Source organism: Macrotis lagotis, chromosome 1 (genome assembly GCF_037893015.1).
Source record: "Macrotis lagotis isolate mMagLag1 chromosome 1, bilby.v1.9.chrom.fasta, whole genome shotgun sequence".
Taxonomy (NCBI): domain Eukaryota; kingdom Metazoa; phylum Chordata; class Mammalia; order Peramelemorphia; family Peramelidae; genus Macrotis; species Macrotis lagotis.
Genome location: NC_133658.1, coordinates 903,673,067 through 903,745,155, shown reverse-complemented (window position 1 = coordinate 903,745,155; position 72,089 = coordinate 903,673,067). Strand labels below are relative to the sequence as shown.

General features: G+C 36.6%; 1 protein-coding gene and 1 pseudogene across 1 annotated transcript; one reads left to right on the top strand and one right to left on the bottom strand.

Annotated features, from left to right (window-relative positions):
• Positions 1-31,452: 31,452 nt before the first annotated feature.
• LOC141509543 (NTPase KAP family P-loop domain-containing protein 1-like) lies at positions 31,453-59,683 on the bottom strand. The gene is made up of 6 exons (XM_074219163.1): positions 59,526-59,683; positions 58,735-58,805; positions 57,253-57,315; positions 52,089-52,217; positions 45,281-47,060; positions 31,453-44,830 (listed from the first exon to the last, which is right to left on the bottom strand). The coding sequence occupies exons 2-5, from the start codon at positions 58,784-58,786 to the stop codon at positions 45,310-45,312; spliced, it is 1,995 nt and encodes a 664-aa protein (XP_074075264.1). The 5' UTR covers positions 58,787-58,805; positions 59,526-59,683; the 3' UTR covers positions 31,453-44,830; positions 45,281-45,309.
• LOC141508587 (tetratricopeptide repeat protein 13-like) lies at positions 33,818-35,996 on the top strand (annotated as a pseudogene).
• Positions 59,684-72,089: the final 12,406 nt, after the last annotated feature.

The window sequence follows — 72,089 nt, the reverse complement described above, 5'->3', positions numbered from 1 at the left end:
CCCTGGGGATTGAGCTCCTCTGAACCAAAGAAGGGTCACAGACAAGAGTTCCAAGACAGAAGAAGCAGTTATCTGTCCTCTTTGGGTTGAGTCCAGTTGACTCTGAGATATCCCACTTTTTAATTAAATTATGAAACTAGAGATAATGATATACACAAAAGAGCCAACCTGAGCCTGTGAGAATAGCTAACCGTTTTTATTCATGATGTTGAAGCTGGTTTCTGAAATGGGGAGTGTTGGCTCCAACCCTGAGCCTATGAAAGAAATAATCTCTATCAGGTTAGATTCATTTATAGACTCACAGAATCTCAGGGCTGGAAATTGCTTATAGGGCAGCTACTCTAGATGTTACTGGTGCAGAAAACCTTACAGAAGGGACTCATCATCATTTTTGTACCTTGGGCTCCTTGTGTCTAGTGACTTTCTCAGAATAATATCTTTAAATGTATAAAATAAAACACATTGGATTACAAAGGAAATCCATTATATTGAGTTACAGCTAATGAAATAATTTAAAAGCCAAAACCATAGATGTCCATTTGAAAGGCCCTTCTTTACAGTGAGCCTAACAACCTTCACTTGAATATTTTCCAAGAAGGTAAAGTTTAGTACCTCCTGAGGAGGTAATTATGTTAAATTACAGACCAGCCCTCACTGTTAAGAAATCTTTCCTCTGGTGCAGCTAAGTGGCACAGTGGATAGAGCACCAGCTCTGGAGTCAGGAGGATCTGAGTTCAAATTTGGCCTCACAGTCACTTTGACCCCATTGCCTTGGAAAAAAACAAAAACAAACAAAAAAGAGTGAGAGGCAGAATTCTGCTCCTTCTGAAATGGTCACAGTACTTAGACACAACCCCTTGTTTGGGCTTCAAAGGAAGTTTAAAACATTCTGGGACTAAAATCAGCCATCACCAAACTCAGTGGTAATCATTGGTTCTGATTCCATCCCAAATGGATATGGCACCTGAAGGGAAAGTCACCATTATCAGATATATAACATTTTAAGATTTGTATTATGGTAAATACTAGTTCATTCTGATCCCCATTTTATAGATGGAGAAACATTCTCATGATCATCATTTGCTCTTGACACCTCTTCCCTTAGATCTCTAGCTCTTGACTGGCCAGGCAGTGGGAGAGGCTGGGCTAGCTCCTTGACTAGAGATGGTGAGATAAGTTTCCTATTAAGGAGCTCTGGTATGGGGTTTGCTTTAAAATTTTGGAGGAGCTCACAGAAGGGAGAGATTCCAAGGGATCTGGACTGTCCATGAAGCCTTTCTGAACTGAGAGATTGGCCAGTCTCAACTGGAACTTTAAGTATTAAAAGGCCTGGGGATACGGAAAAGAGGGAGGAAGGCCCTGAAAAGGGCAAAAATCATTTTCTAGCAAATGAGATCACTTTATCTTCATCTTGACTCATGACTCACCTTGTCTAGCCTCATTCATCACCAGACAACAAGAACTTCAGGTGCAGGGAAAACAGAGGAAGTACCATGTTCCGGAAGAGATACTAGCGTCCTGAGGTCCTTTTTGTCTCTGGATCAATAGGTTAAATATTTCAATACATTGCAATAAAAGAATAGGATCTGAACAAACATTATCAGTTAGAGACACATCAGAAATCAAAAGTATGGGAAGAACATCTATAGTAATTCAGGCATTGCGACAAGAGGATAGAGACTAAGGATTAAAGTAGTATTATTGAAACAAAAAGGCAGGGTGAGTTTCAGGGGTTGTCTAGCAGTGCACATAGGAGGTGATTATGGATTGAAAATAAATTAAATCCCTTTTCTCCTCCTCCTTTGTCTCCTCTTCTTCCATTTCCTCCAGCCCCGTCCTGTTCTTCTTTCCCTTTTTTTTGGGCATTGTGCTCTGACTCCTTGCTTGGAAATGACATGGTAAATCTTTTTTTCCTCCAAATACATGTAAAAATAATTTTCAATATTATTTGTAAAATTTTAAATTCCACATTTTCTCCCTCCTTCCCTTCTTTCCTCCACCCCAAGACAGCAATTAATTTGGTATAGGTTAAACATGTACAATTATTTTAGATATAATTTCATATAAAGTGATGTTATAAAAGAAGAATCAAAGCAAAAAAATCAGAAAACATCATGAGAAAGAATAAACAAATAAATAAGAAAGTGAAAATATTATGCTTCCATCTGTATTCATACTCCATAGTTCTTTCTCTAGATTTGTTTAGTACTTTCCATCACAAATCTTTTAGAATTGTTTTTGATCATTGTCGTATTAGCCAATCTGATAAGTTTGAGGTGAGATCGCAGAGTTGTTTTAATTAGTATTTCTTTAATCAATAGGGATTTTTTTTAGTTTATTTTTTGCAAGGCAAATGGGGTTAAGTGGCTTGCCCAAGGCCACACAGCTAGGTAATTATTAAGTGTCTGAGGCCGGATTTGAACTCAGGTCCTCCTGACTCCAGGGCCGGTGCTCCAGCCACTGCTCATCTAGCTGCCCCAATCAATAGGGATTTAATAGCATATTTTTATGTGACTATGGATAATTTTAATTTCTTCATCTGAAAACTGTTCATATCCTTTGACCATTAATAGTTTTGATAATGACTTGTATTGTTATAAATTTGAGACAGTTCTCAATATATTTTGGAAATAATGCCTTTATCAGAAACGTTGTCTATAAAAATTGTGTCTCAGATTTCTATTTTCCTTCCAGTCTTAGTTGTATTGGTTTTGTTTATGCAGAACTTTTTTTAATTTAATGTAATCAAAATTATTCATTTTGGATTTTATAAAGTCTTATATCCCTTGTTTGATCATAAATTCTTTTCCTCTCCATAGATCTGACAGATAAACTATTCCTTGCTTTCCTAATTGGCTTATGGTGCCACTCTTTTTGTCTGAATCCTGTACTCATTTCAATCTTATCTTGGTACAGGGTGTGAGGTGTTGTTCTTTTATCATATAAAGAGTTCTTATCCCAGAAGCTGGCACCCACTGTTATCAAATAGAAGATAACTATAGTCATTTACTACTGTGTCTTTTGTACTTAATCTTAATTGATCCATCATTCTTTTTCTTAGCCGGTACCAAACAGCTATGATATCTGCCACTTATATATAGTTTTAGATATGGTAGAAGTAGACATCTTACTTTCCAATAATTCTCTTGGAATTTTTGATTTTTTTCTTCCTCCAGATGAATTTTCTTGCTGTTTTTCTAGCTCTTAAACATTTTTGGTAATTTGATTGGTATGGCACTGAATAAATAGAGTAAATTAGGTAAAATTGTCAATTTTCTTTTATTAACTCAGCCTACCCATGAACAATGGATATTTTATCAGTTATTTAGAACTAACTTTATTTGAGTGAAAAATGTTTTGTAACTGTGTTCATGTACTTTCTGGGTTTATTTTGGCAGATAGAGATTGTACTCTAGGAAGTTTACTAACCCTTATGAATGGCAAGCTGACATTGTCCTAATGTTAAAGCTATTACTAATTCCATAATACTGATGAGTACCTCACAAATTCAAAGATGGAAGGTTTGAGAGAAAAGATCATGTTGAGAGATAGGTAAGGATGTACCTGGTAGTCATTTTCTGTCACCAAATTATACAAATTAGTGCTTCTCTGGTGTTGATGATGCTGTGGTGCCTTGCTGATAAGAGAGGAATCAAAATCCATTTAAGGCCAAGACTCCTGCAGTACCCAGAATAACTCCAATAGTTTCATTTCCTTTAAGTCAGATGGACCAATTCTGGTAAAGATAAGTTAGAAGGATATCTTGCATAGCGTACCCTTTACTATAATAAGCATAATTGGGCAACTCACCTCTCCCATCCCTTGGTTGGTTGGTGTGATCCTCTTTGACACTGAGTTATGATAAATTACTATAATCTCTTTGCTAATATTTTTATGTAAAATTTAAAAAATATTTTATGTAAAAATTTTCATCATTATTTATTAGGAAAATTGGTCGATAATATTCTCTGGTTTGGCTCTTCCTGATTTAGGTTTTAGCAGCATATTTGTGTCATAAAAGGAATTTGGCAAGACTCCACCTTTTTTCCCCCCCAAATCATTTATATAGAATTAGAATATATGTTCTTTAAATGCTTGGTAGAATTCACTTGTAAATTCATTTGACTCTGGAAATTTTTTTCTTAGGGAATTCATCAATAATATCTTCAGCTTTTTTTTTTCTAAAACGGGTTCTTCAAAAGAATTTTATTTCCTCTTCTATTAATTTGGACAATGAATATTTTTGCAATTATTCATTCATTTCTTCAAGATTGTCAGATTTATAGGTATACATTTGGGCAAAATATTTCCAGTTTACTACTTTAATTTCCTCTTCATTGATGGTGAATTTATCCTTTGATACTGATAAGTTGGTTTTCTTCTTTCTTTTTAATCGAATAACCAAGGTTTATCTTTTATATTGTTTTTTTTTAAAATAAAAATCAATATTTTTCTTTGTTTCACTTTTATTTATCTCTCCTGTGATTTTCAGCATTTCTAATTTGGTATTTAACTGGGAATTTTTAATTCGTTCTTTTTCTAGCAAATCTTAATGAATAGTTCTTTGTGATTGGTGGGGAGGAAGATGTATGTGTTTTTGTAAAATGATTGCTGTCTGAGTCAAGAATTCACTAATGTGTTCATTAACAACAAGGAATCCATATATTCTCCTTGAGTCTAAGGTTTGAGGATTCTACCAGCTCTCATTGGAACTCCCAGTAAGGCAGGGAGGGACTTTTTCTTCCCATCACTACCTACTCTCAGAAACAATAGTTTCTTGCAACTAAAAGCATATTGCAATAAAAACATGTACTTGTCAATTGAACCCACAATTGAGTCTCACATCTCTAACTGCTTCTTTTGTTTGTTATTTCTTTCCTCTGGTCATCTGTTTTTTTTTTTAAATCTCTTTGATATACAGACTTAGTTGTAGTAGTATTGCTGTATCAAAGGGTAGGGGGAGAGTTTTTTGATGTTGTTTAAAGAATTTGTATTTTATTTTGTAGAGTGGAAATGAGATTCATTGGTTTTTTTGTTTTGTTTTGTTTTGTTTTAGATTTTTCAAAGCAATGGGGTTAAGTGGCTTGCCCAAGGCCACACAGCTAGGTCATTATTAAGTGTCTGAGGCTGTATTTGAACTCAGGCGCTCCTGATTCCAAGGCCAGTGCTCTATCCACTGCGCCACCTAGCTGCCCCTGATTCATTGTTTTTCAAGCTACTTACAGCTTAAATTTTCCTATACACTCTGCATTCCATTGACACTGACCTATCTTATATTTCTTGTTTTAATTTAAATTGTATTTATTTCCCAGTGACTTTTGAAGATAATTTTTAACATTAATTTATTGTAAGGAGTTGAGTTCCACATTTTTCTACCTCCTTTCTTTCCCTTCCCTTTCCCCATGAGGGCAAGCAATCTGACAGTTACTCTAGTCACTGAACAATGATCCTGGAAGGACAAACATTTCTATCTTTGTCAACTCCCTCATGAGTCTGAGAGTCCTGGGTTCCTGAATCAGTGTTGGCTGCCCAGCCTCAAATCCCTAGGAGAGAGAAGACTCCCATGGTTACTAATGATAGGAAGGGTAGTGATAAGATGAGTGATAAAATGGCAATCTTCCCCAGTTGATGACTGGTGAAAGAATGTGAACAGGCCATTTTCAGAATAAGAACATGCTACTTTAATAGCAACATTAAAATTTTCTCTAAACTTCTACTGATTAGAAAAATGCAAATTAAAAATCACTCTGAGGTTCCATCTCATTCTTATCAGGTTGACTAACAACAGAAAAGGAACATGACAAATACTGGAGGGGAAATGGAAAAATTGGTACACCAATGAGTTGTTGGTGGAGTTATGAATGCCATTTTAGAGAACAATCTGGACTTGTGCTCAAAGAGCTATAAAGCCATGCCATAGAATATCATCCTTCTCTCAGAAATCATGCATGGTAACACTTCAGAAAATTCTGGGAAAACTTGCATGAATTGATGTGAAGTGAGCAGAACCCAGAGAAAACACTTTTTTTTAAAGCTTAATTTATGTTTTTTTTTCTTTCTCATGGTTTTCCCCCCTCTTTAGTTCTGATTTTCTTTCCCAACATTGACTAATATGGAAATATGTTAAACATGATTCTACATGTATAATCTATATCAGATCACTCATTGCCATAGGAAATGGGGAGGAAGGTAGGGAGTTAGAAAAATGTGGAACTCAAAAACTTACAAATAGATGAGTGATGAAAACTATCTTTGCATTTAATTGAAAAAATTGAAATAAAATAGCATTCAAGGAGAAAAAATAAAAAAAGAAATAATGAGCAGGTAGATTTTAGAAAAACTTGGAAAGATTTACATGACACTGATGTTGAATGAAATGGGCAGAATCAGGAGAAAACTACACACATTAACAGCAATACTGAGTGATGATCAACTCTGATGGACTTAGCTACTCTGAGCAATTCAAAGATCAAACATAATGCTAAAAAAGTTGTGATGGAAAATGCCATCAAAATCAAAAGAATGAGCCATGGACTCTGAATAAAGACCCAAGCATAGTATATTCCCTTTTAAAAATTTGTTTTATGGTTCTTCTGCTTTCTCATGGTTTTTTTCCCCTTTTGCTCTGTTTTTTCTTTCATTGTGTGACTAAAATGGAAATATGTTAAGCATATATAACATATCAAATTGCTTGCTCTTTTGGGGAAGGGTGAGGGAAAGAAAGGAAGTAGAAAAATGTGGAACTCAAAATCTTACAAAAATGAATGTTAAAAGTTATCTTCAGGGGTGGCTAGGTGGCGCAGTAGATAGAGCACCAGCCCTGGAGTCAGGAGTACCTGAGTTCAAATCCGACCTCAGACACTTAATAATTACCTAGCTGTGTGGCCTTGGGCAAACCACTTAACCTCACTGCCTTGCAAAAAAAAAAACCCTAAAAAAAGGTTATCTTCAAAAGTCATTGGGAAATAAATAAAATTTAAATAAAAAAAGAAATATAAGGTAGGTCAGAGTCAATGGACTATAGAGTATATAGAGAAATAAAAACTGTAAGTAGATTGAAAAACAATGATTCTTCTTTCCACTCCACAAAATAAAAATAAAACACAAATTCTTTGAACAACAACAAAAAATCGCCATACCCTTTGATACAGCAATACCACTACTAAGTCTGTATTCCAAAGAGATCAAAGAAAAACATGTGCGATCCCACTCTCCCTGGAGATCGAGGCGGCATAAAAGAGAATGGCTACCAAGTTGTTGAGGGCAAAAGTCTGTATTTTCGCTTTGTTATACCTTTGAAGTAAATATTCCTCTATAAAAGAAATATTAAATATAACTGGGGTTATATTTAACTGGGGTTTTAGTTAAATATAAATACAAATATAATTGGAGTATTAGTCATTGGTGGCCAAGAGTGTAGGGACCACACCCAGAATGGGCTTATATTAATGGCATTAAAGACGAGATAACCCATCCCTCAAGGGTGCTCCTAGAGCCCTGGAGGTGTGATGTGGATTGCCTTACTCTGAAAGAATATGAGTAGTAAAAGTACTTGATAAAACTTCAAATATCCCAACTTGTTTGAACATTTCCAGTTGTCAAAAAGGCAGTTTAAATAGATTCCTTTTTTTTAAGTTTTTGCAAGCAATGGGGTTAAATGGCTTGTCCAAGGCCACACAGCTAGGTAATTATTAAGTGTCTGAGGCCAGATTTGAACTCCTGACTCCAGGGCTGGCACTCTATCCACTGAGCCACCTACCTGCCTTCTCTTTTTCTTTTAATATCTTTTCTTTTATAGGTAAAACAACAGATAAGTTTGAAGGTAAGCCTAATTTTTAAGTCTGTATATCTAGGGGAAAATAATGCATGTAGACAATTAAATTGGTTTAGAGTTAAAAAAGGGGCTGGGGGAAGAAGGGACTCAGTTGTTTACTGAAAATCACAAATGACCCCAAGGGTTACTCCAAAGCTAAAGCCTTTTTTTTTCTTTTATTTTAGGTTTTTGTTGCAAGGCAATGGGATTAAGTGACTTGCCCAAGGCCACATAGCTAGATAATTATTAAGTGTCTGAGGCCGGATTTGAACTCAGGTATTCCTGACTCCAAGGCCAGTGCTCCGTCCACTGTGCCACCTAGCCGCCCTAAAGCCTTTTTTAAAAAACATAATAACATTCTACTGATGTTGCTGGTTGACTATAAGAAAAGGAATAACTTTGTAGTGCTGCTGAAATTCCCCTTTATTTCCCTTTTTCTTTGGAAAGTGATAGCTGCCACATCCTGATGGTGACTGACTATTCTAGCTAGTTTGTCTAGGCACATCCAAAAAGACCTCTTAGTTTGCTAAAATACTATTGGATAAGTATTTCCCTGAATATGGATTCCTCTCCAGGGTGAACTCTGTTCAAAGTAGAGACTTTGATTGTCAACTAACCTGGAAAATGTTAGCTTTGGTAGAAATCAAGAAGTCTAGAATGACTTATTTTATCATCTTTGCAAAGAATCTTCCTGACTATTTTAATTTTCCATTAAGAGAAGCCACGATATTGGAGTAGGGACCCATGTCTAACATTTCTTTCAAAAATAACCTTTACAATAATGCCTCAAATAAAATTTTGGAGCTACAGAAACAATAAAAGTTCAGAGAAAGACTGCTGTCCAGCCAAAGAGGACTAGAAGACTAAAGTAAGTGCAGAGAGTGACAAAAGTACCAACAGTAGACATTGAAAGTGATTGAAATAGTAACAGCAACACAGCTTTGGGAATTCTCTGTCCAGAGACAAATAACTGGTTTGAAAGAGATTACAGGGGATGATTTGCTGGCACTGAGTGTAGCAGAGATCCTGGTTACCATTCCATGGTTAAGTGAAGTACTAATACTCGTGACTACAGGAGACTAAGGTTCTTTCGGCAAAAAGACAAGAGGGCAGACCAGGAGAGCACCTCTCCCAAGATAACACCTGAAAGCTCAAAAAACTTGCAGACCTCTATAATGAGCTCTGAAAAATGCAGCATACACACACACACACACACACACACACAAACCTGAAGCTTGGCACAGTGCTTCCCCTCCCTGAACTTTAACATAAACTTAAAAAATGAAGGTATTAACTGGGAAAATGAGAAAACAATAATAGTGGCAAAAAAGAACAACCATTAAAAGCTACTATGGGGTCAGGGAAGACCAAAACATAAACTTAAAAGATAGAAACTTAGAAGTAGAAACAGCTAAAAGGAAAGGCTAAAAGAAAAAATACTAACTAGACCCATGGCCAACAAGAATTCCTATATGAGTTCAAAGGAGAGAGGGAAAAATTGGGAAAAGAAATGAAAGTGTTGGGGCAGCTACGTGGCATAGTGGATAAAGCACCGGCCTTGGAGTCAGGAGGACCTGGGTTCAAATCCGGTCTCAGACACTTAATCATTACCTAGCTGTGTGGCCTTGGGCAAGCCACTTAACCCCATTTGCCTTGCAAAAAAAAAAAAACACCTAAAAAAAAAAGAAAGTGTTGCAAGAAAATTATGAAGTGAAAATTAATAGCTTGATAAAACTGGCACAAAAAATACCAAAGAAAATAACACTTTAAGGGACAGCTAGGTGATGTAGTGGATAAAGCACCAGCCTTGGAGTCAGGAGTACCTGGGTTCAAATCCGGTCTCAGACGCTTAATAGTTATCTAGCTGTGTGGCCTTGGGCAAGCCACTTAACCCCATTTGCCTTGCAAAAACCTAAAAAAAAAAAAAAAAAAAAAAGAAAAAGAAAGAAAATAACACTTTAAAGTGAGCAGAACCAGGAGAGCATTGAACACAGTTACAGAAATATTGTGTAATAATCACTTATGATAGATGTAGTTCTACAGTGATCAAAGACAATTGTAAAGGGCTTGTGATGGAAAATGCCATTCACATTCAGAGAAAGAACTATAGAGTCTGAATGAATCTCAAAACATATTTACACTATTTTGTTTTTGTTTTTTCTTTCTTTTGATTTTTTCCTTTTTCTCCAATTCTTTTACAGAAATTTTTAAAAATTAATTTTTTATAATTAATTATATAAAAATTCTATAAAATGAATTTTTATGGAAATTTAAAAAAATTAAAATAACACCTTAAAAAACAGAATTGGATTAATGATAAAAGAGACACAAAAACTAATTGAAGAGATTAATTCCTTTGAAAACAAAATAGGTCAAATGGTAAAGGAGGTATAAAAATTCACTAAAGAAAAGAATGTTTTAAAAAGCAGAATTGATCAAATAGGAAAAAAAGTACAAAAGCTCACTGGAGAAAATAATTCCTTAAAAATGAGAATTAGGCAAATAGAAGTTAAGAACTTCAGGAGACATCAAAAAAAAACTCAATAAAATAAAATGAATGAAAAAATAGAAGAAAATGTAAAATATCTAATTGGGAAAAACAAATGGACTGGAAAAGAGATCAAGGCGAGTATAAGTATTATTGGACAAACAGAAAGTCAAGATCAAAGAAAGAGCCTAGACATCCTACTTTAAGAAATTAAAATGTTCAATTGCACCAACATCTTAGTTTCAGGTGGGTAAAATAGAAGCTGAAAGAATCCACCAAACACTACCTAAAAGAGTTCCTAATATGACAATTCCCAGGTATATTATTATTATTATTACTTTTTTAGGTTTTTGCAAGGCAAATGGGGTTAAGTGGCTTGCCCAAGGCCACACAACTAGGTAACCCTAACCCTAATTATTAAGTGTCTGAGACCGGATTTGAACCCAGGTACTCCTGACTCCAGGGCCAGTGCTTTATCCACTACATCGCCTAGCTGCCCCTTTCCCAGGTATATTTTAACCAAATTGGAGAGCTCCCAGGTCAAGGGGAACATGTTGCAAGTAGTCAGAAAAGAGTAAAAATTAGGATCACACAAGATTTAACAGCTTCCATATTAAAGGAGCTTGGAGGGTGAAGAAGTTAGGATTACAACTGAAAATAAAAGAAACTGGAAAGCTAAGCATCAGAAATCGGGGTGTGGGGGGGAATGGATATTTGAAGACACGGAGGATTTGCAAGTCTTCCTGATGAAAAGATGGGAACTGAATAGAAAAATCTGATATTCAAACAAAGGACTCAAGAGAAGTACAAAAAGGTAAACATGAAAGTTAATCAGAAGGGATTCAATGGAATTAAACTGTTTTATTCCTATATGAGAAGACATATTTTACTCCTAAGATCTTTATGATTATGGTTATAATTTATTATTATTATAAAAATGTGCTTACATAAAGAGGGTTTAGGTATAAGTCAATTTCTAATAAAAAGTCAATCTCTAATAAGAATGTAGGGCTGAAAGAGGGGTACACTGGAAAAAAGGGAAGAGAGGTAGAGTGGGGCAAATTTTCTCACGTAAAGGTCATGGACAAAGGGTGGCAAAGTGGATAGAGCACCAGCCCTGATGTCAGGAGGACCTGAGTTCAAATTTGACCTCAGACACTTAATAATTACTTAGCTGTGAGACCTTGGGCAAGTCACTTAACTCCATTGACTTCAAAAAACAAATCAAAAACAAAAAAGACATGGACAAGCAAACTTTTACAGTGAAGGGAAAAATGAGGAAGTGAAAGAAGGCAATACTTGAATTTCACTTTCATTGAAATTGGTTCAAAGAGGGAAGAATATATGTGCGTGTTTATACATGTATATTCAGTAGGTTTTAGAAATCTATTTTACTCCGTAGGGAGATAGGAGATAAAAGGACTAAGAGATATTGGCAGGGTAAAAAGGGGAAGGAGACTTTTGGGAGGCAGTGGTCAAAAGCAAAACAGACTTTTGAGGAGGGAGAGGATTAAAAGAGAAAAGGATAAAGAGGAAAAGGGGATAGAGCAAATGGGCACTTAGTGATCATAGCTGTGAATGGGGATAGGATGAGTTAATCTGTAGGACAGAAGTGCTTAACAGAACAGATTGGAAACCACAATCCAACAATATGTTATGCACAAGAGACACATTCAGGACAGAAAGCCACATGCAGAATTGAAATGAAGGACTAGGACAGAATCTATTATGCTTTAGTTGAAATGAAGAGGGCAGGGGTGGCAATCATTCAATAAAACAAAGCAAAAGTAAAATTAGACCTAATTGAAAAAAATAGAAAATCAGGGGAACTGCATTTTGCTAAAAGGTATCATGGACAATGAAGTAAGATTCAAAAAAGAAATTAGAGCAAATGTCCCTGATAAAGGCCATTTTTCCTCAAATATGTAGGGAAATAAGTCAAATTTATAAAAATAAGAGCCATCCCTCAATGAGAATAATCTGGAACCCTGCAGAAAGGGCTATAAAACGTTGACCCAGCAATACCTTTGGTTCTGTATTGTAAAGAAATCAAAAAGTAAAAGGATCTATATGTACAAAAATATTTATGGATCTTTTTGGGAACAGAATTGGAAATTGAGGGAATATCCATAAAATGGGAATGACTGAACAAGTTGTGGCATATGAATGTAATGGAATATTATTGTTCTCTAAGGAATGATGAACAGGCAAAAACTTGGAAATACTTAACATGAATTTATGCTGAGTGAAGTGTGTAGAACCAGAAAAATGTTGTACACATTAACAGCAACATTGTGTGATGATCAACTATGATAGTCTTAAGTTTTCTCAACAATATAATGACCAAAGACAATTCCAAAAGTCTTGAGATGGAAAATGTCACCCACATCCAGAGAAAGATCTATGGAGTCTGAATACAGATCAAACTATTCTATTTTCACTTTTTAAAAATCTGTTTTTTGCTTTTTCTTTCTCATGCTTTTTTTTCTCTTTTGTTCTGATTCTTCTTTCACAATATGACTAATATGGAAATATGTTTAACATGATTGTGCATGTATAATCAATATCAGAGTATAGTTTACCATCATGGAGAGGGGGGAATGGAAGAGAAGAGGGTAGGAATTTTTTTTTTAATTTATTTTTTATTCTCATTTTGTACAAATGTTTTTCTTTACATTAATAAAATATACTTGTTTACAAGTAAACAAAATACCCCTCCCCCATGAATATAGATAGACTTGCTTGGGCAAAAAAGTAAAGGGGAGAGAAAAAAATTAAAATTAAAAATAATAATAGTAATAATTGTAGGTATGGCCAGGTGGCGCAATGAACGAAGTACCAGCCCTGGAGCCACAAGCACCCGAGTCCATATCCAGCCTCGTAAACCCAATAATCACCCAGCCATGTGACATGCAAGCTCCCCGATCCCCACTGCCCTGCAAAAACCAAAAAGAAGAAAAAAAAGGACACAAAATAAAATAAAATAGTAATAATAGTAGGGGTGGCTGGGTGGCAGACAGAGCATTGGCCCTTGAGCCAGGAGCACCTGGGTCCGAACAAAAAATGTGTTTCAGTCTTTGTTCCAACACCATCAACTCTGTCGTGTGTGGATCACATTCCTTATGATAAGTCCATCACAAAAGTTACTTCCATATTTTTCCAACGTTGCCATTGCTGATCGCAACTCCCTCCTTTCTTATTTCTCCACTACCATGTACTATATTTTCTCTCTCCTTTAACTCTGACTCTGCTGTAGGGTCACTGAGTGGCACAGCAGACAGATCCCTGGTCCTGGGGCCAAGAAGCCCTGAGCCCCCATACCACCCCTGAGGCCCAGCATCCACCTGGCCCTATGGTCCTGGGCAGGCCATCCAATCCCAGCCCCTTGCAAGAAGTAAAAAAGAAAATGTGTTATATCTGACCACTCTCCCCCCATGGTCCATCTTCTCCTCCTTTATTCACATTCCCACCCCTTCCCCCTGCTCCCCCCTCCTTCTTACTCCAGTTGTCTATACCCCATTGAGTATATTTGCTGTTTCCTCTCCTAGCCACCTCTGATGAGAGCAAAGGTTCCCTCATTGCCCCTTGCCTGCCCCCTTCCATATCATTGCAATAGTTCATTGTAATAAAAAAAAATCTTATTATGTGAAATAGCTTGGACTATTCCCCCTCTCCTTTTTTCTTTCTCCCATTCCATTTCCCTTTTTTTCTTATTGACTCCATTTTTACACCATATTTTATCTTCAAATTCAGCTTTCTCCTGTGCTTCAACTATAAAAGCTCCCTCTACTTGCTTTATTAACTGAGATGGTTCATATGAATATTATCAGTATCATTTTTCTATACATGCAGTTCATCCTCATAAAGTCCCTCATATTTCCCCCCTCTCCTCCAATCTCCGTGCTTCACCTGAGTCCTGCATCTGAAGATCAAACCTTCTGTTCAGCTCTGGCCATTCCAAAAGGAACCTTTGAAATTCCCCTGGTTCATTGAAAGTCCATCTTTTTCCCTGGAAGAGGACATTCAGCCTTGCTGGGTAGTTCATTCTTGGCTGCATTCTAAGCTCTTTTGCCTTCTGGTATATTGTATTCCAAGCCCTACAGCTTCCAATGTAGTTGTTGCTAAGTCCTGTGTGATCCTGACTGCAGCTCCACGATATTTGAACTGTGTCCTTCTGGCTGCTTGTAATATTTTCTCTTTGACTTGGGAGTTCTGGAACTTGGCTATAATATTCCTGGGGGTTGTTTTTTTGGGATCTCTTTCTCGGGGGGATCTGTGGATTCTCTCCATTTCTATTTTGCCCTCTGCTTCTAGAATATCAGGGCAATTTTCCTGTAGTAATTCTTTGAAAATGATGTCAAGGCTCTTTTCCTGATCATGACTTTCAGGTATTCTAATAATTTTCAAATTATCTTTCCTAAGTCTGTTTTCCATATCAGTTGTTTTTTCAATGAGATATTTCACATTTTCTTCTAATTTTTCATTTTTTTGGTTTTGAAGTATTGATTCCTGATTTCTGGTAAATTCACCAATCTCCCTGAATTCTATTCTTTGTCTGAAGGATTTATTCTCCTCAGAGAGTTTTCTTATCTCTTTTTCCATCTGGCCAATTTTGCTTTTTAAAGCATTCTTCTCCTCAATAACTTTTTGAACTGTTTTATCCATTTGACCTAAGCTGTTTTTTAGCATGCTATTTTCTTCAGCATTTTTTTGGATTTCCTTGACTAAGCTGCTGACTTCATTTTCATGTTTTTCCTGCATCTCTCTCCTTTCTTTTCCCAGTTTTTCTTCCAACTCCCTCATTTGATTTTCAAAGTCTTTTTTGAGCTCTATCATAGCCTGAGCCCAATTTCTGTTTTTCTTGGAGTCTTTAGATGCAGGAGCTTGTGCTTCCTCATCTTCAGACTGAGTATTTTGATCCTTCTTGGGCTCATTTGCAAAATATTTCTCAATGGTCTTCCTCTTGTTTCTTTGTTTGTTCATTTTCCCAGCCTAAGCCTGTTTTGGGGGGTGCTTCCTGAGCTTTTGGGAGACTCCCACAGGGGTCTCAGTGTGTGAGGTTCTGTCCTCCCTCCTGGTCTGTGAATGACCATAAGCACCCCCCTCTGCCACAGGGCTGAGGTGGGGGGGCCCTGCTGTTCTATGGGGGGGCCTAGACTGCGATCAGGATCTGAATGTGGTCAGAGCCCCAGAGTCCTGTTCCAGAGGCAGAGGACAGAGCTCTGCAGTCTCTCTCTCTCTTCACTCTCCTCCCTCAGCTCAATGGGCTCATGCCCTGGGGGCTCCTGCTTACTGGCTCCACCTGCTTCTGTTTCCCGGTCTAGGCTGCCAAAAGATCAAGCTGCTCCCTGTGTGCCCTGAGGGCTGGGCTCCATGTGCTTCCTCTGGCAGAGGTCCCCTGCTGTTCCCCCACTTTGTGCCAGTGCTCCTTGGGGTGCAGCTCAGGTGACTCCCCAGCTGCTGTGAGCCGAGGCTCCCAGTGCCCTGGGACTGTCTCCAGGGGGCTGAAGTTCTTTGGCTCTGGCGGGCCGCCCCTCTGGCCCTGGGAAGCAGAGCCTTTCTGCTCTTTTCCAGGTTACCTTGAGTAGGAGAACTGCCTCACTGGGTCCCTTTGTGGGTTCTGTCTCTCGAAAGTTTAGTTAGAGTCCTTAGTTTATGAGTTTTTATCAGAGAGCTCCTAGGACTTGATCCCTTCATGTCGCCATCTTGGCTCCCGGAAAATTTTACAAAAATCAAAGTTGAAAACAATTTTTTACATGTAATTGGAAGAATATAAAATGCTATTAAAATTTAAAAAAAAAATATATATATAAAACTGAAAAATGAAAGAATGAAGAAAATGAATCTCAACATATATAAAGTATAATTTTTTTTTAACAAAAAAGTTGAGCTAGGCCCAGAGTTTAGGTAACAGTTAACATATTGTTTCATCAATCAGAATGATAGCCTTTAAAATGTTGGCATATCTTTTTTTTTAAGATTTTTATTTGAGTTTTACAATTTTTCTCCCAATCTTACCTCCCCCCTCCCCACGAAAAGCAATCTGTCAGTCTTTATTTTGTTTCCATGTTGTGCATTGATCCAAATTGAGTGTGTTGAGAGAGAAATCATATTGTAGGGTTGTGGTTTTTAATCCACTCTGCTATTCACTTACATTCTAAGGGAGAGTTCATCCCATTCACATTCAAAGCTATGATAACTTATTCTTTATTGCCCTCCATTCTATCTTCCCTCTGTTTGTATTCCCCCCCCCTTTCCCCTCCCTTTACCCGTATTCCCCAGTATTTTGTTTCTGAGTAAATGTTGTCATATCTTTTTTTTTTTTTAGGTTTTTTTGTAAGGCAAACGGGATTAAGTGGCTTGCCCAAGGCCACACAGCTAGGTCATTATTAAGTGTCTGAGGCTGGATTTGAACTCAGGTACTCCTGACTCCAGGGCCGGTGCTTTATCCACTATGCCACCTAGCCACCCCACTGAATAAATGTTGTCATATCTTAAAGAATCATTTCCTAAACTATTCTATGTGGTCAAGAGTAGAGGAGGGCAATAAGTTTAACCAGTTTAAGGTATTTTCTATTCTAACAGTTTACCACCCTTATTCCATTTTCCAGAACACTCAAGAATTCATTTGTACCTTCTGCACAATTTCCTAGGATAAAGTGATTAGACTTAGGAGAAAGGAAAGAAAGCATTTAATAATGGGTGTTTTTTTCTAAAGATTCTCTATATTAGAGAAAATTAAATTAATATGTTAAGAATATATGATTAAAACCTTAATTTGCTTGCATATTAAGAATTTTGTCAAGGTTGATAGAGTCTTGCTCAGAGACCTTGATGGTTTTGATGAAGAAGTGCTCTAAACTAAGAAGAAATTTTGATTCCCTAGAAGGCATGCAATTGTTAAGAACACAGCAGAAGGTGGAACAGTAGAAAGGCTTCTGCATCAGAGCCATCAAGAGAGAAGACGGGATGAAAAGTCACCCCATACCAATTAGAGAGAGCATGCAACTCGACTGTTTACAAAATAGACTATTGTCTTGTCTCTATAGAGGAGTTAGTCATCCTATTGAGTATGAAGAAAACAGTGAATCTCTCCATTTAAGTAGTCTTTAAAGTGATAGTTTAAGGGGCAGCTAGGTGGCGTAGTGGATAGAGCACCGGCCCTGGATTCAGGAGTACCTGGGTTCATATCCGATCTCAGACACTTAATAATGACCTAGCTGTGTGGCCTTGGGCAAGCCACTTAACCCAGTTTGCCTTGCAAAAAAAACCTAAAAAAAAATAAAGTGATGGCATATATCTTGCTAAGTTTATTATCTCAAATACTATCTAATGGAATACTATATAAATAATACTGTAAAATAACTGCTTTGCTATTAGGTCTTGTGAACATTTGCAATGGATTCTCTGAATCTATATCTAAGTATTCTGAACTATTCTGAACTATTACATGAAGGCATGCCTCATGGTCTAATGGTATTTAAAATTTCTTTTTCAATTGGAACTTCAGTTGCAGTGATTGATTTCAACCTGAGGTAATGGTGGACAGCTTCAACATAATAGACTGTTGAAAACACTATGAAAGTTTTTAGCCTATCTCTCTAGGATTATCTTACTGTCATTGATCAATGTGGTTCCGTCAGCACTAAGTAATTGAGATACATCATAGGTCTTTGGTCCATAATTAGCCTTCAAGGTACGATAAAAGGGCTTTGTATTATTTTTATCAGCAAAAAAAAGTGAATTTCATCTGTCTTCTTAGTGAACCAGGAATCCTGTATCTTTCCAAGCTTCACTTGTACTTTACTTCTTCTTTTTTTTTTTTTAGTTTTTTTTGCAAGGCAGTTGGGGTTAAGTGGCTTGCCCAAGGCCACACAGCTAGGTCATTATTAAGTGTCTGAGATGGGATTTGAACTCCTGAATCCAGGGCCAGTGCTCTATCCACTGCGCCACCTAGCCGTCCCTGCACTTTACTTCTGATGGAATGAAATATTTCCTTCTTAGAGATGAATGAACTAGTCTGCTGATAAACTCAGTGGAGTTCTCCTTTTTGTCATATCACAGCTTCTGAATTCTGCCATCATTTTTTACCAACCCAGTCTTGATGTTTGCAAGTGTTCTGAGCCAGAGGAACAAATACAGTGATGCACACCAAATCTCTCTATTGTTTTTTGTTTTCTGCTCCACTGTGGTCAACAGTGCATTGGTTCAACTTTTTTCAAATTTAGCAACAAAGTCAAATCTCTTGACTTTAATCCTTCTGGTACTCATTTTGTCTTGGGGCTGCCACTTTTGTTTACTGGGATTATTGAGTTCAGAGAGGATAAGAGAATATATTTGTGGTAACCTTGGAGGAAAGACTCTAGAATTGAGGGATCCTAGGAAAGACTGCCAAGTTTAGGGAGCAACCTATATAAAGAATTCCATGAAGTGAGCATCTGGAATGTCTTGGCTGAGGAATAGGTTTGGGTAGGACCTTTGAGTGTGTGAAGGGTATCAATCCATAAATAAATAAGCCTTAAAGTACTTTTTATGTCCCAGACATAAAGATATTTTTTTCAAAACTAAGGCAAAGAGGGCAGCTAAGTGGCACAGTGGATAGAGCACCTGCCCTGGAGTCAGGAGGACTGGAGTTCAAATCTAGCCTCAGACACTTAATTGCCTAGTTTTTTGATTTTTGGGCAAGTCACTTAACCCCATTGCCTTAAATAAATAAAAAAAAAAGTAAAAACAAAGGCAAAGAACCTAGTTCAAGGCACCTAAAATACCTATAAAACTAATCATATTCCTTAAATTTATATTCATAAAATCATATAAGGTCTTGAACCCAGAAGGCTCCCTTGATACATTTCTGCACCTCTGGTTCATGAAAACTATCCACATGTGTTGTTCAATCATTGTAGTCCCTAGTGGTTGTTGTTATTGCTATAAAGTCATTTTTTTAGTTGTGTCCAACTCTTCATGATCCAAGGATTTTCTTGGCAAAGATACTGAAGTGGTTTACTATTTTCTTCTCCATCTCCATTCCATTTAGAAGAAACTGAAGCCAACAGGGTTAAGTGACTTGCCCAGGATGACATAGCAGCTAGATATTTGAGACCAGATTTGAAGGTATTTAAATATTTGTTTATTTATAGATTGTTGTAACTACCCATCACACACTCAAAGGTCCCACCAAACCAGCCCACTTTCTATTTCCCAGTCAAGACATTTCAGATCCTGACTCCAAGGCATTCTTTATACAAGCTGTTCCCTAAACTTGACTGACTCCTGACTCCAGGGCTAGTGCGCTATGCTCTGTGCCACCCACCTGCCCTTCTACTTGGTATAAATGCAACAAACTTCTATTTTATCTCTCTTCCCTCTCTGAGCTATACCCCACACAGCTGCTAAAGTGATATTCCCAAGATACACATTGGAACATGTCACCATTCTGCCCAAGAATCTCCAGGGGTTTGTTTCTAGGATCAAATAAACTCCTCTATTGTGTTATTGAAAGCAATCTGGTTCCAGTCTATCTTTCCAGGCTGATCTCATATCACTCCCACCTAGTCATCCTAGTCATCTCCAAAGGCTTACCTGTACCCTGTATACTACATTCCAAATCTCGCTCGGTTCTCTTGTGTTGGGTGTCCCCTGATAACCGGAATGCTCTCAACTCATCTACATCTCTCAGAATTCCTAGTTCCCTTCTAGTCTGAAGTGCAACATCATATGTTAAATCTTCCTTGGTTCTCCCACCAATTCTCTCATTAATTGCTTTGTACATAATTATGATATTATTTTTATATGTTGCATCCCTCTAAACTCTGTTCACCCCCCCCACATCTAGCTCACAGACAATTCACACTACGGGTTACTTTCCCCACAGGTCAAGCATTCTATAATTACTCTGTAAAACTGTATCTCATGAGCCCCCACTGATGTGTTTATCTTTTAAATGTCCATTACAACTGTTTTTTTCATGTTAAAATTAACAACAAAAACACTAGGGAGCAGAAGAATAACTGGATCTTTCCATAATATAACAGGTAGCATTTATCTAAAACAAAATGCCAGCAATATAGATGATGATGATAAATCAGTAATTATCCAATAAGAGAAGGGGTAAAATCACTGCTATTAGGACAAGACAAAGAAATGAAGGAAATAAGCACAGGCAAAGTAGAAACAAAATTATTCCTTTTTTTGCAGATTATATGATAGTTTAATTAGAAGACCCTTGAGAAGCAACTAAAAATTAATTGCAACAGTTAATATCTTTGCAACATTGCAGGAAGTTGAATAAATTCATAGAAGTCTTCAGCATTTCTCTCTATATATATACATATGTGTAATATATATACATATATATTACACATATATTACCATTAAAGCCCAGCAGGAAGAGATAGAAGGAGAAATTCCATTTAAAACTACCTCAGAATGCATAAAACACATTTCAGTTTATATGCTAACATAAGCATAGGAATTATATGATTATTAATACAAAACAATCTTTAAAACAAATAAAGACATCTCCATAATTGATAATTTGACAATGAATAAGTAAAATCATTTAGGTAATATTACCATTTTTATTATAATGACATCAACCATGAACAATTAGTATTTCTCCAAAGAATTACTATATAGAGCTGGAAAAAAAAATAACAATTTATCTGGAGGCACAAAGTTTTAGATGTTAAAGGGGAAAAATTGGGAAAGAAGAAGGCCAATCAGTGCCAGATCTCAAAGTGGCTTGCCCAAGGCCACACAGCTACGTAATTATTAAGTGTCTGAGTATGCATTTGAACTCAGGACCTCCTGACTCCAGGCCCGGTGCTCTATCCATTGCGCCAACTAGCCACCCCAGAAGGGGATAGCGCAGTGAATAGAGTACTGACCCTAGTAAGGAGGAAATGAGTTGGAATTCAACTTCAGATACAACACTGTCTTAGCTGCATGACCTTGGGCAAGTCATTTAACCCCATTGCCTTGCAAAATGGAAATAAAAATTAGAAGGGAAGTGGTTAAACCATTTCCAAGAGATCTAGGTCAAATTTATAGTCTAGAACAATTCTATAATAGATAAATGTTCAAAATATATCAATGGGCAGTTTTCAAGGAAGGAAATGAAGCTATTAATAATCGTAGCGAGGCAGCTAGGTGGTGCAATGGCTAGAGCACCAGCCCTGGAGTCAGGAGGACCTGAGTTCAAATCCAGACTCAGACACTTAATAATTACCTAGCTGTGTGACCTTGGACAAGTCACTTCACCCCATTGCTTTGCAAAAAGAAACAAAAAGAAATCATAGAGAAAAGGCTCCAAAGCATTAATAATGATAAAAATATAAAAAATTAGGAAAATTAAGTTTGAGGTTGTACTCCACATCCATCAGACTGGCAAATAATACAAAAAGGGAAATGAAAAATGTTGAAGGAGCTGTAGGCAACCAGGTGTTAAATGCTAATGCATTGTTGGTGAAACTATGAATTAGTCCAGCTATTCTGGAAAATAATTAGGATCCATGGTCCCAAAGCAATTAACTGTGCATATGTCTTTGACTCAGTGATATCACTACTATATCTATACTACAAAAAAAAGAAAGAGGAAAAAGACCCATAGCTACAAAATTATTTCTAGCAGCACCTCTATTTGCAATGTCAAAGATGTAGAAACTGAGAATTAAGGGTGTCCATTAATTGAGGAATGGCTGAACAAGTTATGGTATATGATATTTCTGTTAGAAATGATGAAGGGGCGGCTAGGTGGCACACTGGATAAAGCACCAGCCCTGGAGTCAGGAGTACCTGGGTTCAAATCTGGTCTCAGACACTTAATAATTACCCAGCTGTGTGGCCTTGGACAAGCCACTTAACTCCATTTGCCTTGCAAAAAACCTAAAAAAAAAAAAAGGATGGCATGCAAATTTGTGAAGTGTTCAAAGAAACCTGGGAGACATTGTAGGAATTGATACCAAACAAAGTGAACAGAACCAGAGGACCAATTTATACAATAAAATAATGTTGTAATAACAAAAATCTTTAACAAACTGAACAATGCAATGATGTACCAAGATTCCACAGGAGCCATGATGAAGGTGCTAGCCATCCTGGAAAGAGAGGTAATAAAATTCGGAGACAGAGAACTTTTTTTTTTTAGGTTTTTGAAAGGCAAATGAGGTTAAGTGGCTTGGCCAAGGCCACACAGCTAGGTAATTATTAAGCGTCTGAGGCCAGACTTGTCAGTGCTCTATCCACTGTACCACTTAACTGCCCGATCCTAATCTATTTTTTGTTTTGTTTTGTTTTGTTTTGTTTTTTTTGCAAGGCAAATGGGGTTAAGTGGCTTGCCCAAGGACACACAGCTAGGTAATTATTAAGTGTCTGAGGTCGGAATGAGAATTTTTTTTTTTTAATATATGGTCAATGAGGGAATTTGTTTTGTTTGACTATACCCATATAGTATAAAGATTTTGATCATCTTTCTTTTTCACAAGGGGAGTCAGGAGAAAGAGAAAGTAGATTTTCACTAAAAAAAATATTTTGTAAAAATTACAGTTCATGCACCAACATTAGTTTCTGGTGGTAAAGTGATAGAGATAGTCTATAAGACCATTGAAAAAACTTTCTATAAACACAATGTTGACTCTGATAGTGACTTCATCACAGTGATAGAGAATGCAGAGAATAGGAGCCAATATATAGGAAAGGATGGTTTGGAAAAAACACTGGAGAACACAAGTTGTAGATTATATAAAAGCTTCATGCCTCTGCATCATCAACCCTTTTATACAAAAACAAAAACAAAAAACCAATTGGTTGGTGCTAGACCTGGATAATCCCCCCCCCCCTCCAAAAATGAGAACATCTATCACTAAACACTTTATACTTAACCTCCTATTTCTATAATATCTTTAAGGGTCTTCTATACAGGAATGGAGAACATCTTTGAAGTGGGCATTATTTGTAGGGAACAAGCAGGTTTTCCATAAGTGATATTCATCAGTTGATCACATCTTTACAAGGACTTAGCATAATGTATGGTAAATAGGTTGATGTTTAATGTATGCTAGTTAGCTGACAAACTGACTTCTCACAATTTATTGAAAGATATAGAGAATAAAAGATTCCAATTTACATATGAACAATTGCCATCTGCCTCCCATCCATATATCAAGACTTCTTGGAAGATGTGATTAGAGAAATAATGCTATTCAATGACCCTCTTGTAATAAATGTCAAGTAAATAAATAGTAAGATTGTACAAAAACATTCACTAATCTCATAAAAGAGATCCAGATTAGAGTTCATGTGCTAGAGAGATGCCCTGGGAATGGTGAAGTCTGCTATAAAACTCCTATTTGTGGCTGACCTTGTGTCAGATGATCAGGCCCCAAGACATGGAGGACTCTCCAGGAAGATACTTTTAATCATTCTTGGGTTTTTTTTTGGGGGGGGGGGGCAAGGCAATGGGGTTAAGTGGCTTGCCCAAGGCCACGCAGCTAGGTAATTATTAAGTGTCTGAGGTCAGATTTGAACTCAGGTACTCCTGACTCCAGGGCCAGTGCACCACTTAGGTGCCCTACCTATAATCATTCAAAGGCATTTGGTCTGTTCATTTATACAGGGAAGAGCAAATGGATGAAGAATGCTTATTGTCCAAATTTCAAAATGCATGTGGAAAGACAAGCTCTGTTCAGTATCAAAACAAGCAATGGACAGGACCCAGAAAAGAAGGCAAAGTTCTTTTGCTGATCTTAGCGATGAAGGAAAAATCTTATGTTAACAAAAAGTTAAACTGATGAATTTAAGAATCTTTGTTCATGTCCTATTTCCCAATTAAGGCACTTGGTCATAATGACCTAGGTTCTGCCCTTTCTAAGTCATCTCCCTTTTGCTCCAGAGGGGATATCACCATTAAGGAATTTGGTTCATTCCTTTTAAGGAAAGAAATGTCCCTTATTTTTCCCTAGGATCATTATTTCTTGACTTCATTTTTCTCAATGTCATCATTTTTGGTGCATTGGTCAGGAAGGAGCATCATTTCTGACTCCAGAAGGCCTGAATTTGTGGTAAGACTGTGTTGTATATGGGTCAACCTACCTCGAAACCTAGGATAAGCTCAGGGGCATTTGGGACTAATTCCCTTCAGTTAGCTCTCTGGAACCTACTGCTCCCACTTCCCCAGGAATGGCCATTCCTTACTGGAAAGTTTCAGTTTCTTGGGAAATCCTCCCCTTTATCCACCTCTTCCTATTGGCTTCCTGGACCTGCACAAGTAATATGTGAGTTTTGTTCCATAGTCTCCCAGTTACTCCTGTCTCTTAGCCCTTCTTGGACAAGGAGTAGGAACCTTTTTTCTTCTTTCCATTCAATCTTCTGAAAGCTCACATTCCACAACCCCTGTAAAGATTTGTCCCCTACCAGAGGTGCTGGATCCCCAAGCAGGAACAACTAAGGTCCATGTTCCTACTGACCTTTTACAGATCAAAAAAAAAAAAAATTTGGCTGTTACTCTGAAGATCCTACTAAAGTTATTAACAGATTTAAGCAGATAGCCCTGAAATGTGATCTCTTTTTTGGTAACCATTCTAATTGATGCTTACAGCACAGATGAAAAGAAATTGAGAATTTGGAATCTAGCCCAAAGGTTTGAGGATAGTTTGGGGATAGCTTGGCTAAGTCAGGGACAAGATACCCCACCCCCTGGGGAAGTAGCTATCCCAATATCTGATTCCTGATGGGACTATCAGGATGATAGTGATAGGGGGTGAAAGGATCATAAGGTAACCTGTCTGATAGAAAATATGAGGAAAATGAGGAGAATGAAGTGAGAGGTAAGAGCAAAGACAGAGAACAAAGAGTGAAAGTGATAGAGAATTCCTTCTAATTTGGTATTGATTGGATGATGGGACTGACCAGTCACTGTTTATTTAGCCAGATCAATATTCTGCAATCATTTATTCTAACATCTGTTGTTTAGCCATTGGCTTTCACATCCACTAGATGGGGCTATAGCTTTGATTAGAGCTTTTGTATATATTTGACTAGACACCAAGTAAATAGACACTGGAGTGTTCCCATGGAATAATATGACATTTCCAACAATTTGCACAAGGTATTGTAAGCATCATTAAGTCATCTTGCTCATGTGGAAAACCATAGGACCTAGATTTGTTACTTCCCTCTAATAATGATCATTTTCCTTTTTTATCATATTGGACAATCTGATATGTGCAGAAATGATACCTCAGAGTTGTTTTCATTTGTGTTTTGCTAACCAATAATGATTTAGAGCACTTTTTAATTGGACTATAGATAGCATTATTTCCTCTGTTTGAAAACTGCCTGTTCATATTCTTTGACTATTTATCAATTGGGGAATGAGTCCTTTATCAGAAATACTAGCTGCGAAAATTGTTTCTCAACTTACTGAATTCCTTTTAATCTTTTTCTTTGGTTTTATTTTTGCAAAACCTTTTTGACTGAATAATCATCATTTTTATAATGTTCTCTGTCTCTGGTTTGATCATTAACTCCTTTCCGTCCACAGATCTGAGTAAACTATTTCCTGTTCTCTTTACTAGCTTATAGTATAACTCTTTATGTCTAAATCTTGTACCCATTTCATCTTGGTATAGGGCATGAGATTTTGGCCTAGCCTAATTTCTACTATTTTCCAACTTTCCCAGCAATTTTTGTCAAATAGTGAGTTCTTATCTCAGAAGCTAAAATCTTTGGATTTATCAAATAGAAGGTTTTATAGTCATTTACTATAGTTTCTTTTGTACCTAATCTATTTCGCTGATCTACCACTACTCTGTTTTTCAGCCAGTATCAGTTTTGATGACTGCTACTTAATACTATAATTTTAACTGTAGTACAGCTAGGCTATCTTCCTTTGGATTTTTTTTTCTCATTAAATCCCATGATATTCTTGACCTTTTGCTCTTCCAGATGAATTTTGTTTCTATTTTTTAATAGAATATAAGTAAAAATAATTTTTTGGTAGTTTTATTGTTATGACACTGAATGAGCTATTTAATTTAGGTAAAATTGTCATATTTATTATATTAGCTTGACCTACCCAAAAGTGATTGACATTGCTTTATTATTTAGATCTGACTTTATTTGTGTGAAGAGTTGTTTTATAATTATGTTCATAGGGGTGGCTAGGTGGTGCAGTGGATAGAGCGCTGGCCCTGGAGTCAGGAGTACCTGGGTTCAAATTAGGCCTCAGACACTTAATCATTACCTAGCTGTGTGGCCTTGGACAAGCCACTTAACCCCATTTGCTTTGCAAAAATCTAAAAATAAATAATTATGTTTATATAGTTCCTGTTTTGTCTTTGCAGGTAGGCTCCCAATTATTTTATGTTGCTCACAATTACTTTAAATTGAATTTTTCTTTCCTTTGCCGCTGGGCTTTTTTGGTTAATATGTAGAATGCTAAGGTTTTATGTGTGTTTAATTTATATCCTGCAACTTTGCTAAAGTTACTAATTGTTTCAAGTAATTTTTAGGTTGATTTTTCTAGGATTCTCTAAGTATACCATCATTTTCATCAATGAAGAGTGGAATTTTTGTTTCCTTTATTGCCTATTTTAATTCCTTTAATTTATTTTTCTTCTTTTATTGCTAAAGCTAACATTTCCATTGCAATTCTGAATAATAGGGGTGATAAAGGACATCTAGGTTAAACCCCTTGATCTTATTGGGAATGCTTCCAGCTTTATCTCCATTGCATGTAATGCTTGCTGATGGTTTTAAATAGCTATTGCTTAACATTTTAGGAAAAACTCCATTTATTCCTCTGTTCTCTAGTGTTTTTAGTAGGAATGGGTGTTGCATTTTATTAAAAGCTTTTTCAGTATCCATTGAGATGATCATCTGATTTCTGTTAGTTTTGTTATTGATATGGTCAAATATGGTCAACCAACCCTGTATTCCTTTTTTTTTTAGGTTTTTTTTTTTTTGCAAGGCAATGGGGTTAAGTGGCTTGCCCAAGGCCACACAGCTAGGTAATGATTAAGTGTCTGAGGTGGGACTTGAACTCAGGTATTCCTGACTCCAGGGCTGGTGCTCTAGCCATTGTGCCACCTAGCTGCCCCTAACCCTGTATTTCTGTATTCCTACCTGATCATGCTAGTGATAACTTGTTGTAATCTCTATGCTATTATTTTATTTTTAATATTTGTATAAATATTAATTAGGAAAATTGGTCTATAATTTTCTTTCTCTGTTTTGGCTCTTTTTGGTTTAGTTATCAGCTGCATATTGGTGTTATAGAATGAATTTGGCAGAGCTCCTTCATCTATTTTTTTAAAATAGCTCCTATAGAATTGGAATTAATTGTTCTTTAAATGTTTGGTAGAATTCACTTGTAAATCCATTTAGCCCTGGAGATTTTTTCTTTTAGGGAGTTCATTGATGACTTAATCAATTTTTTTTAGCTTTTTGTAAGGCAAATGGAGTTAAGTGGCTTGCCCAAGGCCACACAGCTAGGTAATCATTAAGCGTCTGAGATTGGATTTGAACTCAGGTCCTCCTGACTCCAGGGCCGGTGCTTTATCCACTGTACCACCTCTTACTTGATTTTTAAAATTCTTTTTGAGTTCTTCCAATAGAATTTTTTCGTTTCAATTCCTATTTCCCTTTGAGGTTTCACATGTCACTGTTTTCAGGGATTTTTTTTTTGTGTTTTTTTTTTTCAATTATAAAATTGAACTCTGTTCCTGGACCACAGGGACAACAGTTTCAAACTTCTTGTGCTGCAAGTCAGGGGTCTGATCAGTGACTTTCTGATGCTGCCAGTTTGCCCACTGGCCTGGGGTCGTCCCATCTAGTCGCACCCCTCTGCTCTGGGATTCCAGGGCTCACAATTTGCTTTCTGTGCTGGGACTGAAGTCCTCACAGCTGGTCTGTTGTACCTCTGGCCTACTGAACTGGGACAGAGACCTTGGGTGCTAATCTCTGCTAGAGCTAGGAGCCTCCCACTGGCTTCTCCACACCCTCCCCCTCCTCTCATGTAGGACAAGTCTTTCTTGAAGTCCTTCCAAGATCTCTTAAGCTGGAGAATTGCTCCACTCTCTCTTTATGGGTTAGGTCACTCCAGAATCTGCTGAGCAATTTGTTCTGAAATTGTTTTTCAGGGAACCTGAAGAAAGCTCAGGCACCTTCCCCGGGCTTCTCTTTCCACCATCTTGGCTCCACCTCCAGTTCTGAGAAGTGACTTTTCTAACAGTATATCTGAAATAATAGTTTAATCAATGTAAGAAAATTTAGAAACATATCAATAACATAAACAACGTTATGGATTTGAGAAATGAAACAAACCTATTACTAATCTGGAAACAAAATTCAATTGAATGTATTTCCAAAATTGCCATAAATTTGTCTTTCCTCCTTTGGCAATTTATATTAGGCACATTAAAATCCCAGTAGAGATTTAACCAGTATGAGGCAATTACATCTGGCTGAGCAATTGTGACTCTACAGGTGCAGGTTAAGAGAGAAATCAAATAACTTGAATATGTATTAGTCACAAAGTTAGAAGTACCTGTATGAGATTGAGAGGATTGCCGATGAACTCCTTAATGTGAAGAAGAAATGCCTTACTCAGAAGCACAAGGAGCAAAAGCAAAAGAATAAAGAATGCCTATCCATGATAGAAAATTCTTATCCAATAAACAAATCTGGCCCTTGGGTGGGGGATTCCCTATCAATAGCTCAACCAAGGCAGTGACTTAAAATCTGGTGCAACTAACAGGTCCAATTAATTAATCAATTACAATTGCTGAGAATTCTTAAGACATGTTTTGGGGCAGCTAGGTGGCGCAGCGGCTAGAGCACTGGTCCTGGAGTCAGGAGGACCTGGGTTCAAATTCGACCTCAGACATTTAATAATTACCTAGCTGTGTGGCCTTGGACAAGCCACTTAACCCCATAGCCTTGCAAAAAAAAAACCAAACCTAAAAAAAAGACATTTTTTTTTATGATATGTGGATGAGGAAATTCCTCTCACTTCAGTACTTGGATTTCAGGAAACAAAATGGAAAAATATTAATTGTCAGAATTGATAGTTATAGTTATTTACAGAGATGAAGTTTTGGGTTGGTCCATGTGGATACAGAGATTGTGCTTGGATCTAGTCAATTAAGCGGACCCACTGTTTGAGCCCGATCTTTGACAGTTACCCCCTTCCTGCGTTGAAATATAGCAACTCTAGACACTCCATGTGGAAAAGCTTTGGAGTTTAATTTTTGTTTTTAGATAATATGATAGCTTTGATGTTTTATAGTTTTAGAAATGTTTGGGAAATCCAATGCATATCCTCCAACCTTCTAAATACAAACTCCTTTTTATTCTCTGTTTAAAAGAAAAAAGGGGTGGCTAGGTGGCATAGTGGATAGAGCACCAGCCCTGGAGTCTGGAGGACCTGAGTTCAAATCCGGCCTCAGACACTTAATTCCCTAGCTGTGTGGCCTTGGGCAAGCCACTTAACCCCATTTGCCTTGCGAAAACCTTAAAAAAAAAGAAAAGAAAAAAGAAAGAGGGATATATAGGAATGACTAGCCACCCAGAAGCATATCAGTGGCATAATCTGCCTCTGACATAAAGCTGCAATTAAAAAATTAAAACTAGAGTAAGAAAGAAATCAGATACAAAATTATTGTAAATCCAAAGTAGGAAAGAATAAGTCCATACCAGTGGTAAGCAGAGATTCAATGAAAAAAATGGATTTTCCACACAGATTATATGATTGGAAGAAATGAATTGGAAATAAAAAATAAAAAAATGTTCTGGAGGAAAAAATTGACTAGGCAAGGCAACAAACATTAAGTGCTTACGATTCCAGGTACTTTGAAGACATTAGACATAAAAATATAAACATAAAGAAAGATAATCTCTGCCCTCAAAGAGCTTACATTTGAATGGAGGGGAAACAATAGCAAGAGGGAAATGAAAAGTGGAGATAGGGGCAAGGATGGAAAGTATTCACTCTGCGATATGGTGTTGGAGAGCAAAAATATAAAGCTTATTTGGTAAAGAGTAAAGAAGACTGGTCAGGGGGCGGCTAGGTGGCGCAGTGGATAAAGCACCGGCCTGGAGTCAGGAGTACCTGGGTTCAAATCCGGTCTCAGACACTTAATAATTACTTAGCCGTGTGGCCTTGGGCAAGCCACTTAACCCCATTTGTCTTGCCAAAAAAACTTTAAAAAAACCCCAACAAAACAAACAAAAAAAGGAAGACTGGTCAGCCTGCACCCCTTTCCAAAATGGAGGCCCAGGCAGGAACTCATCAGTGGGAGAATAGGATTGATATGGTGAAAGAATGTTCCAGAGTGAAGGACTTTTCACGATGAGATGACTGCAGAGCAGCTTAGAAGAGAAAGTGGCAAATCTTACCCATTCCCAAAATAGGCTCCTTGAAAATTAGAATATATCAAACAAACCAATGACTCAAGCTAGCAAAAAAAAAAGACCTGACTCAAAACAAGGAGAGACAAATTAAGAATTAATCCTTGAACTTTTTGAAAAACCATGATTTAAAAAAAAATCTGTCTTAGCAGTTGAGATAAACTGTATGATGATATAATGCTAACATTTTATAAGAAAAACAGAGGACTTGGGAGGGAGTGCATTGGGTCTGTTCTGAGCTGTTAAGAAGGAAAAGAAAAGGGAGGGTAAAAAAAGAATATGCTAGTATATAAGGGAGGAAGAAAGAAATAGAACCTGCTCATTCTCCTAACTGGAACATATGAGAAAACTAAACAAATGTGAAGAAAAAAACTGGGAGTGGATGCATCCAATGAACTCTATGCTTATCCGAAATAGGGAAAAGAAGAATAAATACATACACAAAGTTGGGTGTAAGAAATAAAACAAATTCAATGAAAATTATGTTTAGTAAAGAACCATTGAAGAAAGAATAGTCCAAAAAAAAGAAATTATATAGCAACAATAGAAAATTTCATCAAATAAAATTACATTAATGGGACAACATGCCAGAACTAAAGGAATTCAGTAAAAGCTGTCCTAAGAGGAAATTTCTTATAAATGCATGTATGTATATACTTATATATATATATTTGATATACTACATACTATACATATATGAATATATATATATATCAACAAAAGAGAAAAAGAACAAATAAGGGATTTTATCATGTAATTAAAAAAAGACTTGTACAAGAGCAAAAATAAAAAACTCCTAACAAAGTACAAACACTCAGTCAAAGAAGAGATAAACCAAATTTAAAAATGCAGCAACAACCACAAAATAGCATCTGGATTTCACTTTGTTCCATGTGAGTTTAGACCACATAATCAGACTGTGTAGCATCTAATTTATGGTAGCATTGATTAAAGAGATGCAAGCATCCTTAAAGAGCATAGACATCGCTATATCCAAAGAAACAAAATCTTTTCAAAGAATAACTCTCAATTTTGGTTCCAAAGTGTGTGGTCCAAAGGCTGAATTCTTGATAATTCAAGAAACTTCTTGTTGCTTTGCAATACAAATTGATGGTTTGGTTTTTGCTTTTTGTACTACAGAGATGGCTACAGCTAAACAAAAATTCTTGAACCCATGCATGTGAGAGATGTGCAGCCTGCCCAAATGATCATTACAAAAAAATTCAGTGTTCACTGAATTGCACTCATAGAGCTTCTAGGAGGGTTAATAGTTTTTTCAACAGGCTCCTGATCATACTTTACAATATCTTCCTTTACCACCCTCTGTGATGGTTCAGTTTCTGCCTTGTTGAATTTGGGACATTTTTGAGAACACATGAAGACAATCTCCTACCTTTGCTAATACAAAATGATTTACTGAGGCCATTTTCCTGGCAAAACCATGGATGTTGATAAGGTTTTACTATTCCCATAGGTTCCAGATTACTTTTATTGCCCACCTATATATAAACAATGGCTGTGTTTTTGACTCTTGTCTATACAGCAGGCATTCCAGAGACACAATGGAAGGGCTGGTTAGAATGAAGTTGAAACTTTTGGGCGGGAGGGTTGAAGGCAATGAAAACAAAGAGTTGGGTTATGGAATGTTTGGATTATGATCTCCTGGAGATCAGAGTCATTGGAATGTACAGTTACTATGATGTAGTCATGAATGTTAATCAGCGAGTGGAAGGTTCCACTCCTCTTTGGATTTGAAGTCCATGGGAGGACTGGTCTGATTTAGGTATTAAAATTTGTGTCATAGAAAGGCTCTGGTAGAACTATCTTTTAATCTATTTTTTCAAACATTTTGCTTAATTGTTCCTTAAATATTTGATAAAAATTTACTTGTAAATCCATTTTGTCTTGTTTTTTTTTCCCTTGAGGAGCTCATTTATAGTTTATTGAATTTCTTATTCTAAGATAGGGTTATTTAAGAAGTCTATATCCTTTTTGTGAATATTCATTCATTTCCTTTAGATTGGAAGTTTTACTGGTACATAATTGGGCAAAATAGTTTCTAATAATTGTTTTAGTTACATCTTCATTGATTAGGAACTCACCCTTTTCATATTTAGTGGATAGAACACTGAACATGGAGTCAGGAAGCCTCATCTTCCTGAGTTTCTACCTATCCTCAGTCACTAGCTGTGACTGTGCAGGTCATTCAACTGTGTTTCCCTGAGTTTTTCTTTTCTGTAAAATGAATTGGAGGGGCCAACTAGGTGGTGCAGTGTATAGAGCACCAGCCCTGGAGTCAGGAGGACCTGAGTTCAAATCCAGCATCAGATACTTAATAATTCCCTAGTTGTGTGACCTTGAGCAAGTTTAACTCCATTGCCTTAAATAAATTGAATTTAAAAAATCTTAAAATGTGTTGGAGAAGGAAATGGCAATCCACTAGAATTTCTCTGCCAAGAAAACCCCAAATGGGGTCACAAAGAGTCAAACATGACTGAAAAACAACTGACCAACATATATATATATATATATATATATATAAACATATATATATATATAAACATATATATATGGTTTTCTTCCTTTTCAAAAAAAATTATATTAGTGGTTTCTCTATACCCCCTCCCTCATAAAGTCAACTCTTAGTTTTTATTTATTTGTCTAATGGATTGAATTTTTTTGGAAACTTCCATTTTTACTAATATCTCATTTTTTAAGGAGTTACATTCTGGTGTTTATTTGGGAATTTTTAATTTTTTAAAGATTTTTTTTTAAAGTTGCATACCCAATTTGTTTATGTGCTTTCTCCGTCATTTATTGATATAAGCATTTAGAGTCATACATTTCCCCAAAAAGTATTGCTTTGGTTAAATCTCCTAAATTTTGGTACATTATCTTATCACATTGTTGTCATTCTCTTTAATGAAATTATTGTTTCTATGATTTGTTCTTTGGCCCACTAATTCTTTAGGATTACATTATTTCATTATCTATTAATTTGTAGTCTATACTTCAAAGACCTTCATTATGGTCTGATATGAGTTCATTTAGTGTCGTGTCTGCAGCTGGGGTCTCCTGGCACTGCTGCACTTGAGGGCCCTATGTGCTGAACTGGTAAACCTCATTCTGGGGATTGGGGGGATCAATCTTCCGTGAAGTGCAGTGAGGCATCTTTTTTGAACTTCAATGATTCTTTTGACTGTGAGCCAAAAGGATGATCGCCCTGTGATTTCTTGCTTTCCCTTAATGCTGAAAAGATTCTGACAGGCAAAATCCCTTGCAGAACAATGATAATAACAATGCAAATAAAGAATAATGGCAGGAGTCTATAGGATGAAGCAATAAGACATTTTTTTATCCTTGCTTCAGGAGGAGCCACAGCTTGTTAGTGCAATTTATGGCGGAAGAATAGCCTATAGAAAGAAGGGACTAAAGGCTATATTAAGAATGTTGAACTTACTTTGTTTGAACTGAGTCATCCCTGGAACCAGATGGTCCAGAAGTATTTGAACAGTGGGCCAAGATATTGTCCCCTCTGGGACGAATCAGTGAAGCTATCCAATTGCAGCCATCAGCATGACTCTACCAACATAGAGAGATCTTGCACTTCATATTAGAGAACTATCCAATGGCCCATGAAGACTTTCAACATTCTTTAGAAGTGAACAAAAATCAGCCTATAGCTCTGCTACATGTTCAAAGGTTTAATTTTCCACATTGACCTTTTTTTTTTTTTTTGCAAGGCAATCGGGTTAAGTGACTTGCCCAAGGCCACACAGCTGGGTAATTATTAAGTGTCTGAGGCTGGATTTGAACTCAGGTCCTCCTGACTCCAGGGCCGGTGCTCTATCCACTGCACACCTAGCTGCCCCCATATTGACCTTTTGAAGGAACTATTGAGTCTTTCAAAGAAACCTTGAAACAGAAAACTGATTTTATTGATGTATATAAAAGTCTTGGTTAGACCTACAGGGATGTGGACAATGTTTGGAGCAGCCATGAGAGCTTTCAAAGGACCCTGCTGCTCAACCAGAATCTGTACAGACCCTTCAGCTCTGAGAGTTGATACTTTATCTCCATGGCAGCTTACAGGAAACCCTAAATAATTTCAAAAGACAACTAGAGCCATACAGTGAAGTATGCCAATAGATGAAAGGACTCAGTCATGTGGCACTTGTATGAAGGAATAAAAGCACAAACTGAAGTTATGCTAAATGCCGTTCTCCCTGGCTAGGAGGCTAGCCCAGAGTATCTGAAAGTGAAATACCTCTGGGAGTACTCTGGATATCTTCATACACACCTCGATACCCCTCTTAGAGTGTATAATATTGTTGTACATTTCCATTTCCCTGGGAGTTTCAAAGATCTAAAAAGGGCTAAAAATTTGCCCTTTCTCATAGAGCTTATGAAGAGCAGCCAAGATTACAACCCCATATCAAAAATGTGCTGCCTCAGAATTTTGAGAGTTACAAACCTGATGAACAGGAGCTGATTTGTGTAGCTAATCATTTGGAGTTGCTGATGAAATATTTAACTTCTGCTTTCCTGCCAAATAAGAGACTGGACAGAGCAATGGGTTTGGCTGCATTAGAAGTCATGCAAATGATGCAAAGGACATGGGCCAATTCAAAGTAGGAATGAATGGAATAAATTGAAGCTGCAATGTAGAGATATGTTCAATTTTGCAATAAAATGGTAAAGGATCATGGTTCAGACCAGCTTGTATAATGGTTAGCTCAAATGCCACTTGAAGTCTTAGTATGGCTTTAAAAATCACATAAATCTAATCAGGAGTCAAGTCATTGACATGAGATAACTGGAATACTTTGAGTAAATACTTCATTTCCCCAAAGACAGGATTCTTGTCTGTCATGGTGCTAATAATTCCAAAGGACTGTTAGAAGTCAGACAAGCTCTTGAAAAGGTACACAAAGCAGATTTTCTTACAATTAAGAATCAATTTAATAATTAAACAAGAGATTCACTGTGAGTACAAAAGTTCCCAGCCTCAAAGATCAAGGGAAGGAATATGATGTACTCATAATTACTGTAACAGGAGGCAAAGGTGACTATATTTTATTTTCTGTGGAAAGTCAAACTACAGAAGAAAGAACATGGTTATAGCATGCTGAAATAGACACACTGTATAAAGATCTCACAACTAAAGGAAAAGTAGTGATTCTCTCATCAGTACTTAGGGAGGCTGATGCTGACTGCAACCTAATTTTATCCTTAGTTTATTACTTCTGTAACTTATTGCCACTCTCCAGAGGATCCTGTGTATGTTAATTTTTATAAATATTCATATACTTCTTTTAGATTGACATTATTGATATAAAATTGATATAAGATTTTCTAATAATTGCTCTAATTACATCTTCATTGGTTATGAATTTGCCCTTTTCATATTTAGAACTGGCATATTCTGTGATTGTGGGCACACTGATGGTTAGTGGAAAGGAAGTAGCCAGAAAAATTACCAAAGGAAATTTAGTTGACTTTGAAGCCATGATGGCTCCTGAATCAGAGACCTTTAGCAAACTAACAAAAAGTTGGATGAGCTAACAAGACAAGAATCTTCCATCAGTATCAGAGACATTTCCAACATTAAGAACAATGATTGAGGTACCCTTAACTATGGTGGTTTAAGAAACTATAGTTATTCTATAATATTCTTTATAAAGTAGATGGTCGGAACTTCTTGCTTCTCTTAAGTTATTTTTTGAAAAAGTGAAATTATGAAAAAAAATAGGTTCTTTATTATTTTTATACTAGTTTCTGATAGGTATCAAAAAGGATTTTCTTGGGTGTAGTGGATAAAGCACCAGCCTTGGAGTCAGGAGTACCTGGGTTCAAATCCGGTCTCAGACACTTAATAATTACCTAGATGTGTGGCCTTGGGCAAGCCACTTAACCCCATTTGCCTTGCAAAAACCTAAAAAAATTTTTTTTTTACTTTTCCAGATTCAAATAGAAATCATGAAAGTTTTGTGGGTGGACCTAAATGTTTGGAATGGAAAAGACTGTGGGGGGTGAGGGGAGGGAAGCCAGAATGGGGGGAAAATTGTTAAACTCAAAATAAATAAAATCTTGCTAAAAAAAGAGATTACCCCTTCAATCATTTTCCACTTTTGTTAATTTTTCCAATTTAATGAACCTGAGAGTAATGTTGGTATATATATATATATGTATATATATACATATATATATATATATATTCATAAATATAGTATCTCTAACTAGATTCTATGGGACTGCAATTTTTTCCTATTAGTGATTTAGAACTTTTTTCACACCGTTATTGGTGGCTTGGATTTCTTCCTTTGAAAACTTTCTATTGCTATCTTTTGACTATTTTCATTTGGAGAGTGGTATTGGGGAAGGAATTGAATCAATTCCCCATACATCTTAGAAATATCAAGGCAGCTAGGTGGCACTGAGGATAGAACACCAGTTCTGGAGTCAGGAGGACCTGAGTTCAAATTTGAACTCAGACATTTAATAATTACCTAGATGTATGACCTCGGGCAAGTTACTTAACCCCATTGCCTTGCAAAAAACCCCCAAAAACCAAAACCAAAACCAACCAAACAAAAAGAAATATCAGGGCAGCTTAGTGGAAAAATAGAACACTGGCCCTGGAGTCAGGAAGACAGGAATTTGAATCCAGCCTCAGACACTTGACTCTTACTAGCTGTGTGACCTTGGGCAAGTCACTTAATCCTGATTGCTTCTAATCCAGAGCTATCTTCACTTATCCTGATTCAAATCTTGGTCATTGGACCCAGGTGACTCTGGAGGAGAAAGTGAGGCTGGTGACTTAGCACAGCACCCCCTCACTCAAATCCAATTCAGGTGCTTGTTATGGCATCACCTCCCTGATGGTGTGATCTTTGAAAACAAAGGGCAAACATTCAGGCATTTATAAGAGTAATTTACTGCAAAGATCCATTTCCTGCCTCACAATTTCCTACTTCTCTTCTAATTTTAATAGCCTTAAGTGTGTTTATGCAAAATCCTTTTAATTTTATATAATCAAAATTTTCTATTGGACATCCTCTGAACTTCTCTATCTTTTGTAGGTCATGAGCTCTTTCTCTTTCCAAAGACCTGACAGATTATCTCTTCCATGTTCCCCTAATTTGTTTGTGACATCACTTTATATCTAAATGTATCTAACTCAAGCTCATCTTGGTATACAGAGTGAGATGTTGGTATGTAACTGGATTCTATGAAAACGCTTTCCAGTTTTCCCAACAGATTTTTTTAGTGAATTGTTGCCTCAATAGCTGGGATCTTTGGGGTTTCTCAAGAGCATCTTTTTCTTCTATATATTGAGCCTAATCTGTTCTACTGATCGATTTCTCTATTTCTTATTTGGTAACATTGTATGGATGATTATCGCTTTGTAGTAGAGTCTAGGATCTGGTTCTACCAGTCTCCCCCCTTTTTTCTCATCTTTTCATTGATTTTTCTTGATATTATTTACCTTATGTTCCTCCTGATGAATTTTGTTATTAGTTTCTAGCTCTATCAAGTAATCCTTTGGTAATTTTCTTGGTATTGCACTGAAAAATAAGTCCAATTAGGGAGCATTGTCATTTTTATTACATTGACTCTGCCTACTCATGAACAATGAATATTTCTCCAACTATTTAGATCTGTCTTTATTTGCATAAAATACTTCATAATTATGTTCATGAAGTTCCTAGGTGTGTCTTGCCAGATAGATTTAAGTATTTTTATATTATTTGTAGCTGTTTTAAATGGAATTTCTCTTTGTCTCTTCCAGCTTGGTTTTGTTGGTAATAGAAATGCTGATGATTTGTGTAACTTTATTTTTATATCCTACAACTTGGATGAAGCTATTGTTAAAATTAATTTTTGTTTGACTCTTGAGGGTACTGTAAGTAAAGCATCATAAAGGTGCAAAATATGATAATTTTGTTTCCTCTTGCCTATGCTTAATCTTTTAATTTCTTTTTTCTGTCTTATTATTAAACTTGCACTTCTAGCTCTACACTGAATCATAATGATGGTAAGAAACATCCTTGCTTTTCTCCTAACCTTATTGCAAAGGCTTTCAGTTTATCCATTTGACAGATAATGCTAACTTTTGGTTTTTGATAGATACTATTTATTATTTCAGAGAAAGCTTCATTTATTTCTATGTTTTCTATTAATTTATTCCCTTTTTTCCCAATCTCTCCTTATTCCTTTCCCTTCTCCACTGCTTTTGTCCCTACCTGAGTAGATGCTATTTGCAATTCATTATCACTAGGGCAGTTAGAAGGAGTTTATGTAAGTAGAGGGTATGGATATAAGTTCATTATGTTAAGATAATATCAAAAGAAGATTGGAAAGACAGGAAAGAGTGATGAACCTGGGGAAGGGAGAAAAGGGAAGAAGAATGGGACAAATTATCACATATCAATGAGACATAAAAAGAAGAATTTATTTGATGGACTGGAAATTGGAGAAATAGGGGAGGGTAACCATAGAGTCTAATTTTCATCTGAAATTGGTCAAGGAAGGAGGAATATACATACACATATTTGGGTACAGAAATTCTTCTTATTCAGAAGGAAAGTTGGAGGAGAAAGGGATAAGAGAAAAAAGTGGAAGAAGGAGACCAGATTATGGGAAACAATGGAAGAAAGTTAAATAGACTCTTGAGGAGGGGACAGGGTAAAAAAAAGAAAAATACATATAAGTCAACAGAATGGAGGTAAATGCATAGTAATTATATGGACTCACCTACAGAACAGAAGAGGATAGAACAGATTAGCAACCAGAATTCAATAACATATTGCTTATAAGAAACACACTTTTAACAGAAAGATACATATATATTTGAAAATAAAAAGCTACAGAAGAATCATTATGCTTCAATTAAAGTAAATATAGACAGGGGCAGCAATCATGATCATGAAGTAAAAGCAAAATTATAGCTGGTTAAAAGAAATAATAAGGGACACTATTTTGCTAAAAGGTGAAATCAATAATGAATTAATAGTAATACTGAACATATATGCACCAAATGGCATAGACAGTAAAACTATACTAGTAGAAAACTTCAATTCACCCCTCTCAAAACGAGATAAACTTAATCATAAGATAAACAATAAATACGTTAAAGAGTCTCATAGAAATTCGGAAAGTTAGATATGATAAATCTCTGGAGAATATTGAATGGGAATACAAAGACCTATACTTATTTCTCAAATGCATATAACACTTTCATCAAAACTGACCACATATTAGGACTGAACTGTCCAATCTTAATTTTATAAGTTTATATTGAAACAATAGACAATATATTTTGATTTGCCATTTTAGTGAGATCTCTGTGATAGCTTGACTTTGTTTACTAAAGCATTTAGTAGATTCACAGGTAGGCTGCATAAAATCACACTGAAGGCCATATGTGGCCCATGGGCCACATTTTACGAATGCAGAAATATTAAATGTACTTTTTTGATCAAGTACAATTAAAATTATATTCATTTGAATTATAAACTAAAAATAGAAAAGGAGAGATTAATAAACTTAAAAGTAAAAATAGAATACTAATAAAACTAGGAGATGATTTTATTAAACAAAATAAAATAAGTAAATATTGCTGAATTTAAAAACCCAAATTAATAATAATCAAAAATGAAAAGGGTGAATGCACAGCCAATAAAAATGAAATAAAAGCAGTTATTAAGTTATTTTGCCCATGTATATGCCAATAAAAATAATGCTCTAATTTAAATGGATGAATATTTTACAAAAATTCAAATTGACTAGATTAACTGAAAGGAAATAGAGTACTTTAATGACCCCTTCTTAGAAAAAAAGTTCAATAAACTATAAATAAACTCACTAAGAAAAAATCCGCAGAACTAGTTAGATTTACAAATAATTTCTGTGTTTTTTTTTTTGTTGTTTTGTTTTTTAGGATTTTTCAAGGCAAATGGGGTTAATTGGTTTGCCCAAGGCCACACAGCTAGGTAATTATTAAGTGTCTGAGGCCGAATTTGAACTCAGGTACTCCTGACTCTAGGGCTGGTGCTCTATCCACTGCACCACTTAGCCGCCCCTACAAATAATTTCTAATAAATATTTAAAGAAAAATTAATTCTAACACTGTATAAAGTATTTGAAAAAATAGTTAAAGGAGTTTCACTAAATTTTATCCTATGACACAAATATGGTTTTGATACCTAAGTCAGAGAGAGCAAAAATAGAGAAAGATAACTATAGTCCAGCAAAAAAAAATTCTTGAGTAGTTTTGTATGGCACTGACTAAGCAAATTAATTTAAGTAGAATTATCACTTTTTATTATTTTACTTAGTCCACTCATGAGCAATTAATAGTTTTTCAATCATTTAGATCTATTTTTATTCATGTGGCAAAAAAATTTTAGCAATATATTACAAAGACCATACATTATGAAAAGATGAGGTTATACCAGGAATTCAGGACTGGCTCAATATTAGGAAAACTTTCTGCATAATTGGCCATGTTAATAATAAAAGCAATGAAAATTATATGATTATATTAATAGATGAAGGAAAAAAACTTTTGACAAAATAAACCATTCATTTCTATTTAAAACACTAGATAGCCTAAGAGTAAATAGAACTTTTCTTAATAAGTAGAATCTATCTAAAATGAAAAGCAAGCATTATCTATAAAGGAGCTAAAATCAAAGCTTTTCCAGTTAAGATCTGGAGTGCAGCAAGGATGTCCATTATCATATTATTCAATGGTTTGGTTTTTTTTGTTTTTAGGTTTTAGGTTTTTTGCAAGGCAGTGGGGTTAAGTGGCTTACCCAAGGCCACACAGCTAGGGAATTATTAAGTGTCTGAGGCCGGATTTTAACTCAGGTACTCCTGACTCCAGGGCCAGTGCTCTACCTAGCCATCCCCTACATCATTGAACTAGACAATATTGCTATATTAATTTGAAAAAAAGATATGGAAGGACAGGCAATGAGGAAACAAAGTTATTGCTTTTTTGTAGATAATGGTATTTTTAAAGAATACTAGAGGACTAACTAAAAAACCTATTGAAACAATTAGCAAACTTGTAGGATTAAAAAAATAGACCCACACAAATCATTAACATTTCTATATATTAATCACAAAACCCAGCAAAAAGAAAGAGAAATTCAATTTTAAATAATTATGGTCACTACTTGGGATTCTATCTGTAAAGAAACACAGGAACTATATTAACACAATTGCAAAACACTTGCCACATGAATAAAGATAGATCTAAATGATTGAAAAAAATTAATTGCTCATGGGTGGACTAAGTCAAATAATAAAAAATGATAATTCTACTTAAATTAATTTACTTAATCAGTGCCATACCGAACTACTCAAGAATTATTTTATAGAGCAAGAAATTAAAAACAAAATTCATCTGCTGGGACATAAAGTCAAAAATATCAAGCAAATCAATGAAAAAATGAAGGCATGAAATTTTAAGCTATACTCTAGAATTGTAGTCCTTAAAACAAATTGGTACTGAATAAGAAATTAGTACAGAATAGATGCACAATATTCAGAAGCAAATAAGTATAGTAACAAAGTGTTTGACAAATCCGAAGATTTCTGCTACTGGGGCAAGAAATCATGATTTGATTGAAACTGCTGAAAAAACTCAAAAGTTGCTTGGCAGAAACTAGTCATAGACTAATATCTCTCATTGTATACCAAGATTAGCTCAAAATAGGTTCATGATTTTGACATAAAAGATAATATAATAAAATTAGGGGAGCATAGATGGAATTATCTATCAGAGATGAGGATAGAAGAAGAGTTTATGACCAGAGAAAAGGTAAAGAGATTCATAGGTGGTAAAAATGAATAATTTTGATTACATAAAATTTTTAAATTTTTGCACAAAAACCCCAGTACAGTCAAAATTAGAATAACAGTAGAACATTGGGAGGGGGGTGTGTGTGTGTGTGTGATTTTACACCATTTCCTTTATAAAGTTTTCATTTTTTTGAAAAAAATATGTAAATGGAACTGAATAAAATTTATAAGAATGAGAGTTATTCCCTAGTTGATAAATGGTCAAAGAATATAAAAAATGTAGTTTTTAGAGGAAGAAAGCAAAGCTATCAATGTCACATAAAAATTTTTAAATCTCTAATAATAAGAGAAAGAAAATTAAAGCAACTCTCAGGCACCAATTCATGACCATCAGATTGGTTAAAATGACAGAAAAGAATTATAACAAATGCTGGAAGGGATGTGGGAAAATAGGTACTGTGATGCAGTATTGGTGGAGAGATGAACTACTTTAAAACTATACAAGAGAGTCATTTAGAACTATGTCTAAAATGTTGAAAACTGCATATTTTTTGATTCAGCAATAATAACTTTAGAAATATACTCATAGAAGTCAAGGAAAAGGAAAAATAATTTTGTTTGTACAAAACTATTTTATTTCAATATAATCAAAATTATCCATTTTTATCTGATGTTTTCTTTTCATACTTAAATTCTTCCCTTAGTCATAGATCTGATAGTTAAATTATTTCATTCTGCCTTAATTTGCCCACCAATTATGTTTAAATCATGGACCCATTTTGTGACATTAGCTTGGTGCCCAGTGTGAGTTGTTGGGCTATACCTGGTTTCTTTCCAGTTTTCCAGTAGTTTTTGTCAAATTGTGAGTTCTTATTCTAAAAGCTTGGATCTTTGGGTTTATCAAATTCTAAATTACTTTGTAAGAACAACCAACTGTGAAAGACTTGGCTACTCTGATCAATACAATGATCCAATACAATTTCAAAGGACCCATGATTAAAAATGCTATTCAAAACCAAATAAGGAACAGATGGAATGAAAATGATTATTGAGGCATATTTGTTTCTTTTTCTAACTTCTTTTTTTTTGTAACATAAGTAATCCACAAATTTGTTTTCCATGACTTCATATGTATAATATGTACCATATTTCTTAATTAATTACTAGTAGGAGAGAAATGATTTGAAGTTGAACATTTGATTGATTTAAATTGAATTTTTTTAAAAAGAACTCTGCTTCTAAGGTCCCTCTCAACTCTGTAATTCCTATTTTTATATTATTTTTTATTTTTTTATTTAAGGTAATGGGGTTAAGTGACATGCCTAAGGTCACATAGCTAGGTAATTATTAAGTGTCAGAAGTCAGATTTGGACTCAAGTACTCCTGACTCCAGGGCCAGTGCTCTATACAGTGCACCACCTAGCTGCCCCCTATTTTTTAAAACATTAATTCTGAATTAAAAGAAAGGAACATTGACAATAGGTAAACTCTGCTTAGTAAAGGCAGTGTCATATAGGTGAAAGTTCCATGGACCAAGAGTCCAGTGCTCCTAGTATCCTTTTTCTTGCTGTGTGACCTCAGGAAAATCCTTTCACCTTTCTTAACCTGAAGTATAAAAAAGGGGTATGTAGGTACTACCTACATCTTGTGAATGTTGAGAGGAGAGCACTTGGTAAACTAAGAGACTTCCCACATAGGAGGTTCTATTACTACTTTAAGCACCCAGAAAGGGACCCACATGAATAAAGCTAAAGAAGATTGGACTGGGAGAACTTCCTTGAAGTGTAAGGGACCTGAGGAGTGTCCTAAAGGAAGGGGAGAAATGAGAAGGGTGGAGAGGACAGGGATAAAGGTGTGGAGTAGAACAGGGGAGGAGACAACCTGAGCAATATTGGCATCAACACTGGCAAATACATAAGTAGGGAGGGTGCCATGGTTATTAGAATGAAAGGGATGAGTAGAGGAAGGAGGCTTTGAATATTAGTCTAAGTTCAAGCTTAATAAGTTCTAACTAATTAATCCTGCACATTCAACTGTACCTCTGTACATCATGATTCACTTGTTACTCTCCCCCATACCCAAGCTCTCTCAGGGTGGTTGCTGAGGGGGAGGTGATGTTGGGTAGGACATTGAAGAAACTGACACTGAAGTTGACCCAGTCGACCAGGGTCATGCCCAGGGTCTTCCTAATCTCAGAGTTGAGGCTGTAGACCAGGGCTCTTCCATTCAGGTTCTCCTTATTGATCTTCTTAATGTACCAGTTCATGTTGATATAAGAGATGCCCAGTTGGTTAGCATTCTTTTTTCAGCTATGAGAGAAGGAGAATGACCTTGAGTTAGAGAGGGTCCCATTTCTTGTGCTAAATAGAAGCTCAACTCTTCCCAATCCCAGGTCTGCAAAGGGGAGAAATGAGGGTGGCAGTTGTCCCTCATGCTTGAAAAGGACCAAAATGACATCACTATGTCAGAGTCAAAGAGTATTCAGATATGACTGATCAGACCAATAAGAGCTTAGAAGACTCTGTCATAGGTTAGGCACAAAAAAGTTCACACGGACATTTGGGGTGTAGGTAATTCTAAATGTGCACATCTCTTTCTTCTTTTGAGCTACTGAAATTATGCTTTGCTTATAACGGTACAGCTCCTTCTTTGGGAAGGGAAGGAAAAGAGAAGAGAAAAGTGCTGGAAAGGGAAAGGAAGAATGTGATGAAGGGAGGAGACTAGACCAGACTGCCACCTCCCACATCCCAGTTTCTTACCACCTGACACACTCCTTCTGTGGACATCTTCAATAGAGGCAATGGGAGGAACCAATAGACTCCTGGCTGTTCAGCACCAGTGTCTGGCTGCTCCGGATCAGCTCCATGTGTCTCTTCAGGGATGTGTCCAGGTTGGCTGTGATTTCCCAATACTCTAGGGCCTTATTCACAGTGAAATTGAACTCCTTGTTTAGGAACTGGAGCATTTGGAGGAAGATCTCAGGGTCCCCATCAAGTTCCATCAGCTTTTTCAGTTCCTTTTTTACAGTCTTCAGCTCAGTAACAGACTTGCTATATGCCTCTTCTAGGGTGTCCTGTAGTTTGATAGAGTCCTGGGCTTCTAGGCAACAGGTTCTTTTGGCATTGTCCATCCTAGGACAGCCTTGGAACCCCATTGGGGATTGCAGCTTGGTGCCACTGGGCTCTGGGTCATTCTGTTCCTTGCTAGTGTTACATATCTTTCTCCACTGGTTGGTATCTTCAGCACATTGGAGAAGCCAGTTCACCTGGAATGGCCATTCATTGGCCAGGAGGACCCAAGCTATCACCTCCCTGAAGTTTCTATCTGGGAGGTGGTCTTCCCTTACCTCCTCTTTTTTCTTCTGCCACTTTGCTTTCTGTTCTTCATTTTTGGACTGAACCTCCTCTATGTGTAGTGTCTGCTGTGAGTCTTTTGATTTCTGTTTTATGAGTTCCAGGGTGATCCAGCTGGTATAAACTACTTGCTCCATGTGGGCTTGGTTATTTGGGAGAAATTCAGCAAACTTGTCTTCTTTAAGAATGGTGATGATAGCTTTGAAATCATGAGTGAAATCAGCCTCAAGATCTTCTTTTGAGAGTTTGATCTCATCCAGGAGATTCTTCTTGTCTTCCTTGTTCATGTGGGGCAAAGAAAAGGGAAGTGTGATGAGTTGACTGAGGTACTGGTAGCCACTTCCTGGCAGACTGCCCACCTTCTGAGACTTCTCCACGCTCTCAGCAAGAACCTTCGAATCAACAGCCAGGATGGAGATGAATGGAGCTTCAGGATCTGAGAGGAGAATGCGGAGGGCTTCTAGGGCATCTAGCACCTTCTCAGGGGGGCAGGCATCCAGATGGGTGATCTGCAGCACCACTTTGATCTGCTCTTTGTTGTACACCCCCAAGACATGGAGGAACTTGGTGAGGACTTCGATCTCCACCTTCACAGAATGCATAAAGCCAAGTTGGTTAGAGCACTTGGTATTGTTCATGAGTTTGTTGATGCTTTTTTGGGAGTTCTGGTAAAATTTATATGTCACACGTCCAAGACTCCACATTGTCATTATACTTATTGGAACTGCAGGAATTGAGAGAGTTTTCATGGTGTCTGAGGTGTCCAAATCAAAAACAAAGGAACACAAGCCGATAAAAATGAGAATTATCACCAAGACAAGAAAAACTTTTTGCTTAAGATGACACCTCATCACTCCCCAACTTGACTTTTTTGAGACTTCTTTGGGATCCTGGACAGGAATCCCAAAAAGTTTGTAAAAAATGAGTGGTAGCCAATATTTCTTCTTGATGGTGCCATAGAGGTTGGTAACTAGCCCAGCCCAGAGGAAATCACTTCCAACAAATTCCCAAGCTTTGAAGGGAACAAATATATATTCTGTCTTAGTCTTGGTCTTGTCTGCTTCCTTAGGCACACACATGGAAATTTTAAAGAGAAGAAGCATCAGATTGAAGAACTGTTTCAACTTCTGATTAACACACTGGGAGTTGAAACTCTCTTCCTTTGTCTTTGCTTCAATCATGATATCTATGGGGGGGGAGAATTTAATCATTCAGCAGGTATTAAATGCCTACTTTATACTATGGTAGAAGCTGGGGATATAGGGAAAAAATCCCCAAGATAGTATCTGCCCTCAAAGAGCTTACATTCTATTTGGGAAACAACAGACATATAATACATGTCAGCTACATAAATGATATATGCACAGTAACATGGAGTGTACTAGCAGTCAAGGAGAACAGATTCAAGGAAGGTTTTGAGCAGAGCTTCGAAGTATAGTGGGAGTGATAAGGAGAACCCCTCCTCTATTTACTGAAGCACTTCTAGGCAAGTGATGCAATGACAAAAGGAACTTCCCATGCATCTAAACATGCCCACTGGCTCCTTAGTGAGGTCATGAAACCTGTCAGGGAGTTTGGGAACAGATGCCATTGCCTCCCTGTGACTGGTTTTCTGTGGTTCAAAGGGATTGACTTGGCAGGAGAATCTACCTGCTCTTGGGTCTCTTAAGTGTGGCTTCATCCTTCCTGGTCTTTTTTCTCAATATTTCTCTCCCTTGGACCTACAGCAAAGTTGAGGGGAGGATTCCTTTCTCTTGTTCCCTTTCATTCCTCAAGCAACCAACTAACAGCCAAAACAGAAGGAAATGGCTGACATGTGCTTGCCCAAAGAAGCCTCAGAACAAAATTTCTAGATCTATTCATTCCTGGTTTCTGTATTCAGCCTTCTTTTATTTTTTGAACCCAGGTCAGGGCTGAGTCATTTTCAAAAAGATATCATAAGCAATCTATGGAACATTTATGAAACTTCTAATGTCTTCAACTAAGCTTATAAAAGCAAAAGTGAACCAGAAGCTGTGCTAAAGAAGAATGTAGTCACCTCAAAGTGATGATCTTCTGATATTATATTTTTGATATATGGATGCTTCATGAAATCCTTCTCTGATACTCATTGTGGAATTTTCATTATGGGGTTCTCTTTCAGTAGGTTTATAAAGCTTTGCAAGTGGAATGAAATCTTTGGCAAGGACTCTCATGTTGTCAAGGTTATGAATAGTAATCTGACTGCAATTTGAGTCTACTCTCTGAGATGCAGACAAGGGGTTCATCATCAGTAGGCTGACCTGTGTTAATTCTTTGGCCAATATAGTAAATGACCCTCATTCAATGAGATTCCTTCCAATTCTGCAAAGATCAAAGCAGAATAGCAGAAATGAGGTAGAGTGTGCCAAGAATCACATAGATGTTAAATGAAGGTTTCTTAACCATTTCTATATCTAGGACCCCTGTGGTAGTCTGATGAAACCTAAGGTTTCCTTCTCTGAATCATGTTTTAAAATGCATGAAACAAAATACATTCACTTAAAAGGAGACAGTGTATTGAAATCATTATCAAAAAATTTCAAAAATGTGTTCATGAACCCAAGGTTAAAGAATCCCTATGTAAGACCTTCTAAAAGCAGCTATTAACACTCTAGATGGGAAAAATAACTGGAAGAAATAAATCATATTAATATACATTCTTTCAATATAAGCAAAACTCATCAAGGAAATTACAATTGAATGAGTAAATGATTTAGAGATTCTCTTTAGATTACCAAGTAAGAACATTCAGATTGGGTAAGATGGTGGATCAAAACAAGGAATCATCTGACTCTTCTAAATTCCCCTGAACAATTATTTAAAAATAATACCTCCAAATGAATTCTGGAGCAGCAGGACCAATAAAAAGGATGGAATGAAAAAATTTTGCAAAAGGCAACTTGGAAGGTCAGCAGGAAAAGTCCAGGGTGGAGTGCAATCTAGCACAAGTATTGGTGACTGAATCCATAGCAACTTCTGCTAGTCTCAGTGCACAGATAGTAATGGGATCAGACAAATGAGCAGAAGGAAATTGCAGGGCACCCTTTAATGACACTGGCTTCAGGACTCTGTTACACTGCCTATTCATGACTCCAGGTCATAGACCCACTAGAATAGGGACTGATTCCAATTTAAGGGCAGAGAAGAGTGCTTGTGGTCACTCACAGACCAGAGCACAGGCCAGGAGAGCAGTGATCACAGTTCTCCTATAGATCATGAGAGAACTTAAAACTAATAAACTGCCAGAACTGGTTCTGAAAACAGCTGCCTAAAAAACCTAAAAGCTGAAACCTGAAACAGGACAGTGTTCCCTCCACCTCAGGAGCAGAATCTAACTTTAACATAGAGTTAAAAGTCAAGAAATAGACTGGATAATGAGCAAGCAATAAAAAAATTCTGAAACTGCTTTCACCAAAGTTACTGATGATCTCTTAGTTTCTAATTCTAATAGTCTTTTCTCAAGTCTCATCCTTTTTGACCTGTGACATTCTCAATCACCTTCTTCTCCTTGATATTCTTTTCTCCTTCTAGGTTTTTGTTACAATTATCTCTCCTGGTTCTCCTATCCGTCTGACTATTTCTGTCTTCTTTGGTGATTCTTCATCCAGATCATGCCAACTAACTGTGGGTGTCCCATAGGGCTCTGTCCTAGGTCCTCTTCTCCCTCACACCCTTACCTGCTGGTGCTTTGCCCAAAGAAAGATAAATTTAAATTTATGAAATTTTGCAAAAATAACTTTGGGTTTATGGTTGTTTTCTTTCTTAAGATGCATAGGTTAAACCCAAATCACTCTGGCTCTTGCTGATAGGTCTCAGGTCAACCCTCATTTGGTCATTGTTTGGACTCTGACTCAAACTGAAAGTAAATAGCAATCATTTCTGTTTTGACCTGAGGGCCTGTCTCCTCCTTCTAGATTGATTTTTTTCATTAAGTAAAAGAAGCTATCCTCTACTTCATTTCTTACCTAGCCTTAATCATTGAAGTCAGACTGAGACCTGTTAAAAACCTTAGCTTAATAAGACTGAGGGTCTCCCATTGCAACCAGGGCTATCTCTAGTCATGGTGGTCAATATCTTGCCACTGGACCCAGATGACTCCAGAGGGAAGAGAAGTTGGTGACTTCACACATCCCTGCCTCACTCAAATCCAATTCCTTTGCATGTAATGGCATCACCTCTCTGATATCATGATCCTCTTCAAGAAGGAAGGACAAACAGAACACACTATTTGACAAAAACTGCTGGGAAGAAATTTCTTAGAGGAACTTCAGGAAAAGATTTGTCACATGGGTAAAGGGTGAGTATAGCCCAATGTAGGCAGGAAAACTGGAAAACTAGCCAGAGGCTTTTAGTCACAGAGTAGTAAGACTTCAGTGCAGCTCTATCAGCAGTGAGAGTTCCCATCCCAACTCAGAGAGCAAGATTCCAAGTCTTGGGAAGCTGGTGCAGTGTTGGGTAATCCTAGCACAGGGAACAAACAGGGAACATAGGAAACACTGGAGTGGAAAGTTGGAGACCTGAACTCTGGCAAAAAAACCTTGGGATTATACACCCTATACCATGAGAACAGAGCTCAACTGTTGATAAAATGACGAAAAAAATGCACTAACCATTGATAGCTGCTATTCTGATAGGGGTGATAAAAAACAAAATGCCATCTCAGAAGAGGCAAGCATCTACATGTAGGTCCCATGTAGGTGATGAAATGGTCTCAGTTCCAAAAGGAACTCTTGGAGGAGCTCAAAAACTATTGTAAAAACCAAAGAAAAGAAGAATAAGAAAAACTGAGGAAAGAAATGAGAGTCATACAGGAGAATTATGAAAAATTAACAGAAGAAAACCATTTTCAAAGAAAAATTGACCAGCTGGAAAACAAAATTAACTAACTGGAAAAGGAAACAAAATAAAATTTACTGAAGAAAATAAAACCTTAAAAACTAGAATTGGACAAATGGAAATGAATGACTGTGAGACAGCAAGATTCCAACAACAAAATCAAAAGGCTAAAATAAATAGAAGAAAAGGTAAAGTATTTCTTAGGAAATACAAACTGCCTGGAAAAATAGATCTAGTAGAGATAATTTATAAATTCTTGGTCTATCTGAATGCCATGATCAGAAAAAGAGCCTAGATAATATCATGCAGGAAGTTATCATGGAAAACTGTCCTAATATCCTAGAATGAGAAGATAAAATGATCCTTGAAAGAATTCATCCATCACCCCCCAAAAAAGATCTAAATAAAAACTTCAAGGAGTATTGTCACCAAATTTTAGAATTCTCAGCCAAAGCAGAAGCTACTGCAAGCAGGTAAAAAGAAGCAATTTAAATATCAAGTAACCATAGTTACAATTGCACAGGATTTATCTGCTTCAATATTAAGGGATTGGAGGACCTGGAACACGATTTTTCTGGATGGAGAAAATGAAACAATGAAAAACATGAAGGATAAAGAAAGTGAAACAAGTTTTCTTCAATGGGCACTTTGGAGGTGCCTAACATTTTTCATCATGTTTGTTAAGTTGCCTATTTTCTTCAGTAAGTTTTTTTTTTGTTTCTTTTTCCAGTTGGTTAATTTTATTTTCCAGCTGATCAATTTTTCTTTTAAAATTACTGTTTTCTTCTGTTAATTTTTCATAATTCTCCTGAATGACTCTCATTTCTTTTCTCCCTTTGGAATTGTCTTGGATCATTATCTTAATCATGGTATTTAAATCTTTTATATTTGATTGTCATTGCAAGCTCAACCTGGTGTCTGATGTGGGGAAACTGGGGAGAAGTTAGGGCAGTACTAGGGAAGGATAAAGGGGTGTGGGTAACACATAGTGGTGCTATTTCTGGATCAAAAAGCATACACAACTTTATAAGCCTAAGGGCACAGTTCCAAATTGTTTTCCGAATGGTTGGACCAGTTCACAGTTTCGCCAACAGTCCATCAACAATACATCAATAGTGCATTTTTTCCATATCCCAGGAAGGTGTATGCTTTCTGGATATTCAGAATAGGAGAAAATAGACTAGAGTGAACTTGACTTGGAAGGGATTGGTATCACTCAATACCTGGAAACTGAAATGAGTTTGAAGGGAGAGAACTGAGGAGCTGAAGATATCGTTGAAAAAAAGGGCTTGCCTATGTCAGGGAAGGCAGAGGCCATGTTCCATAATCCAAGAGGGATGAAGGCTCAAGTACCTACTTTGAATCCCCACCATGATCCTATTCAGACGATGCCTACATGGCCCATAAAGTCCCACAGTCACAGGTGTCTTCACATAATGCAGAATCTTCCCAATTTTCTTACAGTACACCTCATCATGCAAAGGTTCTGGAGAAACAGAATGAAAGAATAGGTGCATTGGAGTTTCAATACTACCACTGACTTGTGAAATCTTTGAAACACTAAAGAACAACCTTAACCTTAAAGAATGGAAATTCCACTGTATGAATATTATTTAAAGAAATGTATATCCACTCTCTTGTGAATCTAAACTGCTTATTCAGTTATATTTTAAATGTTTTTACCACTACCAATATTCAGTTACTGTCTCACACATTTTGTTATAAGGTGTCACAACATCACATTTGGTAATTGCAGACTATCCATCTTTCCTCTTCTGTCTTGTAATAAGTAATTTCCAGTGATCCAGCCTCACTGCCTTCTTTAAGGGAAACCCCCTTGGGGTTCCACTACTATGTCCCTCAAATGTTGGATTCTAAATTCACTTTCTATTCAACCAAGCTCCACAGGATATTGCTAGGTTCTTCTGGTATACTTCATTTTGTCCAAAGGTTTCCAGATTGTTTGAGAATGGGCTAGAATACAATCACTTCTGCAGGTAGAAGGTATAGTCAAGGTAAGAAGGAAAATTACTTCTTCATGTGAGATGGAACAAAGGAGCAGCAGTTAGCCCAATGCATCTCAGTGACAGGAGTTAAGAAAGAGAAGAGAAAGGTAGAGCTTAAGCCACTTTTTTTCTGTAAAATGGGAAGCAAATATTTTAGATGGGAGGGGTAGAAGGTGTGGGAGTTTGGAGAAATGGATGAAAGTTTTGGAAGAACCACTGTGGAGAGTGGGATAGTGAGAGGGTTAAAGGAGATTTAACAGCATTGCCTGGCAGCAGTGAGGGCCCATTTGAGATTCTAGATCTAGTGGGATAAATTTGAGGCAATGAATAGTGGGAGTGATCCAAGGTTGAGACTTGTCAGGATGAAATCCTTGATATGATTAATGGACTGAGGACTAGAAATCTGCAGAGTGATAATATGACTCATTGAAAAGAAATCCTTACCTGATAAAGCAGTAAAAGTTAATTCAATCAATCCCACTTTTATTTCAGCATTTTATATCGATATCCATTATTCAATTAGATAGCACCATGAATAGAATTCTATACCTATGATGGTGGAGAAATGTTTTAGGGTTGTCTAGTCTAGGCTTCAAAAATGAGAATGAATTCAGTTAATGGAGGACTCTTGACCTAGAGATATTTAGGGACAAAAGATATTTATTTTTGCATAATTACCTAACAAGGAAATTGAGCAACAATACAGATTCATTTCTTTTAAAGAAATTACAGGAATTCCTTAAGAAAGTAGAGATATTTGTTGAAGGAGAGATAATTATCTAGCCTCTCCTATAATATTAAGGAGCTATAATTTGTGCTCATTTGATATTTTCTGAGAGCCTCTGGCTCTCTCTCCATTATTCAGTTTGAACCTCTTCTCAAAAGCAAATTCACCAAAATAATAGAGAGCAACTTATGCCTACTATTTCCTCTGCTCCACCTGGAGTCAGGATTGTTCTTGTTTGTCCTTTGTTCGCAAAGAGGACCGATGGCGTCAGAAAGTGATATCATAACTTGCAAGTGAATTGGATAGTGAGACAGCACTGAGCAAAGTCACCACACTCAGTCTCTCCTCCAGAGCATCTGGGTTTAGCAGGTCAAGATAATTGGCAATGGGTCTGGATGCAGAGGGAGATCTTGACCTTTTTAAGTTAAGGTTCTTTAAAAGTTCTCCATTGAGGGGCAGCTAGGTGGCGCAGTGGATAGAGCACCAGATCTGGAGTCAGGGGACCTGAGTTCAAATCCGGCCTCAGACACTTAATAATTACCTAGCCGTGCGGCCTTGGGCAAGCCACTTAACCCTGTTTGCCTTGCAAAAAAACAAAAACCCTAAAAAGAAAGTTCTCCATTTGTCTGAGGCAACACTCATTCAATGTTTAAGGCTAGGTAAGACATTTTTTGAGTACTCTCTGGTTGTGTTTTCTGTACTATATTTTCATGTCTGGCACCTTCTGATGTGAGAGTCTGTTTTGGGTGCCCATTCATTGTTTGTGTGACCTGTTACTGGCACCCTTTGGAGTGAGAATTGGTTCTGCTGTCCTCTGGTTGTGTTGAATGTTTATTAGTTGCTTTTCTTAATACTGGTATTTTTAATGTTAACTAGTAAAGATCAATAGGTTTTTTTGGTGTTTTTGTTTGGATTTGGGGGGGGTATGGATTATCTAACCGTACTACTTTGGGATTTTAGAACAAGAGTATAGTGATGGAATTTCTTCAAGTGCAATTGCTCCAGTCACTAGCCTTCCCTTCCTCTTAGCATAACTTGCAACCTATAAAGTGGAGCACTCCTAGGAAGTCTGCCAGCATCCCTGCCCTTTCTCTGTGGTAGCTGATGGATGATGAAATTTTAAAAATTCTTTTAGTTCTCTTAAAACTGTCTGAGTTATTTATTTTCTCTGTGCTTTGCTTAGTTGTTAGCTGTCTATTGTATTTCCTCTGTCCTGATTTGGCCAAATCCATTCCCCTTTTTCTTTTCCCTCCCCTGCCCAGGAAATAGCTTCTAGCCACCAATCATTTCTCGACTTGACTGTTTTTTTTTTTCCAACTAGAAAATGGGGAAAGGTTGAAATTCTTCTTTCAAAATTTGCAATTAGGTAATCATGGAAAATTTTAATCTAGATAATGCAATTTTGGAGGAGGAAAAATCTCTTTTTCTCTATTTTCAGCTTTAATTGCCTCATGGTCCGTTCATTTTTTTATAAAAATTCTTTGCTCTGGTAACTTCTGGAATGAGCACACTGGAGGTTATTCTAATTCCCTCATCTCTAACTTTCTGTAAATGTAAAGATAATTGAATTATAGAAGAGTATTTGGATCATGATTGGGTATTTTAAAGGTTACATATCAGTTAAATTAAGATAAAATGTATTGTTGAATTTAAAGGTATATTGTAGATATTTGAAAATTTTCCTACAAATTATACATGAGACTTCTATCTACTCTAAATATTGTATTTTAAGTTGTGGAAATTATCTTGTTCCTCACCATACAAGACAGGAAGTAACTTGATAATATTGTGTTGCTACTTTTTGAAAAATTGATCAGAATTTGAATAAAACTGGAATAATTTATCAGTTTTTGTAATTTGATTTTTAAGTTAAATTAAAATATATGTGTGTGTATAAATACACACAGAAGCACACACACACTCATATATGAAGATAAGTTACGGAATTTTCCTAGGAACATGGAAACCAGAATTGAAAAAAATTTAAAATGTGTTCATATTTGAGGTAAATTAAAATCTTAAGATCATAAAAATAAATATGGCTCCAATTTGAAGAATTCTCAAGAAATAATCAAGACTTGGTTTAAGAAGAAAAGATGGAAATTGAAAATCCTTTTCTGATATTAGCTGTTTAAAAATAAAACTTAGAATGCTAAGGCTCCATTTGACAACATTTGAAATAAGATACATAGACAACTGAATTCATTTCTAGTCTTAGTCTAGAAGAAATAAAAGTTTGAAAATATGAATTACCCTTTTTATTCATTTGGGCTTTGATTTAATTTGTTTAAAAGGCTAAATTAAAATTAATAAACAGAGCAGATTATCATCTAATTTAGGTTTTCATCATTTTTAAGATTTCTGAACCTAGTTCCATGTTAGAGCATCTAAAACAGCTGTTTTAAAATAGTATATTGACATGACTTCAGTCAAAAACTGCAAAAAGATAAACTTTTCTTTAGAAATCAATTAGTAAATTAAATTTACAGTAGGGAAAAAAGATTTGAGATAAAAATCTATAGGCAGCTTTTGAAACTAGCTTTACCTTGAAATATAGAACAATTTTCCTAGGGCCCAAAAAGTAGTTTATGAACTGTAGTTCACCAAGTACATATAAAGAAGAGAAGAAAATATTGATTTTTGGTTTTTGTTCTTAAGTTCAGATACAGTTTTATTTAGACCAAATTTTACTCCTGAAGGGAAAAAGGACAGAATTACCTAATTTAATTAATTCACCCCTAAAAAAAATCCTAGATTTATTGAATTTTGAGTCCTGCCTGCAGTTGCTGTGGCAGTGCCAGACCATGGGTTTATAGTCTGAGGGCTGGATGTTTCCCTGCCCCTACCTGACCACATGAACTCAGAAGGGTTCCCCCATAAGCCTGTTAATCATCTCCAATTTATCCTCAATATAGCTTTTTGGTACAGTTGCTTGCATGTAGCTAATTGTATGATCCTGGACAAGTCAGTTAATCTCTAGCAACCTCTGTTTTTCCAACTATAGAATGGGAAAAACAACAGCCCCTGCTTCCCAGGGTTGTTCTGAGTATCAAATGAATAGTATTTTTAAAGCACTTCGGACAGAATGAGGCAGATAATTGGTGCTTAATAAAAACTTATTGATTTGATTTGACTTCTTTCCTCTTGCTGATCTAAGGGAAATCAGTGAGTAACTCTACTCTCCTTTATTTTTATAGATTTGGTCTTACTTATTGTCTTTCCAAATTCCTGCTCATGATTTCATAACAATTATAAACTAGGGAATGGGACCTTCTAGATTTTGCTCTGTAGTACCCATGACAAGTCTCTTAGTTTTATGTCCTTTGTTGGGTTATACTAAAATTTACTCATTATTGTTAATAAAATATTATCTTGTCCTAGAGAAAAACTTTGTCTCAGCATGCTTTTGTTGCAATTTTACTCACTACACCAAAGTTACATAGCTATTAAACAGTGAAAGAAAGACCACCAACTTTGCTGGCAGTAGCCCTAGAATTGTCTCCACTATATGCTGCTTCCTTCACCCTGACCCTACACCTGAAATCTGTCAAAGAGATAGCCAGGAGGTTGCATTCATTAAGGAAACTGAAATACAAAAATTCCTTGGGAATTAGGCTCCTCTGACCCAAGAAACTGTCACAGACATGAAGCCCAAGATGGAAGAACCAGTTTGTCCTCTTTGGACTGGGTCCATCTGGCTCTGAGATGCCTCACTTTTTAATTGGATTGGATGAACTGAGATAATGACATATACAAAAAGCCAACTTGACCCTATAAGAACAACTCACCTTTATTATTCATGCTGTTGAAGCTGGTTTCTGAAATGGGGGAACTTGGCTCCATCCCTGAACCTATGAAAGAAATGACTTCTGTCAGAGAAAAGATCCACAACATTTATAGACTCACAAAATCTTAGGGCTGGAAGTTGCTCATAAGGCACCTACTCTATACCTTACTAGTACAGAAATACCCTATAGAGGGTGTTCATTACCATGTTTGTGCCCCAAACTCCTTGTAAGCTTGCTGAAACCTAGGGACCCTTTCTTAGAATAATGTCTTTAAAAGTAGAAAATAAAACACATTGCATTCAAAGAAAAATTCATTATATTTAAATACAGTTAAGACATTTTTAAAAAAACACATCCATAAATGCCCATTTGAAAGTCCCTTTTCTAAAGCAAGTCTGACAAAGGCTCATCAAATCAGTCTAAATCTGCACCTCTTCATAGAAAGAGAAACAGGACCTATATATGCAACAATATTTATAATAATTCTCTTTGTGGTGGCAAAGAATTGAAAACTGAGGCAGTGGTGAATTTGAATGGAATGGAATACATTCATGCTGTAAGAAATAATGAAAAGGATCACCAGGGAAACCTGGGAAGACAGAAGCAAAGTCACCTGAATTGATCTGGGAGAACAATTTATTCAAAGACAATGCTAGAAAGGCAAATGGCTTTAAAAGACTAAGAAATTCTGATCACAATGACCAGTCACAATTCCAAAGAATTTAAGAAAAAACACAGGACCTGGGACAACTAGGTGGCACAGTGAATAGAGGACCAGCTCTGTAGTCAGGTCCTCCTCAACTAAGTTCAAACCCAGTCTCAGACACTTGATGCTTACTAGTTGTATGACCTTGAGCAAATCACTTACTCCATTGTCTCAAAAAGAAGGGAAAAAAAACATGGGACCCAACTCCAGATGGAGCTGATGGACTCCAAGGGCAGACTGAGATAAAATTATTTTGGACATGGTCAATGTGGGAATCCCTTTTCATTAATAATGCATATTTGTAAATGGGGATTTTGATTTTCTTAATTTCTCAGTGAAAGGAGGAAGGAAAGGATAGGAAGTTGAACTTTATGAAAATAAAATTAATATAGTTTTTAAAAATCTGCATCGCTGCAACTTCATCTTTCTCTTGCTCCCAGCAGTCAAGCACAATTCTCATTCCTCTTTCCCCTCACTGACTTTGACTATTGAAGACAACCATCAAGTCCCCTCCACCAAATTTTCTCTTCTCCAGTCTCAAAACTCCATTTCTTTTCACTTATCCCACACAGCATATTTTCCAGTCTCCATCACCAGACCAAGTCCTAGCCCAAGAGATTCCCAAACAAGAACGGAGGGATGGGGACAGGTATGGGGGAGATCATGCAGAATTCTACCCAAAGGGCCCTTCTGAAATGGTCATAGTCCTTGGACACAACCCCTTGTTTGGAAAATTCAAATAATCTGGAACTATCATCCTCCACCACCATACTCACTCTTAATTAGTGATTCTGATTCCATTCCAAATTTCGAGGCTTTGTCACTCATATAATGCTAGATGTGGCACCTGAAGGAAGATAGAGTCACCATCATCATTAACTATCATTTAGATAACACTTCAGTTTGCAGAACACTTTACAAACACTTTACAAATATCTCATTTTATCCTCACAATAACTCTGAAAGGTAAGTGCTTATTCTTCCTGATTCCCATTTAATCAATGAAGAAACAGATTTATCATCAAGTGCCTTTGATATCTCTTCCCTTAAGGCCTAGCTATCAGCTGACCAGACAGTGGGGGAGACTGGGCTAGGTCTATGATTAGAACTGGCGAGATAAGTTTCCTTCCAAGAAAACTCTGTGAGCCCCTTCCAGGCCTTTGAAAATTTCATTGTTCCTGGATGGGGCTCATTCTGAAAGATATTTGAACGAGCTCAGAGAGGGGAGGAAACCCAAGGGGTCAGGACTGGCCATGAAGTCATCCTGGATTGAGGGATGAGCCAAGTTCAGTTTAGAAAAGTTTGGTGAGGTGCGACTAGGTGGAACACTGGATAAAGCACTGGCCCTGGAGTCAGGAGTACCTGGGTTCAAATCCTATCTCAGACACTTAATAATTATCTAGCTGTGTGGCCTTGGGCAAGCCACTTAACCCCGTTTGCCTTGCAAAATCCTAAAAAAAAAATTGGGGGAGTATGGAGAAAAGGGAGGAAGGCACTGACACCTCATCTGTTAGCAGACCAGACCTTTTTATCTTTTCCTCATCTTTGCCCTCCTATCATGACCCACCTTGTGCAGCTCCATTCAATACCAGTCAGCAAGAATTTCAGATGCAGAAGAAATACTTTGTGCCTGAAGTATCACTGGAGTCCTTCTTTAGCTCTGGATCCTCAGGTAAGTGACAACTCAATAAGACAGTGGAATCTGAACTCACATAACTTGTTAGAGGCACACTTATCAGAAATCAGAGGTGTGGAAATAGAGTCTGTAGAAATTCAAGTATTGGGATAAGAGGGTGGAGACTAAGGACTAAAATATTATTGAAACAAAAAGGCAGGTGAGTATCAAGCGTTTCCCAAAAGTGAACATAGGAAGTGATTATAGGTTGAAAATGAAATGAAATTCTTCCATTCCTCCTCCTCCTTCTCTCCCTTCCCCCCTCCCCACTTTGGGAGAGCATTTCCTTGGAAATGGAAATTATATTAAAAGTAAAATGCAATGATACTGGTCAGATGCACCTTCCATGAAGCTGACATTGGAGGAAGGGATCATTCTGGTACCTTTCTTTAAAAAATGTCCTCTGGCCCCTTGCTGAAGGGCATGTCCTTGGAAATGACACAGCAATTTTTGTTGGTATTTCATTTTTTTCCTAATTACATATCAACATAGTTTTCAAAATTTATTTTTGTAAGATTTTTAATTCCACATTTTCTCCCTCTCTCCTTTTCTCCCCCACCCCCTTCCCAAGATAGGAAATAATCTGACGTAGGTTGTACAGGTACAATCATGTTATACATATGACCATATTAGTCATGCTGTGAAAGAAGAATCAGAGCAAAAAGGAAAATTAGGAGAGAGAAAAAACATAAGTCAAATTTTAAAAAGTGAAAATAGTTGGCTTTGGTCTACATTAGACTCCACAGTTCTTTCTTTGAATGTAGATGACATTTTCCATCAAAAATCTTTTAGAATTGTCTTTGATCATTGTATCAATAACTGTTCATCACACACTCTGACTGTTAGTGTATACTATATTCTCTTGGTTCTGTGTATTTTACTCAGTTTCAATTCAAATAAGTCTTTCTAGGTTTTTCTGAAATCTACCTGTTCAAGATTTCTTACAAAACTCCATCTCATTCATATACTGTAATTTGTTGAGCAATTTACAATTCCTTGTCACAAAAAAAGAACTACTATAAAATATTTTTGTAGATAGAGGTCCTTTTTATTTTTTATGACTTTGGAATGTAGATCTAATAGCTGTATTGCTGGACTAAAGGGCATAGTTTGATTGTGCTTTGGACATAGCTCCAAATTATTCTCCAAAGGGTTGGATCAATTTTCAACCCTACCACCAGCATATTAGTGTCCCAGTTTTCCCTTATCCCCTTCAATATTTATCAATTCCTTTTTCTGTCGGATTAACCAATTGTGTGAGATGATACCTCAGAGCTGTTATAATTTAATTTCTCTAATCAACAGTGATTTAGAGCATTTTTATGACTATAAAGAACTTTAATTTCTTCATCTGAAAATTGTCAGTTCGTATTCCTTTGACTATTTATCGATTAGAGAATGCCTTGTATTCTTATAAATTTGATTCAGTTCTCTCTATATTTTAGAAATGAGCCTTTAACAGAAATACTGATTGTAAAAATATTTCCCAACTTTCTGCTTCCTTTTAATCTTGGCTGCATTGATTTTGTTTGTGTGAAACCTTTTCATTTTAATGTAATCAAAATTATCCACTTTATGCTTTATAATATTTTCTATTTCTTGTTTGATCTTAAATTCTCCCTATCTTCATAGATCTGACAGATAAGTTATTCCTTGTTCTCTTAATTGACTTATGGTATCACCCTTTATGTCTAAATCCTGTACCCATTTTGACTTTATCTTGGAATAAGATGTTAGATGTTAGTCTATATTTAGCTTCTGCTATACTATTTTTCAGTTTTCCCCAAAGTCTGTCAAATAGTGAGTTCTTATCCCAGAAATTGGAGTTTTTGAAATTATGAAACAGTAGATTATTATAGTCATTTGCTACTATGTCTCTTGTAACTCATCTATTCCACTGATCCACCATTCTATTTCTCAGCCAGTGCCAAACAGTTTTGATGACTGCTGCTTTATAATATAGTTAGATCCTTTGCATTTGTGAGGTTGGGAACCTAGCACAGCCCCCTATCACTCAAATCCAATTTATGTGATTGTCATGGGATCACCTCCCGGTTGTCATGGTCTTCTTAGAAAATTAAGGACAAACATCATCATCATTATACTGTTAAAAGTCTGAAAAACAAGGATTTCCATGAATCTTCCCTCTACCCACAAAATAAAATGCAATTTTTAAAATACCAAAACACACAAACAAAAAGCCATCCCATACCTTTTGATTCAGCAATATTTTGATTATCAAAATTTGGTCTGTTTACCAAAGAGATCAAAGAAAAAGATATGTCATTCCACATTTCCTAGAGACCAAGGTGGCATAAAAGAGAATGTAAGCCAAGTGGATGAGGACAAATGTCTTATTTTTGCTCTTGTTATACCTTTGAAGTAAATATCCTTCTATAAATGAAATATTAACTGGTTAAAAATAACTGGATCACTAGTCATTGGTGGCCAAGAGTGGAGGAGACATACCATTCCACTTTTGTTATAGTGTCTTCTGAAGTTTATTATTCAAGAGAATTTTCTCACACTTTGGATTTCTGATTTCTTTCCTAGTAAACAGGGCATGTTCGTTCTAGTACTTCTCCCTTATTAATCACTGTTCACCCTGTGGCCCAGAGCCAAATGTTATGAAGGGCATTCAGTCCACTGGTGTATGGGATTTGACCATTTTCTCTGTGGTTCTCCCAACTTTTCATTCCCCTCAGGTCTCTTGATCCCACAGTGCCCCCTCCCCCACCACATACACTTTACTCTCAGGTCTCATGTGTTAAGACTCCTATATCCTCACAAGTAAACATTACACAGGAATCCTAGATTTCTAAAAGATCTGGAAGGATATCAGAGGAGTGATTTCTCCATGTAGACATGAGATATCACAGAACTCCTTGCCCTTCTTTAACCTCCACCATAGCCAGGCCAAACAAGGACTAGAAGTTTCGGGGGAAGAGTGGAGGGATAAAGGTTAGTTAGTGTTTTGTTTTGTTTTTGTTTTTTTTTAGGTTTTTTTTGCAAGGCAATGGGGTTGCCCAAGGCCTCACAGCTAGGTAATCATTAAGTGTCTGAGACCGGATTTGAACTCAGGTACTCCTGACTCTATCCATTGCACCACATAGTCACTCCCTAGTTAGTGTTTTTAATAACAATTATTCTACCTTCAGATGGTGTATCCAACATTTCATGAGTAAATAGGACTCATAATTTGCAATGGTGTCAAAACCAAACATTACCAATGAGTTTGGTGATTCTCTTAGAATGTCAGCACCTTCCAAAGGATGCCTAGCAAGAGGTTGTGTCCAAGGACTCTGGTCTACAAAAGGATTCATATGGATTTACTACATAATAAGATCCCTGAAGGAGGAGTTTCAATGTCAAGAATCCCAAATTAATTGTACTTCTTTATCTCTAGTGCCATCCCATTCCATCCTTGCTAGACTCTCAGAAAAGGCACTAGGAGGGTTTCTCTGCTCCCTACTGGAAAGAAGGCTTGAACTTGTTCTACTGGTCAAGAAGAGCAGAACTAAGAGGAATAGGAAGCCAATTAGTCCTAGTAACCATGTGGCCTTTGTGTAGGTCATGTGCTCAAGACTGATGGGGAGAAGCCAGAGGGTTTTGTATTGAATCCTAAAGGTAATATGGAGTCCCTGGAGCTTATTGGTTAGGGTGACGTGATCAGAGCTGGGCCTTAGGAAAATCACTCTGGTGGCGGAATGGAGGATGGAACTGGGGAGAGCCTTGAGGCAAGTAGAAGCTTCAGTCACTATTGCTATAATCCATGTGACAGGTGATAAGATCCTATAACAAGGGGTGGCAATGTCAGAGGAGAGATGGGGGCTGGCTATTCAAGAGTTGTAGCACAGGTAGAAACAAGACTTGACAACTGATTAACTATGGAGATAGAGAATTCAGGAAGTAAAGACTACAAACAGGTGACTGGGAGAATGGTGTTGCCCTTGACAATAACAGGTTTGGACAGGTTGAGTTTAAGATTGTCTATAGGACTTCTAGTTCCAGATAACTAATAGGCAGTTAAAGATGTTGGACTGGAGAATGGCAGAGAAGTTAGGGCTGGAAAAAATTGACCTGAGAATCATTTATATAGAGATAATGTTGAATCTTTGGGGAATGATATTTTCACTAGGGAAATAGTATGGAGGGGTACACTCAATGGCTTTAGAATCTAAGGACTTGAGTTTAAAGTCCTATTTCTAATGCAGCATCTGAATGACATTGGGTAAGTCTTGTTAACTGCCTTAATTTCCTCAGCTGTAAAATGAGAGAATTGGATTAGATGTCCTTTGTTCCCTTTCAGGATCAGATCAGGTACTAGTTAAAGGTCCAATGTAGTATGAGGGGAGCTTGAGGAAGGATCTCTTGGGTTAGTCCTCAAGGGCAATAAGTAACTCTCAAATGTGGATGGGAGGTAAGTAGGTAAGTCAAGTATTTATAAGCATGTACCAGACATAGTGTGAAGTGCTGGGGATCTGAAGGCCAACACCACCAAACATCAGTCCTTGCCCTCAAAAAGGGGAAATATGCAAACGACTATGTACAAACAAGAGTTAGACTGGCTATATTTGATGTGGGTTGTTGCTCTTCATTTTCAAAGAAGACCAAAAGGACCTAACTATGTTAGAATCAAGTTATAGAGTGTTCAGCTATGTCTGATCAAAGCTTTAAATGTTCTGCCATAGGATGGACACAAATAGGTCTTGTGAATTTTGGGGGTGAATTCTCTAAATTTTTGTATCTTGAATTTCTTCTGAACGACTATAACTCTACTTCAATCATAATCCATGGTACCTTTTCTGATGAAGACATGCCTCATGGCCTAATGCCATTAAAAATCTCTTTTTCAGTTGGAATTTCAGCTAGAGAGTGATTGATTTCAACCTGAGGTAGTAGTCAATAGCTTCAACATTAATTGAATATGGTCTGTTGAGGATACTATAGAAGTGTTCAGCCCATCTCTCTAAGATCATGTCCCTATCTCTAATCAATGTGGTTCCATCAGCACCGAGTAATTGATATGCACCACACATCTTTGGCCCATAAATAACCTCCAGGTCATGATAAAAGCACATTGGGTTGTTATTATCAGCATAAAACTAAAGTTTTCCTGCTTTATTACTGAGCCAAAAATCCTATAACTCTCCATGTTGTACTTGCTCTTTACTTTTGATGGAATAAAATGCCACCTTCTTAAAGATGGATGGATGAACTATCCTGCTGGTAAGCCCTGTAGAGTTCTTGTTTGTTTGTTTGGTTTTTGCATTTAGCAGCTTCTGAATTTCAACATCATTTTCATCAAATCAGTCTCTATGTTTACTAATGTTCTGCTCCAGATGAGCAAAGGCAGTGCTGTACACCAGATCTCTGAAAGCCCACTGTTGCCAGCTGTTGTGTTCCTGCTGCCTAGCTTATCCTTTACTCAGACAAATGTTGAAGAGGTGGGAGACAAAGATGAAAAGTTTTCTGTTTATTCAATCCCAAGCAAGTGCTTAAATACCCCCTTTCACTCCCAATTTGCAGTTCATTCTCTAATTACAAGTCAAACAACACCCCTCAGACAGCAGGTGTTAAAAAGTTTACAACACTCAACAGTCCCTTACAAATCCCCCTTTTTGTTTTTGAGCTGAATTTCCTGTTAGCCATCTGCAAGAGGGCAGAATATTTTCAGACTCAGCATGATCAGGAGAGAAATCTTGTATTGAATATTATCAGTTTCACTTGCTATTATTCCCCAAATCAATTAAATTCAAAACCAAAACCAGAAGGAGTAACATTTAACATTAGTAACTGTTTGACAATTATATCAATTTAACGTCAAAACCGATCAGCTCTTTCCCAAAAGAAATCAGTAAATTATATGATCCAATATTCCCCAAATCCTAGAAATACAATTTATCCCAATATAATTTCCTTTTGAATTACACACACACACACACACACACACACACACACACACAACAGAAACAACTCTCTTGAAACACATTTACGAAGCTGAGATTGATACCCTGGCCAGTACCAGATCTCAGAATATAGAAACTTTCCCACCTCTCCAGGCTAGTAGAGAGATGTGAAAACATCCTATTGATGGTTAAATATGCATACACATATATTGCACCAACTAAGATTAGTAAAGAAAAATAACTTTTGGGATCAATCGGAATTTCTTCAGGAAACTCATATATATTTATGAAAATCTTAAAATAACCAATCAAATAAATTGAATGCATTTTTGAGTAACTTCACAAAACTCAGTTAGCTGTTCTATTACAGAAATGTTAACCACAGGCATAGGCTTCATTCAAAAGATAAAATCTAAATGTCTCAATCCCAGAAAAAAGTCTTCTTCCCCTTTTTTCTTGACTAATTGACCACAAAGCTTCCCAATCAATAGCCTAAGAAAACCATGATCATTGTCCTAACCCCCTCCTCCCCAAACCAGGAAGAAGGCATGGGGGGGGGGGGTGCTTAATTTCTTTTTCTTTTTGATTTTTTTAGGTTTTTGGTTTTTTTGCAAGGCAAGTAGAGTTAAGTGGCTTGCCCAGGCCACACAGCTAGGTAATTATTAAGTGTCTGAGGCTGGATTTGAACTCAGGTACTCCTGACTCCAGGGCCTGTGCTCTATCCACTGTCCCACCTAGCTGCCCCTGAAAACCAATTTCTTAACATTAATTCTTCTGGTGGTCATTTTGTCTTGGGGCCTCCACTTTTTGTTAATTGGGAATATTTAATTTGGAGAGGACCAGAAGATATATTTTGGGTAACCTCAGAGGGGGCAGGTGCTAGAATTAAGAGGCACTAAGAAAGCTTATCAAGTTTAGGGAACAGTCTATATAAAGAATGCCATGGAATCAAGGATCTAGTTCATCAAGACTGGGAATAGAAAGTGGACTGGTTTGTAGGATCTTTGAATGTATGAAGGGTATCTACATCAATAAGTTTAAGTCCCAGGTCCCAGATGCTATGCTAAGTGATGAAGATATTTTTTTTTCAACTGAGGCAAAAGACAATCCCTGCTCCCAAGATTCTTATAATCTGATCACTTTCCTTGCATACAGTTATAGAGTACCTTGCACCCAGAAGGTTCCCCTGAAATATCCTCGGGTCCCTGGTTCATGAGAACCCACCATATCTGTGGTTGTTGAGTTCTTCATTGTTGCTGCTATTGTTGTTATGGCTATTAAATAATTTTTCAGTTATGTCCAACTCTTCATGACCCCATTTAGGGCATTCTTGGCAAAGATACTGAAGTGGTTTGCCATTTCCTTCTCCATAACATTTTACACATGAAAAAAAAGGCAATAAACAAAGTTAAGTGATTTGTGCAGATGGCACAGCTCCTAAGTATCTGAGGTCAAATTTGAACTCAGGTCATTCTTATTCCAGGGCTGTGCCACCTACCTGACCTGTTACTTAATACAACAAGCCTCTATTTTATCTCCCTTCTTGTCTACAATCTAGACCCCACACAGCTGTCAAAGAGATATTCCTAAGATAGACATTGGAACATGTCATCTCTGTGCTCAAGAAGCTCAAGGGGCTTGTTTTTAGGAACAATACAAACTCCTTTATTGTGCTATTGAAAGTACCCCACAATCTTGTTCCAATCTACCTTTCCAGACTGACCCCATATCACTCCCACTTGGGTACCCTATATTCCATCTCAAATGACTTACCTGTTGTACCCTGTACGTTACATTCCAAATCTTGTTCTATTCCCTTGTGTAGTCTGTCCCCTAGTGTTTGAAATGCTCTCACCCTCTACACCTCTTAGAATCCCATATTCCTTTCTATACTGAGTGTATAAAAGACAAGCTATTGAAAATGAGACAAAAAAATGTAGTTTACAAATTGTTGAAGACATAATTGCCAGGCTGAGAATTTTACCTGTGACTGTATTGGAAATGTGGGCAAAGCTAGGCTTTGAAAAGAGGAGGTATTCCATAGATCTATGACTTGAGAAGGATTTTGAAATAACAATTCTGACCCATGATGAGTATTGAATAAACAAATATATGTTGCTTTACTCTTTTCATGTGTACATTAGTGCAATGAGGAGGAGATATTTGATAGGATATTAAATGAATCATCTAGAATTTAACTTAACATACAATCTATGATCAGTAGCCATGCAAATTTGAGAAAATGGGAGTTCTCCCTCCATCATGTTAGGTAATGTGTCTCCTCTCACAGAGGAGAATTTGGATAAAAAATTCCCAGAATAATAAAAAAAGCATTGCTGCATTTTGATATTTCTCATCTGATGAATTACCACACTGTAGACATCACAGGAATATCAAATTATCAAACATGTAAAATACATGTGCTCCACTTTGTTCCCTGCCCAGGTTGCAGGGGAAACTTAAGGGTAAAGATTCAGATTTTCTTTTTTCGATGTTTTAACATTTTTACATAAAGTTTTGAGCTATAAATTCTATCCCACTCTTCCTTCTCCTTCTCTGATATGGTAAGCAATCAGCTATTGTTATATATGTGTACTTATATAAAATATTTCCATATTAGTTGTTTTGTACAAGAAGACAAATAAAAGAACAAATGGAACAAAGTGAAAAAAATAAAATCTTTCATTATTTAATCAATTTCCATTTTTTTCTCTGGAGGTGGGTAGCTTGCTTCATCATGAGCCCTTTTGAACTGTCTTGGTTCATTGTATTGTTGAGATTAGCTTAAGTCATTTATAATTCTTCATCAAGCAATACTGCTCACTCTTTGTACAGTTCTCCTGGTTCTATTCACTTCACTATGCATCAGTTCATGTGAGTCTTTTCAGACTTTTCTAAAGTCATCCTGCTTGTCATTTTGTCATTTCTTTTGACACAACAAGATTCCATAATAATAATAATAATAATAATATAATAATAATAATATAACACAGCTTCTGAAATCATTTTCCAATTGTGGGCATCCCTTTGATTTTCAGTTCTTAGTCATACAGAAAGAGCTGCTATAAATATTTTTCTACAAATATCAGACCTGAATTTTTCTAGTTCTTTCATTTCTCCTCCAGACTCTGACATGAATTTTTGACATTTAACAAATAACTTTAACAAATCATTCATTGTGAATATCAAAATGCTACAAAACTCCAAGTGTGATGTCAATCTGAGCTATTCATGATCACTATTGGTATCAATCATCATTTTGTTATGTGTCCCTGGAAAAGTCATTTAAATTTCCACAATCCCAATTTTATCATCTACAAAATGGGCATTATAGTAGCTACCTCATATGGCTGTGGCAATGATCAACTGACATAATACCCATAAAGTCTTGAATATTATAAAATAGAAGTTATCATTACTATTATTTTTGTCCACTTGAAAAAACAATTTGCTTCTCCAGTAAATAGATAATAATTTCATCTGATATTCTCAAGTATACATTGATTATATAAAAAATAGACTCCAATCCTTTCCTTTTAACTGAGAAAATCTCATTGTCATCCCTATGTATCAAATCCACAGAACAAAACAGGAAACTCCCCTAGGGTCCAGATTATAGCATAATTCATCATTGTTCCTTCATGGTATCTTCAGCCTTCAAAGGCTGAAGACCCAACAACAGATTAAATCCTGGTCACTCAACTGAAAAAGAAAACTTTTCTTCTCCCTGCTGGAAGATTTGTTTTGTTATGACAGCCTAGTGGTCCATGACTTGGTGTTTGGTTCCATTTTCTACACATGCTGTTTTGGAACCCCTCCTGCTTCCAAGAAAAACAAGACTCAGTCAGACTTGAATAGAAGCTGGAATTTTCTCCTCATTGGAAGACACTAAGTTGAACATAAACCAGATTTAGAAGCCAAAAGTGGATACAGTTGTTCCCTACTGAATCACTTAGCACTGTCTGCCATCTGGAGCTATCTCTCTATGTGTGTTTTCTCTCCACTTCATTGAAAACAGATTAACAAAACTTCATTGAAAACAGATTAACAAAGTAGCCTCAATTTCTTCCATCAAGAGGGAAAAAAATATATTCCTAGCCATATGAGTAACACTAAGGAACCATTTCACCTCTTGTTGGGAACCCGCTGTGTATGGGAACATTGTGAATTATCTTCACCTGGTGTCCTTGAACACCAGAGTCTTATTTTACTAAGTGCAATGGGAGTGGGAGTGGATTAGAGACTGGAAAGGTATTTAGGCACTGGTGTTTTGGTGAATAAATGGAGCACTTGGAGATGTTGGTGGAGTACTCAGTCTCCTTTGTAATCCTTGTCTCTTCTCCACCCCTCCAACGCTCCCTGGAGGATGATTGAGGGAATCCAGAAGTGGGACTAAACAATCTCTTACTCAGGGGCAGTGATTTAAAAAACAATGAGAATCATTCAGCAGATATATGTATACATAAACATACATGCATTTGCACATGGACATACCACACATTTATACACATATGTAAATAGAAAGAGAGAGGGAGAGGGATCAATGATAAAACAATAGTGTATGTCATATATGTCCACTATATATGAAAAATAGGTTAGAATTAGATCAGCAAATAATTATCATGATGCAAAACATGAAGAACAGTCTTTAATAGCTTCTATTTTAGGATCAGATTGGATTACTTTGAAACAGGTCAATACAAAACACAATTTACTTTTGCAATGTGTTGAAAAAATACACACACACATAAACAGTTTTGCTATTTTGGTTTTATGGATCAGAATTACCTCCACAAGGTAGGGTAGGCCAAGAAGACAACTGGAAGAGTTTCTCAGATTAGCAATCTATGGTGGTAGACCACCAATGTGGTCTCCCAGGAACTTTGTTAAATGCTAGGGATACAAAGAAAGGCAAACAAAAGTCCTTGTCTTCAAGAATTTCAGTCCAAAAGAACATATGTAAAAAGCAAGCTATATACACTTTAAACAGGAAAGAACAACAATGAAAAAACTATGAGAATTAAGGTGACTTGAGGAAAGGTTTTTAGAAGAATGTCAGCTTTTAACTGAGATTTGAAGAAGGCCAGGGAAGCCAAAAAAGCAGAGATGTCTACATTCTTGGAATTGTAGACAGAAAGAGAAAATTCCCAAAGTCTGGAGCTGTGAGTCAAGTCTTTTGTTCAGGATATTGTGTAAGGTTGAAATTTCCTTAATGAAATGGAAAAAACCAGAAATATGGTTGTACAGTGTTTCCATTGGGCAAACATTCTGTATCTCTGGAGAAAAAGTTTTCTCCACTGCTTAGCTCTGGTCATTTGGAGAGTTATTTTCTTGTTGATGGTTTTTAGACTCTGTAAATCCAGTATTCCTCTGTCAAAAAGCAGGGGATGAGACAGTTGAACAATTAATAATCATAGATTAGTTATTGGACATGAAAAGGAGACTGTAGAGCTCATACAGAAAAATACATTTTTAATAAAAGATGCTCAAGACCAATTAGTCCAAACCATATCTAAAAACAATTTCTTGGCAGTATTTCCAAATAGTGATCCTTCACTATATGAAGACATCCAAATAGGTGGTAAGACCTATATTAGTCCATGAAACTCATTTCTTTAGGTGAGCAAACATAAGTTTAATAACTTGTTCAATTTCATGCAGCCAATGGGTAATGGATCCAGTACTCGAATCAAAATTCCTAATTCAGACCACTTTCAATGATCCTCCCCTTCCTCCCCCTTTCCCTATTACCCAAACCTTCCAACTGGAATTGTGCATGAGAACCCACAGGTTCATTCTGGTTTCTGACATTACTTTCTGAAAACTCTACTTAATTGGGTTGGGGAATTGTATTTAAATTTTTTTGTTGTTTATTTAAAGTGATGGGATTAAGTGGCTTGCCCAAGGTCACACAGCTAGGCAATTATTAAGTGTCTGAGGCCAAATTTGAAACACTTCTGGTTAATCTCAGATTCCGAAGTGATTTTTATCATTCTAAGAATCCAGAAAGAGTACTCAGTACATTGGTAACTTTATGTATGTTTTTTTCTCTATTTTTAATCTAGAGTATCAAATGACCCTGACTCTGTATAGTACTAAAAACTAGTAAAATGTTTGTAATCAGTATTGTCACTGTTGTGTTGAGACGTAGCAGAATAAGGGATTGGCTTCATACTCTCTGAAGTCACTTTTAATTGGGCTCATAGGGCTTTGGTGGCCCAGGTCCACAGATGGTATGATTGTTCCTGTGCTTCCACTACAGGACCCTGTTTAGATGTTTTTCATTGACAGAGTGAGTCCATCCTCACCACTCCCTAATTGGATTTGCCATGGGGAGAAGAACTAGTTATGGTACTTTTTAGAAAGTTACATTTTAAGAAACATTCAAAATTATAATCATTTTCACGATGACTTTTCCCCCTTGTAGTTTGCCTTTTTTTGATAATCCACAAACAATAAGCACAATTAGATCTTCTGTTGTCTCTCTATTTCAGTTAATTGTGAAATCATAAAGATGCAGTTCTTTGTTGAATATTGGTCATTAGAG

Coding starts and splice junctions, on each gene's coding strand:
- LOC141509543 (XM_074219163.1), bottom strand. CDS start 58,786: ATGAGTGACAAAGCCTCGAAATTTGGAATGGAATCAGAATCACTAATT. Junction 57,316..58,734: donor ATCAGAATCACTAATTAAGA/GTGAGTATGGTG, acceptor TTTCTTTCATAG/GTTCAGGGATGGAGCCAAGT. Junction 52,218..57,252: donor CAACAGCATGAATAATAAAG/GTGAGTTGTTCT, acceptor CTGTTTCTCCAG/AACCTTTGCATGATGAGGTG.